Here is a 72089-nt window from a genome sequence, read left to right on the forward strand (position 1 = left end):
ATACAATAGAGAACTCAGAAGTAAGCCCAAACACATTTGGGCACCTTATCTTTGACAAAGGAGGCATGAATATACAATGGAAAAAAGACAGCCTCTTCAATAAGTGGTGCTGGGAAAATTGGACAGCTACATGTCAAAGAATGAAATTAGAACACTTCCTAACACCATACACAAAAATAAACTCAACATGGATTAAAGACCTACATGTAAGGCCAGACACTATAAAACTCCTCGAGGAAAACATAGTTAGAACACTCTATGACATACATCAAAGCAAGATCCTTTTTGACCCACCTCCTAGAATCATGGAAATAAAATCAAGAATAAACAAATGGGACCTCATGAAACTTAAAAGCTTTTACACAGCGAACGAAACCATAAACAAGACTAGAAGGCAACCCTCAGAATGGGAAAAAAATAGTTGCCTATGAAACAACGGACAAAGGATTAACCTCCAAAATATACAAGCAGCTCATTCAGCTTAATTCCAAAAAAGCAAATAACCCAATCCACAAATGGGTGGAAGACCTAAATAGACATTTCTCCAAAGAAGACGTACAGATGGCCATCAAACACATGAAAAGATACTCAACATCACTAATCATCAGAGAAATGCAGGTCAAAGCCACAATGAGGTATCACCTCACACTGGTCAGAATGGCCATCATCACAATATCTAGAAACAACAAATGTTGGAGAGGGTGTGGAGAAAAGGGAACTCTCCTGCACTGTTGGTGGAAATGTACGTCTGTACAGCCACTATGGAAAACAATTTGGAGGTTGCTTAAAAAACTACAAATAGAACTACCATATGATCCAGTAATCCCTCTACTGGGCATTTACCCAAAGAAAACCATAATCCCAAAAGATACATGTACCATAATATTTATTGCAGCACTATTTACAATAGCCAGGACATGGAAGCAACCTAAATGCCCATCAACAAGTGAATGGATAAAGAAGATGTGGCATATAGATACAGTGGAATATTACTCGGCTATAAAAAGGAATGAGATGGAGCTATATGTAATGAGGTGGATAGACCTAGAGTCTGTCATACAGAGTGAAGTAAGTCAGAAAGAGAAAGACAAATATTGTATGCTAACTCACATATACGGAATCTAAAAATGGTACTGATGAACTCAGTGACAAGACAAGGACAAGGACGCAGATGCAGAGAATGGCCTGGAGAACTCGAGGTTTGGGGGGTCGGGGGGTGAAGGGGAAGCTGAGACAAAGGGAGAGAGTAGCATAGACCTATATATACCACCAACTGTAAAATAGCTGGTGGGAAGTTGCTGTATAACAAAGGGAGTTCAACTCGAGGATGGATGATGCCTTAGAGGAATGGGATGGGGAGGGTGGGGGGGATTCGAGGGAGGGAGGGAATATGGGGATATGTGTATAAAAACAGATGATTGAACTTGGTGTACCCCCCAAAAAATAATAAATAAATAAATAAAATTGTAAAAAAAATTTAGTCTTTATGATTGGTGTGTTTTAATATCTCATTGTGGTCTTAATTTGTACTTCCCAAATGGCTGATGATGTTAAAAGTCTTTTCATGTACTTGGTCGACATTTGTGTATGCTCTTCTGTGAAGTGTTTCTTCATGTCTTTTACCCATTTTATAATTGGAATGCTTGTTTTTACTGTTGAAGTCTGAGGGTTCTTTATATATTCTAGATACTAGTCCTTTGTTGAAGATGTGGTTTTAAAATCTTTACTCACAGTCTACAGCTTGCCTTTTCATCTTCTTTCACAGAGAAAAAGTTTTAAATTTTACTAAAGTCCAATTTATCAGTTTCTCCTTTTATGGATATGCTTTTGGTGTGAATCTAAGATTTATTTGCTTAGTCCTAGATCCCAAAGATTTTCTGTTTTTTCCCCTAAAATTGTTATAGTTTTATGTTTTAAGTCCATCATTAATTTTGAGTAAATTTTTACATAAGACGTGAGACTTAAGTCAAGTTTTATTTTTTTGTCAATAGATATCTACTTAACTCCAGCATCATTTATCAAAAAGACCCTCCTTCCTCTATCGAATTGCCTTTGCACCTTTGCCAAAAATCTGTTGGGCACATTTGTGTAGGTCTATTTCTGGGCTGTCTATTCTATCCCATTGATCTATGTGTCCATCTCCCTACCAATATCACACATTTCTGATTATTGTAGTTATCTAATAAGTGTTGAAATAGATTATGGTGATTCCTCTCACTTTATTCTTCTCTTTCAAAATTGCTTTTAGCTATTTCAGTTCCTTTGCCTGTCCATAACAATTTTAGAATTACCTTGTCTCTATCTACCAAAGATTTTTCTGGATTTTGATATCAATTGCATTAAACCTATATATCAATTTGGGGAAAATTGACATGTTGTCCCAGTTATGATCATTAGGCTCCTGCCTCGTTCCCTATGCTTTCATTTGCTATCCAGGTCACCAAGACCTCTAAAACAGAGACCTGGTTTTATCTCACTGGACAGTCCATCTACCTTCCTCCATTCCTCCATCTCAGAGATTAGCTTAAGTCTGTTGGCTGCAGCGCTTGTCTATATGGACATAGCATCTTGCAGCCAGCTACCTCCTGGGATCTTCTAAAAATGGACTCCCTTGGACCCTCTTGCTCTGCATCTCCTACCTGTTGGGATACTCCTGTTAATTCACATCACACTCCAGCTGACTCTCTGGTCTGTGGCTTATCAGTTAAGGTACTTAGTTAAGCCATCTACCTGGGGCCTGAGTCTTCCCCAAGCACTCACCTAACTCCATTGTGAATATGTAGTACCAGGTTAATAGGGGGAATGCTTGGCCATGGATTCTGACCTCCTCCAATCTTACCTAGCCTTCCACTGCTGACAAGGCCATACAAAGACATGTCTTGAAATACGGCAGGCAGGGCTTCTAGCTTGGGACTGGATGAGTCATAGACTAAAAATACACTTTGTCAAAGCTGTCTTTGACAAGTAAAGGATAAGCATGTTTGTCTTAATAACACTTGTTTTCTTGTTGCATTTCTTTGGTCTTTGGGCAAGTCCTTCTTGATCTAATCCTCAGTTTCCCTATCTTTAAAATAATGACAAGTAGGACTAAATTACTTGTTTTCAAATATTTTTAAAGCAATAGAACACTGTGTTGAAAAATCTTTTCTATGAAAACCCCAAATATGAAAATGATACCAGTAGAGCTCTAGTTGAAGCAGGCATGGGGGTGGCTCCCTTTCACTCTGAAATTTTAGGGCTCTGTCAAACCCGGTCTGAAAGTCATTGATCTAGCTGACTTCTAAGAGTCATTTCCAGCACTGATATTCACTGGTCTTTGTAGCATTAAATAAACTGAGAAAATAACAGGGTCAAGAGGAGAAATATTGTGTCAGTCTTTATATAAGATATGTTGGTTTGGAAGGGCATGGGCTATAGAAACCTGCGTGCTTTTGCTTGCCACAGGAAAACTGATTCAAGCTTTCCAATGGTACCTGCAACAGACCCAGCTCTGATAATGCCTGTCTGGGAAACCCTTCTTGATTCTCCCATGTGGAGTTCCTTAGTCCTTTCTCTGTGATCCCAGAGCATGTTATTCACCTCTCATTTATTGCTATTATTTACTACTATTATACTCACAATGTATTGCTATTGTTGTTACTATACTCAAAATGTATTGCTATTATTTATTTAGCAGCCCATGTCCAATTAGGTTATGAAATCCCTGAAAGCAGGAACTGTTATTATTTCTTTGGACTTCCAACCTTTAGAATAGCATTCAAAAGAGAGAGGTTATTCAATACACATGTGTTGAAATGAAATACTGGATCAAGAATAAATCATTTCTTGAATTCCCTTTTTCACCAAGAAACCCAAATCATCCAAATCATTCCTCATTAAGATATCTAAATTTTAAGAAAGCAAAACTATTTTATTTAAATGTTTAAAAGTTTTCAATAGAGCTAATATATTAAGTTGTATCTGATTTATGATATAGCTGAGATGTATTTTTATGTGCAAATGTACTATACATAGGATTTATATGACATTATTTAATATGAATAGTAGATCAAGAAATCAATGTGTATAGTAAAATTATGACATTTTATAGAAATGGGAATATTATTTTCCGATCTTTAAATTATACCAGAGGTTTCTATTTTTTGTATCCTCAATTTTATGATGGATTGGTGACCATATCAATGATAAATTTAATTGGTATTTCCATTCCTAAGTAGACAAGCACAATTTTTTCTTTTAATTCTTAAGTTTTAGAGGATACTGGAACCTGCCTGGTGGGAGAGCTAGGCTGCGAATGGTGGAAAACAAGGAGGTGACAAGACAGTTTATTAAAGAATATACATCTTAATAATAATAGCAAGTATTTCTATAGTGCTTGCTATGCCAGGAACTGGATTGGGTTTTAAGCCAGTTCCAAATATTACTCAATTTAATTCTCATTGCAACCCTGAGAGGTAGTTATAATTACTATCATCTCCACTTTCCAGATGAGAAGATTAAAACTCAGAGAAGGGAAATGATTTGTCCATCTGTCAAACAGCTGAAAATATCAGAGCCCAGACATGAACCCAGGCAGCCTGACTGCTGAGTCTGGGTGCCTTACTATTCTGCATACTTCCACCTGTGCTAAGAAAGGAAGGAATATCTGGGGCAGCCAAGCTTGGCAATTATATGGAGTCTATGCAAGGGGATTCTCAAGGCTCAGGGAAGGAACATTTGCCTTCCCACTCACCTCCCGATTTACTTGCTGATGCCTGATGTTTCATTTATCGTGACTCATTTATTTGACTTAAGATTTGGTCCACTGTTTATAATGCACCCAACCCCTAGTGAGGTAACACCAAGACCTAGGATTTATTTTTATTTTCCCAGTCCATTTTCATTTTTATTTTATGAGTGTCACTTTTCATTGTACAGTTTGATCTTTACATAGTTTAATCTCTCCATATTTTCCATATGTCATTCTGGCTTTACAATTTATCATCCCTCTAAAACTGTACTGTAATTAAAACTGTTTTGCCCTGGACTCAGGGGAGACAAACTCCAACCTTCACATCATAAGCTGCCCTGTCCACTTTGAGATATCTAAATAAAACCTCTATCATTGCCTTTGCAAGGATAAATCAAAACAACTTATTTATCATTTTTCATGCTCTGATCCTGTTTCTGTTCACTGAATTCTCTTCAAATTTGGGAGCACAAAATGACAATTAGGGAGAGTGGAGAAGAAGGTGAAAGGTATTAATATGAATGCCTACTATATTTCAGCCATTGTGCTAGGTGCTTTTTCACACCTTATCTCTTTTCATCTATCCTTAAACATCTCTATGAGGGGGATAAGGGACCTGTAGGTAGTTCCAGGGTGTTCCAGACTGGGAAAGATATGAGGGGACCCTAGCAAGATTCAGCCCTTCTGGAAGCCCAGATGCATACCCAGCCCTGGCAATTTAAATAAAGCAATTAAAATGAGGACCTGAAGTTTACTGGAAGCAAGACATACAGTTTGGTCATCCTCAAAGAGGTAAGAATTGAAGGACGATGGAAGGGGTACTGTCAGTTCCCTGAGGGAGAAAGGAGAAGAAAAAAAGAGATTTGATGTCAGTACCTTGGTGATTGCTTCTGTTTTGAAGTCGGGAGAAAGAAAAGGAACTAAAGAAGGAAAAGCACACTCAGAGAAGAAGGCAGTAAGGGCAGTGATTTGCTTGAAAGCCAAGGGAAGAAACCCCATTTCAGCATGACATCACTCTGGGAACATAGCTGTGACCATCTCCTCTGGTAACAATAGAGACAGAGCCCAGTAGCTAGCCTGCTGCTGTGCTACCATAGGTGCCATTGAGAAGTAGGCAAAAATGAAAAATATAGATGAAAGCACTTGGTGAACAGTAAACATATTCTCACACAGGTGAACACACATCTTGGCAAATCCTTCTGACCATTACCAGCTAATTTTTTGATGGGAAGGAATTATCCATGAGTCAGAAAAAATTACAAAGATAATTAACCAGCTGCTTTTGCTGTCCAGCAGTCCTAAAGGATACCATTTACAGCATCACAGAATCCCAAAATGACTGAGCTAGAGTACCAGACCAACTAGTCCAATCCCGTTGTGTTAGAAATGTGGGAACAGAAGTCCAGAGAAAGGAACGTACCTGCACAAGGTCACACAGGGAGTTAATGGTAAAGCTGGATGGAGAATTCAGGTCTCCTGTCTCCTCTTCATCCCATTGGAGTGATTCTGAGTAAATGAGAAATGAATGAGGTAAAAATTAGTGGCAAATGTTTCCGGTAAGATGATGAATTTTTAAAAGCATATCTGGTAAAAAAAAAAAAATAGATTCTCAAGAATGTCAGCACTACAGAAGGCCCTAGAGTTCATCATCTAATGTGATGTTATTTTACAAGTGAGGAAACAGACCCAGAGAAGGCTTAGCTGGTTAGTGGTGCAGCAAGTCCCTCACATAGCTCTCCTGCTTCCTTAGTCTAACTCTTCATGGAAGCTGTTCATCACAGATTTAGAAAACTTGCATCTATTTGTTTAAGAAATAAATACAACAAAAGCAGTTGTTCACATGATTTCTCACCTCTCCTGATCAGAATGCAAGTGCTGTGGGAACAAACATGTAAGGGAAAAGTTCAAGGAAATGAGAATGACTACATCATTTAGAATAGGATAAATAGGAAAGGACAAGGGTAGATGGATTAAATGACTCACATCTACTTGGGGTTGGGAGGATGGATGATGCACGGAAATAAACCAGAGAGAACCTTAGGCTTAATCTTGGGTTTAGAAAATGAGGCTTTAATCATGTATCCTCTGTTAGGTATTTTATTTTAAGTTCCAGGGTACATTAGAGCATTCTATCCTATTGTTGTAAAGATGGGAAGACTAAGGCAGTGTCAGAGTTGAGATGTGAATCCAAGGTCCTGGACTTTACAGACAGTGTTTCTTCTCTTCCCTTGAGTTCTGGAGGAAGCTGGTAATGTTTATTAAGAAAATTCAGTAGACGTATACTAGGCTACTTTTATAATAGGGTTTTTCACAATAGGATTTACAGACTTGGAGTGGGGCTCCCCTACTCTACCAGCTCTTCCTTATACCTTGCACTTAACATGTGGGGGATCTAGATCAGTGACATTGGGTAGTTGAGAAAGGATAGAGGAGTGAGAAAGTTCAGTGACACAAAGCCATCAAAAATCTCAGCTGAAACATTGCCTGAAAATACCTAGCACAATCCATGTAGGCAGAGGCAAATTATATGCTAATTACCCACAATTCCCATCACTATGGGAATTTTGGTTAAGGCTTCAATTACTCCCCCCTCCCTGTATTATATGAATTATTAGGCCAGATTAATTGAAGGGATGAAGGCCTGCAAGTTTCTGGAAGAGAGTGAAAGTGGAACTACCTATCTCTGTGCCTAACTCACTGGTTGACCCTAGGCAGGACAATTACAATTTCTGCTCTTCAGTTTCTCCACGTGCCACATGTGGGGCCCTTCTAATTGTAACATCCTGTAGTTATCTTCCAGTCTTTCCTGTCTCAGTGAATGGCACTACCCTATTACCCAGGCCCAGGAATCATTTTAGATGCCCCTATCTTTCTCTCCGTACCTCCTCATCCCATCTGTGAGCTAATTATATCAGTTATGAATCCAATAATATGTTTCCCATCAGTCTATTTTTCTTCATATCCAGTGTTATACTCCAATCCAAGTCACTATCATCTATTTCCTGGATAACTGAAATAATCTCTTGACTGGTTTTCCTGTTCCCATTTTTGTCCCAGTACAATCTATTTTCATAGCAGTCAGAGTGATCTTTAAAAACTAGATGATGTTATTTCCTTACTTAAAATGCTCAATAGCTGTCTATTGTAATTAGAATAAAATCCAACTCCTCACCATGATTTACAACATACTGTTTGTCTGTGCCTACCTCCTCAATCTATTATGGTTCCCCTCAATCAGCCAGAGCCCAGGCCAAGCATGTTCCTGCTTTAGGACCATTTCACTGGCTATTCTCTCTGCCTGGAATACTCTTTCTCCAGATCGTTGCATGGCTGACTCCTTCTCAGGTCTCTAATATCATCTCTGAAGAGAATCCTTCTCTGCCCATCCTGCCTTAAACATTTCCCTTTCTGCCACCAGTCTATTCCATTATCTTCTTTTTAATTTCATTTTCTTAAATTATTATGGGATTATAATTGATTAACAATGTTGTGTTAGTTTCAGGTGTACAGCAAAGTGAATCTGTTATACAAATACATATATCTACTCTTTTTTAGATTCTTTTCCCATATAGGCCATTACAGAGTATTGAGCAGAGTTCCCTGTGCTATACCATAGGCCCTTATTAGTTATCTATTTTATATATAGTAGTGTGTATGTGTCAATTCCAATCTTCCAATTCATCCCTCCCCCCTCCCTTACACTCTGGTAATCATAAGTTTATTTTCCAAATCTGTATCTCTATTTCCATATTGTAGATAAGTTCATTTGTAGCCTTTTCTTAGATTCTACATATAAGTGATATCATATAATATTTGTCATTCTCTTTCTGACTTCACTCAGTATGAAAATCTCTAGGTCCATCCATATTGCTGCAAATGGCATTATTTTGTTATTTTTATGGCGGAGTAATATCCCATTGTATATATGTACCACATCTTCTTTATCCATTCTTCTGACGATGGACATTAGTTTGCTTCCATGTCCTGGCTATTGTAAATGGTGCTCCAATGAACATTGTAGTGCATGTACCTTTTCAAATTACGGTTTTCTCTGGATATATGCCCAGGAGTGGGATTGCTGGATCATATGGTAGCTCTATTTTCAGTTTTTTTAAGGAAGCTTCACACTGTTCTCCATGGTGGCTGTACCAGTTTGCATTCCCACCAACAGTGTAGGAGGGTTCACTTTTCACATTACCTTCTTTTAGTTTGTTTATTGGCATTATCTCTACATAAAATTATCATATTTATTTGTTTTTTCTTTTCCATGTTTATTGTCTGGCACCTCCCACTAGAAAGTAAACTTCATGAGGGGAGTAATAGAACATAGTGGTTAAGAGCATGGCTTCTGTAGTCAGACTGTCTAAATTCAAATCCCAGTTCTTCCACTTAGCTGAGTAACTCTGGGAAAGTTACTTAAATTCTCTATGTCTCAGCTTCCTTTTATGTAACATGGGACAGTAATAGTAATACATCATAGGGTCATTGCAAGGATTAAACTGAATTAATACATGCAAAGCACTATAACTCTAGTACCTAGAAGAGTGTCTGGCATGTAGCAGGTATCTAAGAAGTATTTGATGGCTGATTGCTTGAATGAATCCTTGATGCCTTCTGCTCCTTCCCTCCTTCCTGTCTAGTTTCCCCTCAGGTCTCTTCCTTCAGGAAGTTTTCCCTGAATGTTCCCTTTCCTACTTACTGGTTCTCCTATTTTTTGTGCTCATAGAACCCAGACTTCTTCCAATCCTTATTTGCTGGGTATAGCTATATACATATGTGTGTCTGATCTTTGTAATAACTGGTCTCTTTAACTGCAAGCTTGGTGAGGGAAGGGCCTATGTCTGTCATATCTACTGTGGGATCTCTGCTGCCTAGCATAGTACCTGACACAAAAGGTACACAATAAATATTTCTTGGCTGAATGACTCAAAAACTTTGGCTCATTTTTTTCTTAGAAATGCTGATTAAGAAACATGACTTGAGAAATTTAGTATTTTGCAGAACTTTTTAAAATTAATTTTTATTGGAGTATAGTTGCTTTACAATGTTGTGTTAGTTTCTGCTGTTCAGCAAAGTGAATCAATTATGCATATACATATATTCCCTCATTTTAGATTTCCTTCCCATTTATGTCACCACAGAGCATTGAGTAGAGTTCCTTGTGCTATACAGTAGGTTCTCATCAGTCATCTATTTTATACATAGTAGTGTATATATGTGAATCCCAATCTCCAAATTCATCCCACCTCCCACCTTCCCCCTTGGTAATCATAAGTTTGTTCTCTACAACTGTGCTTCTATTTCTGCTTTGCAAATGAGCTCATCTTTACCATTTTTCTAGATTCCCCATATAGGTGACATTATACAACATTTGTTTTCCTCTTTCTGACTTCACTCTGTATGACAGTCTCTAGCTCTATCCACGTCTCTACCAATGGCACTATTTTGTTCCTTTTGAGAGCTGAGTACTATTCCATTGTATATATGTACCATATCTTCTTTATCCATTCCTCTGTTGATGGACATTTAGGGTTGCTTCCTTGTCCTGGCTATTGTAAATAGTGCTGCAGTGAACACTGGTGTGCATGTATCTTTTTGAATTATGGTTTTCTCTGGGTATATGCCCAGGATTGGGGTTTCTGGGTCATGTGGTTGTTCTACTTTTAGTTTTTGAGGATCCTCCATACTGCTCTCCATAGTGGCTGTACCAATTTACATTTCCACCAACAGTGTAGGAGGGTTCCCTTTTCTCCACACCCTCTCCAGAATTTACTGTTTGTAGATTTTTTGATGATGGCCATTCTGACCGATGTGAGGTGATACCTCACTGTAGTTTTGATTTGCATTTCTCCAATAATTAGTGATGTTGAGCATCTTTTCATGTTGGCCTTCTGTATGTCTTATTTGGAAAAATGTCTATTTGGGTCTTCCGCACATTTTTCACTGTTTTTTTTTTTTTTGGAGGGGGGGTTTTTTGTTTTTGTTTTTGATAATGAGCTGCATGAGCTGTTTGTACTTTTGGGAGATTAATCCCTTGTCCGTTGCTTCATTTGCAAATATTTTCTTCCATGCTGAGAGCTGTCTTTTCACTTTGTTTGTGGTTTCCTTTGCTGTGCAGAAGACTTTACGTTTAATTGGGTCCCATTTGTTTATTTTTGCTTTTATTTTCATTACTCTAGGAGGTGGGTCAAAAAAGATCTTATTGTGATTTATGTCAAAAAGTGTTCTGCCTATGTTTTCCTCTAAGAGTTTTATAGTATCCAGCCTTACATTTAGGTATTTAATCCATTTCAAGTTTATTTTTTTATGGTGTTAGGGTGTGTTCTAATTTCATTCTTTTACATGTCCAGTTTTCCAGCACCACTTATTGAAAAGGCTGTCTTTTCTCTATTGTATATTCTTGCCTCCTTTGTCATAGATTAGTTGACCATTGGTGTGTGGTTTATCTCTGGGCTTTCTATCCTGTTCCATTGATCTATATTTCTGTTTTTGTGCCAGGACCATACTGTCTTGATTACTGTAGCTTTGTAGTATAATCTGAAGTCAGGGAGCCTGATTCCTCCTGCTCTGCTTTGGCTATTTGGGGTCTTTTGTATTGCCATACAAATTGTAAAATTTTGTGTTTTAATTCTGAGAAAAATGCCATTGGTAATTTGATAGGAATTGCATTGAATCTGTAGATTTTTTGGGGGGTAGTATAGTCATTTTCACAATACTGATTCTTCCAATCCAAGAACATGGTATGTCTCTCTTTGTGTCATCTTTGATTTCTTTCATCAGTATCCTATAGTTTTTTGAGTACAGGTCTCCTTAGGTAGGTTTATTCCAAGGTATTTTCTTCTTTTTGTTGCAATGGTAACTGGGGTCGTTTCCTTAATTTCTCTTTCTGATCTTTTGTTGTTAGTATATAGGAATGCAAGAGATTTCTGTGTATTAATTTTGTATCCTGCAACTTTTTACTAAATTTATCGATTAGCTCTGGTAGTTTTCTGTTGGCATCTTTAGGATATTTCTATTTATAGTATCATGTCATCTGCAGTGACAGTTTTACTTCTTCTTTTTCAATTTGTATTCCTTTTATTTCTTTTTCTTCTCTGATTTCCAAGGCTAGGACTTCGAAAACTATGTTGAATAATAGTGGTGAGAGTGGACATCTTTGTCTTGTTCCTGAACTTAGAGGAAATGCTTTCAGTTTTTTACCATTGAAATGATGTTTGCTGTGGGCTTTGTCATATATGATCTTTATTATGTTGAGGTAGGTTCCCTCTGTGCCCACTTTCTGGAGTTTTTTACCATAAATCGATGTTGAACTTTGTCAAAAGCTTTTTCTGCATCTATTGAGATAACCATATGGTTTTTATTCTTCAATTTGTTAATATGGTCTATCACATTGATTGATTTGTGTGTATTGAAGATTCCTTGCATCCCTGGAATAAATCCCACTTGATCATGGTGTATTATCCTTTTAACGTGTTGTTGGATTCTGTTTGCTAGTATTTTGTTGTGGATATTTGTGTTTATGCTCATCAGTGATATTGGCCTGCAATTTTCTTTTCTGTGACATCTTTGTCTGATTTTGGTATCAGGGTGATGGTGGCCTCATTGAGTGAGCTTGGGGGTGTTCCTCCCTCTGCAATTTTTTTTGGCAGCACTTTTTGAAAGGCAATTCAGATTGAAAGCTGTTGTTGCATGTTTCCCTCCACTCTTAGTTCAGTTCATTATTGAAACAGAGTGAAAGATGTATGAATTCAAACATTTTGGCCTCCACTCTTTAAATCTTGATCTGTTCCCTGAGAGTATCAGATTAAGAAGAAACTGGCTGGCTACCCCTTTGCTAATTCATTGCATTTTAATGGTCCCAACATATCCTGCCTCCTTACATGTTTCTTGGCAATAAGGAAAATGTTGATCCTGATAGGACTAAGATATTTTATTCCCACCACCTCAAATCAATCCATTTTTTTCTAATAAAATGACAGATTATAACTAACCGCTAGCACAACTCCAAAATATCCACTATAGTCTTCTGATTAATTGAGAGTCATTGAACACTTCTTACTATAAGGCTACCAGCTTGGTTTGAAGATACTGTTGTAAGTACTTCTTCAGGAGAGATAGCAGAAGGTATGGTTTCTTTCTATTCCCCTCTTTTAATCTGTAACATTTTCCTTCCTGTCACTGTTAGCCTGATTTCTTACAACTCAGCAAGGTGCAGGTGAGACACCTGTTATTAAAGAGGTTAAGGAGCCAAGACAAATCAATGAAAGCTACAAGGCTTATGGACCCTTCCATTAATTTGATATCTTAACTGTTACAAATAGCATAAAACTTCTTCCAAGCTCCAGGTGCTTCCAAGGCCCCTTCACCTAGATTAACTGTCAGCTTCCTTTAATGTCCTTGGATTGGGAGCATGGTACGTATTTGTCCCTTTGCAGGCTCCCTATATTGGAGTGTAATATCTGACTTAAGTAAGAGAGGCATTTGGATTCTATGGGGGCAGCAGCTGCTTGATACAGGCAGTGTGGGGCTATGGGAAGAGCACAAGTCCCTGAGTCAAGGGTTCTGTTTCTGTGTCAGACAGCCTGCGTTACCTTGAATAAGTCCATTGCCTCTCTTGGCCTGGTTCCTCATCTGTGAAATAGGGTTTTGGTGAGGCTTGAAAGACATTTGCCAAATTGCTTTGAAAATAATATTGTAAAGCTATTAACACATTTAATTGAAACAGATACAAAGCCACATCTAGACCCTTACCAGACATGTGGACATAGCATGAGGTAAAGATTCTAAGAGCAAGTGGATGGCAGATGAAAAGAAATTAGTTTTAAAACCTGAAAGGCCATTCCCAAATAACTTCCTCCACACCCCCATACACACCCTCCATTTCTCTTCAAACCAGAGTTAACTTATAAAGTGATATTTTGACATAAATATATACATTTAAGATGCCATTTTACTTTTGTTCTTCATATTTTTCTTAGATATTCCCAAGTCCCTTGGTCCAACCTGAGCCCAGGCTCTAGCTTTGTAACTTACTTTGTGGCCTTGGCCAAGCCAGTTTTCCAGAGTCGGTTTTTTTCCTTGTAAAAAGGGATAAATCTACTTATCCCCTTCACAGTGATTGAGAGGATGAAATGAGGGACTGTGCATACAGCTCTCAGCACAGTAGCTGATACATGCCAGGCACTTACATGGACTTATTTCCTTCCTTTTCTTCTTACAGAATATGGCTGCAGTTAATTCTTGGCTCTGGAATCTAAGGTAGAATAGCTCAGACCCACAGTCTTTGTGAACAACCAACTCAATAGTCTTCAAAGGCCTGCTAGTGGCATTACAAGACAGGAATCTTCAAGACCACCAGGAAATTGTTAGGCTGGACACCATGGAGAATTTCCTGGTTGTGAAAGTTATGTATGGAATCCAAAGAAGAGAAGGGCTTCAGTTCCTTCCCTAGCAAACTCTTAAAATCATTGTGCATATCCTGAATGTTCTGAGACACATGTTCCAGTATTCTTCAGCTTCCCAAAATAACAAGCCCTGTATTTAGCACCATCTGGGAATGATCTCATTGAGCATTACAATGAGCCTTTGAGGTAGGGCTAAGTAGGTCCATTTTTCAGATGAGGAAACTAAGGCCCAGAAAAAGAAAGGGCAAGATCCAGTCAGAGAGAGCTCTAGCTTACTTTTAGTTGGGAGTGAGTCAAAGTCCTCCATTTATCTAAAACCCAGCTCTCTGGGGCTGTCCTTGCTCTCTGAGGAATTACCTCTTCTTACATGCTCTCATCTCCTCCAAATCATTCTCCACTTTGCCTCTAGAGTCACCTCCCTAAGACATCCCTCCGAGCTTATCACTCCCGTGCTTTGAAACATAAAATAACTTGGTATTATTTAGCATATTTAATAAATGTGTATTGGACGAATGTGTGCCTATATGATTAAATCCAAACTCTATTTTGGATTTAAATTAAAGGTCTCTCATGATCTGGTTCTAACCTAGCTTTCCTAGGTACATCGCCCATTTTTTTTTTTCCACCTCTCCACTCCATATATAAACATTATGCTCCAGACACCTTGGCCCACTTGTCCTTTCCTTTCTATATGTGTTGTGCCCTGTCCTGGAAAGTCAGTCCTCCCCAATGGACTGGAAAATTCTCAGTTACCTTTTGAGACCTATTTACATCTTCTCTGCTCAGATTACACTTTATCCATTTCTGTATTATGGCAGCACAATGCACTGTAATTAATGGGTTACTTTTCATTCTCTCCTGCTGCTCAAAGGCAAGGACTTGCTTTTATCTCCTCAAAGGCAAGGACTTGCTTTTATTTATTTTTGCTTCACCCAGTGCCTCTCCCAGTACCTCCTTCGTTGACTGGCAGTTTGAACTCAGTAACTAGAATGGATGGAGGCTTGGAAGGAATCTGGTCACCCCCTCCCCATCCTTCAGCTTTAGCAGCTGCTCCCTCCTCCCTTCTGTCTCTTCTCCACCTTCGCTCCATTTCCATATGAATGCCAAAGCCACTAATTCCCAAACAGCTGCCAGAACACTCAACCTCTCGCCCACGGGCCAAGCGAATATCACTATTCCCTTGTATTCCTCACAACCTTTGACACAATTATCTGTGACAAATTGACTAAAAGTGCTGCTGCAGGAAGAGAAACAGTAATGGCTTGCTTGGCCTTATGGGAGTTGTAGTCCTGCAGGCCTCTGAGCTGCCTGACTGGTCCCGGAGCTGCGGACTACAGCTCCCAGGCCTTCAGGGCCCTACCGCACAGGCTCAGAGCCCCATGCCGGGAGGAGGTGGTTACATTGTGTCTATTGTATCCCTGTGCTTGTGTGTTTGTACATTTCTCAGGACGTGAAATTGAGAGTGAAAAGCATGGCAGATGAGCAAGAAATCATGTGCAAATTGGAAAGCATTAAAGAGATCAGGTAAGTGGAATGTTGCAGCGCCCCCCAGTCCCCCTCCGAAGCTCCCCGAATCCCTCACTGCGGGAAAGGGCTGTGACCTAAGGAAAGTATCTATTGTTGGGCTACTTGCAGAGGGGTATGTGAAAGGATCCCATTCTTCACGGAATTCAAGGATGAGAAGGAGGCAGGGGAGAACCGGAACTGAGACTAGCAGAGAGAGAGAGAGGCAGAGAAACAGACTGATCGAGAGGGATCTCTTGCCAGATGTGTCCAAGAAAGCCAGATGGAGACACATGGTGTGTGTGTGTGTGTGTGTGTGTGTGTGTGTATGCGCGCGCGCGCGCGCTTGCGCGCGGGGGGGGGGGGGTGTGTGTGGTGGGGGTGGGGTGGGGGTTGTTCTCAAGACGGCTTTATTCTTCTTGGGTGGGAGTTAGGGGGATGGCATTCTTGGACCCATTATATTTTAAAGTGTTTGCTGGCTTCAAGGTGTATTTGGCTTTTTGCTCTTTAGGAGTGTAGATTTTTTTTCAGTCTCTTGTTCAACTTCAGGACCTCGAGCTCGGGCGAGCCTTTTGAGAGCAGAGAGCTCTGGCTGGTGGTGGCTGCCGGCGACTGCCGGCTGGGGATGCAGAGGAATCCCTGCAGGCCTGGACTGGGAGGACAGAGAGCACTCGTTCTTATGTATTTTTTGCTTTAACTCACCACTTTCTTCCTGTCCTACCGGGTGCTCGGTAAGGGAGATGGTGGTGATGGAGACTGGGGAGGTAGTTGCCACCTACAACAGCTGCTCTCAGGCCCCAGAGGTGACTGGCTGATGGGTGGGCCACAAAGTGGGTGTTGGCTGTGCCCCCTACTCCTTTTCTCCAGGAGTGGCATTGGCTAGGCAATGATACAGTACTTGTTCAGAGCACAATAGCGCTGGTTGAGTGGACTGCCTGGGCCAACACCAGGCCTTCCTTCACCTGCTCTTTTCTGCCAGGAGTCCCTGCCCCCCACCGACCCAACTCTGCCTCAGCTTCCACCTTCCTAGGGTGCCCTGGGTCTGCCTGCCTCCCTTTAGTGTTTTCCAGAAACCTGAAGAAAAATGGGGGGTATATCAAGTGTGTCCCTTTAAGAAATAAGACTTCGGCCAAGAAATTTAACCCTTGGAGTGAATGCCTTGTGTGAGACTCACACATGATGGTGGTGGTGGGGAAGTACCTTGGCTTTTTTGTCCTTTTCAGGGGTTATATTTCTACTTCTGCTGGAGAGTAAAAGGAAGGGAACTCTTATTTATTGAGCCCCTGGTGTGCCCAACCGTTTGACCTACTATTGCTCATTCAGCAAGAGTCCTGAGAACTTCCTACACTTCCTTTACAACTGGGAAAATGGAAGCTCAGAAAGTTTAAGAAACTTTTCCGGAGCCCAACAGTTTGAAAATGCCAGATTTTGACAGGAACCCAGTCAATTTGTGTGCAGAGGCTCTGGGCTTCCCACTCTATCCCGTGGAGGGTCTGGGGAAGGGTATTGAGGGGGTGTATATTGCTATTTTTTTCTGTAAAAGAATCAGGATATAGGCAGCGAGACACCTTGGCACAGGAAAAGGTCAGCTGTCATAATAACAATGTAGCTAATAAGAAATTTATGCCTGCAAGTGAAGAGCCTAGACTTATTTTTACCAGACTTTAAAGGAATCGCTACCCAACCCCAAGAGAAGGAACGGTTGAGAGCAAGGAAACGTGACCCCTCCTAGTAGAGACCAAATCGGGGGCCATGACTTTGACCCTCACCAGTGGTAAACCTGGCATTCTGGGATCCTAAGAAGCCTTAGAGAGGCCAGAACTCTCACCCCCAACCAGCAATAACAAAGAGCCTCTCTCCAACCTGGATGTCAATCAGAGACCCAGTGGAAAACCTGGACTTATACCGCCCCCCCTTCCTTGCAAAAGTAGCACATCAGAGGAGGCCTGCAAAAACAAAAATATTAAAAGAGATCCAGAGTATCCAGATTTAATTGAAAAAAAAAATCACTTGCCGTACCAAGATTAATAATTTCAGTGGCAAGAGAAAGTAAACAGATGCCAGGGTTGAGATGACACAGAAGTTAGAATCATCTGACAAGGATTTTAAAGCAGCCATCATAAAAATGCTTCAGGGAGCAACCACAACACACTTGCAACGAATGATAAAATAGAAAATCTCAGCATTTAAATAGAAAGTCTCAAAAAGAAATATAAAACACAAAGAAGAACCAAATGGAAGTTTGAGAGCTGGAAAAAAAAACTCTAAAAACTCAATGGATGAGCTCAGGAGCAAGATGGAGAAGACAGAGGAAAGAATCAGACAAACATAAAACAATAGAAATAACCCAATCTGAACAACAGAAGGAAATTAAATGCAAAAAAAAAGAAAAAAGAAAGAAAGAAAGAAAAAAAAAGAAAAAGAAGGAATTGAGCAGAGCCAGAGCCTCCAGACCTGTGGGACTATAACAAAAGCTCTAACATTCATGTCAACAGCATCTCAGAAAGAGAGGAGAATAAGGCAGGACCGGAAAAGTACTTAAAGTAGTGGCTTAAAAATTCCCAAACTGAGCAAAAGGACACAGACCTCCAGATCCAAGAAGCTAAGCAAACACCATCCGGAAAGTCCTGAAGAAATTCATACCAAGACACATCATACTCAACTTCTGAAAACAAAAGCAGAGAAAAGATCTAGGAAGCAGACAAACAGAAACGTCTTACCTGTACCTTCAGGGAAAAATAAAATAGAAAGTCAGAAGATTCCTCATTAGAAACTGATGAGGCCTTAGCAGGAAGTAGCACAATATTTTTCAAGTGCTGAAGGAAAAGAATTGTCAACCCAGAATCCTATGTTCAGTGGAAATATCCTTCAGGAATAAAGGGGTAATCAAGACATTCTCAGATGCCCCCATCTAGCTCCTCCCACTAAACCTCTTCTTTAATGCCATCATTCTCTGCACATTTACCTCAGATTGAAATCTGAATGTTGATGCCGATTACTCTTTCTTTTTTATCACTCACCTTTGATCAGTTAGCAAGTCCCTCTGTTTCTACCTTCAACATCTGGCTCAAATTCATGCTCCACTCTCCATCTCCACACTCACTGTCCCGTTTTAGGCCTTCATCATGACCAGCCTGGTTAATTATAATGTTGTATCCATTTCTACCTATAGAATTGCTGTCCTATCTTGTCTGCCCCCTATTTTTAATTCCATCCACACTGCTATGAGAACTACCTTCCCAAAGCACTGGGGTTACTATGTTATTCCTCAAACACATTCACTGACTTCCCATTGCCTATAGCAATATTTTTCAAAACACAGATTGTGAACCATTAAATAGGTCATGAAATGAATTAGTTGCTAGTAGCATTTGTAAAAAAAAAATTAAAACAACCTAAGATAGAAAATATCAGCATACATTGCATAAGAAATGGTAGGTGTTCTCTGTGGAAACTTTTGTTTCACTTTTCTATTGCCGTTTATGTGTATTGGATCACAATATAAGATTCATTTCTCACTATAAGTCATGTCTTACTGTATGTCCATAGACATTTGCCAGTAATTGTTGCCCCTCTCCTGCACAAGTCTGGCCCAGACCCACCTTTCCAATCTTATCCACTACTACTCGTTTTTGTTTATCTTACTCTTTATCCACACAGAAATTCCTCACTGTTTCATATACTTTCATTCCTCCAGGCCTTTGCTAATGTGGATCCCTCATTCTTAATGCCCTTCCCTTATTCCAAGCCTGTAAATCCTGCTTATTCTTCAAGGAAGACCCAGAACAAACACCACCTTTTGTTCAAAACCTCCTCAAATTCCCTAGTCCAAACGAATCACTACTCCTTTGGGCTCCCACTGGGAGATTTATTATAGCAGTCGTTATTCTGCCTCATGGTAAAGTTTTGAATTGACATGTGCCTGCATTCCTCCCTCCCTTCCTTTCTTCTTTCCTCCCTCCTTTCCTTCCTTCCTCCCTCCTTTCCTTCCTTCCTTCCTTCCTTCCTTCCATCATTGCTGTGGCAGCTTCAGCGGGCTCCACTATCACCTAGCTTGAAAACTAACTCAGCTTTCGCCCCAGTGCTCAGTCAACAACAAGTCACAGAACAGCTGGTAACTCTGGGACTTAAGGATGGGCAAGTCAAACCAATTGTGACTACAGGAGAGAGAATGCAAGGGAGTTGACATTTGGTGCTGAGCTGTGAGAAAGTCTTCAAGGTGAACTGTTCTAAGAAAACTGCTTTTCCTATAGTAGCTGCTTTTCCAGGTGAACAAATAGATATTAAATGGAAGAATACTCAGTACTTAGGCGGTGTTCTCATCAGACTAGAATAGGCAGGAAAAGCTGACACCTTGTTTTTTTATTCAGTGACACTTACCAAGCACCTCTTCTGGGGCCATACACAGGGCTGAGATATTCTCTGAGGACTACTAAGATAAATTAGACCTGTTCTCAAGGATATTAAAATCAAGGTGAATAGCTCTGATCTCTCCCCTGAGTTCCATACTCACATATGCAAATTCCCACTTAACCAAACCCACTAGATATATCACTGGCATCTCAAACAGACCCCAACAGAACTCTCATCTTTACCCCCATCCCCACCCCCAAACACTCTCCTTTCCTAGTCTTCCCCCATTGGTAGTAAATACCACTCCCATCCCCAAATCTGGAATCACTCTTCATTCTTCCTTCTATGACTCTGTGTATCTGAAACACTAGCACAGTGGTTATCAAACTTGGGTGTGCATTAGGCTCCACCTGGGGGGCGGTTGAAACCTAGATTACTGGATCCCATCTCCAGAGTCTCTGATTCAGTAGAAGTCCTGAGAATTTGCATTTCTAGCAAGTTCCTAGGCAATGCTGTTGCTGCCATTCCAGGGAACACACTTGGAAAAACCACAGCATTAGTAAGACCTGGTGAATTATGCCTATATAATATATTCTGCATCTGCCCACTTTCCACTTTTCCCTTAGCTCATCAACAAATCTGAGCAGTTTTCCACCCATCTCTGCTAGCAAGTGTCTTTGCTTGGTCTGCCCATCCTCAAGTCCTACAGGTCCCAGCTTTCCTACTCTGTTTGTTGAGTGAGTGTTGGGACTAAGTCACCTCTCGAGCTGACTGACAGATTAGCCTGCCAAGTTTGTCTCAGGAATGGATGATCCACTGCCCTAGAACCTCTCCTGCTTTCTACCCTTACTTCTCCACATGAGTCAGCAAAGAGTCATTGGAAAGAAGTTAGCCAGCTTAATATTTTTGTCTTGGCCCAGGACTCTTTCTGGAGAGGCTGTGGCCCAGGGAGGTCAGGAATCTTGGTTCAATATTTAAGTAAGACTATGGCCCCAGTGATTGTGGGAAACCCTAAAGAAGTATTCTGTGGATTTCCTGGGATTCCATGGCCACACCAGCTGCACCTTAGCCTCTTGGGAAGATTTCATTAAGAAGTTTTCCACATAAAATCGGGTCTTTAATGACTTGGATACTTTCCTTACTTGTAGGGCCAAACATTCCACAGATTCCATCTCATGGAGTCATCCAACAACTTTGTGCAAGGCTACACTGAGTCCTGCTTCTCAGGTAGATAGAATTTCCAAGCTTCCTAGAGGTTCCATGATGTGCCCTATTTCACCCTTAAAATTGGTGACTGACTGATCCAGGACAAGATTCACTCCATTGGCTTGTTTCTACAGCTTGACATACATCATATGAGGAAAGTTCCTTTGTATGGTGGAAAGGTCATTAGGCTCAGCACACTGAATTCTCCACTTCCTGGCTTTGTGATGTTGGGCAGTTCACTTCTCCCAGCCTCAAATTCTTCATCTGTAAAAATGAAGCTAAACATACCTATTTTTGTGGTTGCAATGAGGATTGAATTAGATAGTGTATCAAGTGCCTAGCACAGTTGCTGGAACACAGTAGACACCAAAAATAGATAAATAGGTAGATGATAGATAGATAGATAAGATAGCTAATAGTTATTTTATTAAATAAATCCTTTGTTAACACCCAATTCCTTCCCAGTTCCTGGAACTTTTAGACTCTTAATCAATGTTAACTGAATGAATTAAAGCCCCTCACCCACAGTAATATCTTTCTTTCTCTGAGACTACTGAAATTACAGTCAGTACCTTGGACTTACCACCTATGTGCATGCATTTTTGTCACTCCAAATGTAATTGCTGAGCCCTGCTATGGCCAAGGCAGTGTAATAGATGACATGGAGTTTACAGAGAGAAATATGATATAGTGCCAGTTTCTAGGAGACTCTTGTATATATAATTATCCAGATTTCAAACTGCTTCATGTGAAAGTGTGTACATTTAGAGGACCCAGAGGATGATGGCTGCATGCTCTTGGGCTAGTTCCTCTCCTATTCTGGACATTTGTTTCTTCATCTGAAATGAAAAGGATAGATTTTATTGGTGGCTTTGAAGTAATGTTCTAAGGAGCTCTGGGAATTGCAGGGAGGCGTATCAAGGGCCATTCTGGTAGAGTCAAACAGGGTTGGACTTGAGGAGAGAATATAGACTCTGAGACCCACTTCCACTTGAACCATAATAGTTATGATTTGATCTATTTTCTATATTGGACCACAATCAATACTTTTACTTGAAGGAAGTGGTCTTATCCTCATTCACCCCTAGGATCCAGCACACTGTTGGTAAGTGGTACTTTTTTTTTTTTGTCTGCTTGATTGATAGAAAATGAAAACAGAAGGAAGCTAGTATGTGTGTGTGCATTTAAGCAGTGGCTGGCATGATGCCCACTCTGTAGATCTGTGAAAGGAAAGACCTTTCACTTAAATTTAATCTTAGCCCAAACTACCCAGTTGCTGGATAGAGCGTGGAAGGCTGGGCATTAGAACCTAAGCCTGAACAACGTGGTAAAGGCAATCAACCACAAAGGTAACAAGTCCCCATTTCTTCTTTTCATCATTAACCCACTTCCCATTCCTCTTGGGTACCTCAATTGTCAAAATCCATTTAAATCTGTTTCCTCTACACAAGCCTTTTGACAAGTCATTCATTTTCTTGGGAAAACAGGAGCAGAAGAATAGAATTAGAATTTGGGTTCAGACAGTGTTGTGTATTTAGATTTAATTCTGGGTACAGGAAGAAGCCATTGGAGCATATATTTTTAACAGCTTTTTTGAGTTGTGATTTACATATCATGGAAACCATCTGTTTTAAGTGTACAGTGAGTCCCTACAAGTTGTGAACTTTCAAAGATGCAGACATGTGTTCACATGTCCAATCATGTAAGTTAGTTCATGTGTCTGGCATACATTTTTATGTGCGTGTATCCTCTACAAGTGGTTGTGCTTTTGTGTACTTTACTGTACAGTACTGTATAGAGTACAGTAGTACAGTATCTTTATTTCAAGTGCAGGATTCCAGAAGCAAGTGTAAAAGCAGTGATAGCTGGTACTGCTAAGAAGCACCAGTTGTTGTACTGTACTACTGTACTTTTCAAGGTACTGTACTGTACTGTAAGATTAAAAATGTTTTCTTTATTTTTGTGTTTGTTTTTATGTATTCTTTGTGTGAAAATTATTATAAATCTACTACAGTACAGTACCATATAGCCTATTGTGTTAGTTTGGTACCTAGGCTAACTTTGTTGGACTTACGAACAAATTGAATTTACAAATGCGCTCTTGAAACGAAACTTGTTCATATGTAGGGGATTCACTGTACAATTTAATGACTTTTAGTAAATGTATAGAGTTGTGTAACTATCACCACAATACAATTTTAGAACATCCCCAGCATCCCTAAAAGAGCCTTTATGCCCAGTTGTAGTCCATCTCTGTTCCCACCCACAGGCCCAAGCAACCAGTAATATACTTTCTGTCTGTATAGATTTGCCTTTTCAGGACATCGCACATAACTTAGCACATGGCTTTTTAGACTCACACACATTGTAGCATATATCAGTATTTCTTTACTTTCTATTGGCAAACAGTATTCCATTATATAGATATACGGCATTTTGTTTATTCACTCACCACATGAACATTGGAGATGTTTCCACATTTTGGCTATTATGAATGCTGCTCTGAACCTTTGCATATAAGTCTTTGAATGGAAATATATTTTCATTTCTCCTGGTTAGATTCCTAGAGTAAAATTTCTTAGTCATATGCAAAGCATGTTTACAATTTTTTACGACAGTGGAAAACTGTTTTCCAAAGTGGTTGTGCCAGTTTCCATCCCTAGAAGCAGACTATGATGATTCCAATTTCTAATCTTGTTGAGCACCTTCTTCAAGCATTTATTTCACACCCATCTATCTTCTTTGGTGAAGTGTCTCTTCAAACCTTTTGTCCATTTTTCAGTTGGGTTATTTGTTTACTTATTGTAAATTTTGAGTGTTCTTTATGTATTTAGCATTCAAGGCCTTCATCAGATACAGGCTTTGCAAAGATGTTCTCGCAGTCGACAACTTTTTTCATTCTCTTAAGAATGTCGTTTGAATGGCAGAAATATTTAATGTTGATAAAGAAGTCTTACTCATCAGTATTTTCTTTTATAGGTTGTGATTTTTGTATCATAGAAAAGAAATCTTTGCCTAAGCCAAAGTCACAAAGATTTCTTTCCAGAAATTTTAGGTTTTACATGTAGGCATAAAATCCATTTTCACTTAATTTCTGTGTATGATGCAAAGTATAGTTTGAAGGCTTTTGCTTGTTTGTTTGTTTTTGCATGTAGATATCCAGTTGTTTCAGGACCATTTGGTGAAAAGGCCACTCTTTCTCCACAGCATTGCCTTTGCATCATTGTTAAAAATCAGCTTTCCATGTATTTGTGGGTTTATTTCAGGACTCTCTATTCTGCTCTATAGGTCTATTTGTGTATCCTTATGCCTATACTTCACTGTTTTGATTACTGCAGCTTTTAAATAATTCTTGAAATCAAGCAGTGTAAGTTCTCCAACTTTGCTATTCCTCTTGAGAGTTGTTTTGGCTACTCTAGGCCCTTTGTATTTCTATATGAATTTTAGATTTCACTTATCAATTTCTACAAAAATGCCTGCTGAGATTTTAATAGGATTGCCAAGATACCACACTGCATTTAGACAACTTTCTTTTGAATAGTGTTAGCATAATGTATCTTCTTCTAGCCTTTACTTATTTCCTTATATTTAAAGTGGGATCCTTATAGGCAGTCCACAGTTTGGTTTGTTTGTTTGCTTGTTTTTTTCCAACATGGCAATCTGCATTTTAATTGAAGGTGTTTAGATTTATATTTAATGTGCTTGTTGATATGGTTAGGTTGAGATCTACCATGCTGTTGTTATCCATTTATCTCATCTGTTTTTTGTTCCCTTTCCTGTCCCTTTCTGAACTCTTTTGGATTAAGTATATTTTATGATGCCATTTGATTGGTTTTTCTGACTTGTTACCTATTATTCTGTTTTTCTATTATTTTAGTAGTTGTTTCAGTCTACAATATACATCATTACTCGTTACAATTTATCTTCAAATGCTCTTATACTACTGCAGATATAGTGTAAGAAACTTACAACATTGTATTTTTATTTTTCCCTTTCTGGCCTATGTGCTATTTCATTGATGTACTTCTTGGTTTAAACTGTTGATTATCTAATTTTCTTCAAGTTCTTTATTAGAATATAATTGCTTTACACTCTTGTACCACTTTTTTGAGGTACACCAAAGTGAAACAGCTGTATTTATACATATATACTGATATCCCCTCCCTCCCATGACTCCCTCCCACCCTCCCTGTCCTGGTCCTCTAAGTCATCACCCATCATCGAGTTGATCTGCCTTTGTTATACAACAACTTCCCACTGGCTATCTATCTTACAGTTGGTAGTGTAAATATGTCTAAGCTACTCTCTCACTTCGTCCCAGCTTCCCCTTCAACCCCCCCCAACCCTGTGTTCTCCACTCCATTCTCTGCATCTGCATCCTTATTCTTCCCCTGTCACTGGGTTCATTAGTACCATTTTTTTTTAGATTCCACATATATGAGTTAGCATACAGTATTTGTTTTTCTCTTTCTCGCTTACTTCACTCTGTATGACAGACTCTAGATCTATCCACCTCATTACATAGAGCTCCATTTCATTCCTTTTTATGGCTGAGTAATATCCCATTCTATATATATGCCACATCTTCTTTATCTGTTCATCTGTTGATGGGCATTTAGGTTGCTTCCATGTCCTGGCTATTGTAAATAGTGCTGCAATGAACATTAGGTACATGTTTCTTTTTGGATTATGGTTTTCTCTGGATATATACCCAGTAATGGGATTACTGGATCATATGGTAGTTCTATTTGTAGTTTTTTAAGGAACCTCCAAACTGTTTTCCATAGTGGCTGTACCAACTTACAGTCCCACAAACAGTGCAGGAGAGTTCCCTTTTCTCCACACCCTCTCCAGCATTTATTGTATCTGTAAATTGCTTTGGGTAGTACAGTCATTTTCACAATGTTTTTTTCCCATTTAGAACGATGTTGGCTTTTGGTTTCTCATATATGGCTTTTATTATGTTGAGGTAATTTCCCTCTATGCCCATTTTCTGGAGAGTTTTTATCATAAATCGATGTTGAAATTTGTCAAAAGCTTTTTCTGCATCTATTGAGATGATCATATGGTTTTTATCCTTCAATTTGTTGATATGATGTATCACATTGATTGATTTGCATATATTGAAGAATTCTTGCATCACAGGGATAAGCCTCATTTGATCATGCTGTATGATTTTTTTAATGTGCTGTTGGATTCTGTTAGCTTGTATTTTGTTGAGGATTTTTGCATCTATATTCATCAGTGATATTGGTCTGTAATTTTCTTTCTTTGTGACATCTTTGCCTGGTTTTGGTATCAGGGTGATGGTGGCCTCGTAGAATGAGTTTGGGAGTGTTCTTCCCTCTGCTATATTTTGGAAGAATTTGAGAAGGATAGGTGTTAGCTCTTCACTAAATGTTTGATAGAATTCACCTGTGAATCCATCTGGCCCCAGGCTTTTATTTGTTGGGAGAATTTTAATCACAGCCTCAACTTCTGTATTTGTGATTGGTCTGTTCATAGTTTCTATTTCTTCCTGGTTCAGTCTTGGAAGATGTATTTTTCTAAGAATTTATCCATTTCTTCCAGGTTATCCAATTTATTGGCATATAGGTGCTTGTAGTAGTCTCTCATGATCTTTTGTATTTGTGTGGTGTCTCTTGTTACTTCTCCTTTTTCATTTCTAATTGTGCTGATTTTCATCTTCTCCCTTTTTTTCCTGATGTCTGGCTAATGGTTTATCAATTTTGTTAATCTTCTCAAAGAACCAGCTTTTAGTTTCATTATTTTTTGCTATTGCTTCCTTCCTTTCTTTTTCATTTATTTCTGATTTGAACTTTATGATTTCTTTCCTTCTGCTCACTTTGGGGTTTCTTTGTTCTTCTTTTTCTAATTGTTTTAGGTGTAAGGTTAGGTTGTTTATTCGATCATTTTCTTGTTTCTTAAGGTAGGACTGTATTGCTATAAACTTCTCTCTTAGAACTGCTTTTGCTGTGTCCCGTAGGTTTTGGTTTGTTGTGTTTTCATTGTCGTTTGTTTCTAGATATTTTTTGATTTCCTCTTTGATTTCTTCAAGGATTTCTTGGTTTTTTAATAGTGTATTGTTTAGCCTCCATGGGTTTCTATTTTTTGCAGTTTTTTTCCTGTAATTGATATCTAGTCTCATGTCATTGTGGTCAGAGAAGAAACTTGATATGATTTCAGTTTTCTTGAATTTACCAAGGTTTGATTTGTGACCAAAGATGTGATCTATCGTGGAAAATGTTCCATGTGCACTTGAGAAGAAAGTGTATTCTGTCGTTTTTGGATGCAATATCCTATAAATATCAATTAAGTAGAGATGGCCTAAAGTGTCATTTAAAGCTTGTGTGTCTTTATTTATTTTCTGTTTGGATGACCTGTCCATTGATGTAAGTGGGATGTTAAAGTCTCCTGCTATTATTGTGTTACTGTTGATGTCCCCTTTTATGGCTGCTAGCATTTGCCTTATGTATTGAGATGGGCCTATGTTGGGTGCATAGATATTTGCAATGGTTATATGTTCTTCTTGGATGGATCCCTTGATCATTATGTAGTGTCCTTCCTTGTCTCTTGTAATAGTCTTTACTTGAAAGTCTAATTTGTCTGATATGAGTATTGCTCCTCCAGCTTTCTTTTGACTTCCATTTGCATGGAATATCTTTTGCCATCCCTTTACTTTCAGTCTATATGTATCCCTTGGTCTGAAGTGGGTTTCTTGTAGGCAGCATATAGAAGGGTCTTGTTTTTGTATCCATTTGGCCAGTCTGTGTCTTTTGGTTGGAGCATTTAATCCATTTACATTTAAGGTGATTATTGACATGTGTGTTCCTATTACCATTTTCTTAATTGTTTTGGGTTTTTTTGGTAGGTGTTTTCCTTCTCTTGTGTTTCCTACTTAGAGAGGTTCCTTTAACAATTGTTGTAAGGCTGGACTGGTTGTGCTGAATTCTCTTAACTTTTGCTTGTCTGGAAAGATTTTGATTTCTCTGTCGAATCTGAATGAGATTCTAGCTAGGTAGAATATTCTTGGCTGTAGGTTTTTCTCTTTCAGGAGTTTCAGTATATCTTGCCATTCCCTTCTGACCTGCAGAGTTTCTATAGAAAGGTCAGCTGTTATCCTTATGGGTTTTCCCTTATATGTTATTTGTTGCTTTTCTCTTGCTGCTTTTAATATTTTTTCTTTGTGTTTAATTGTCATTATTTTGATTAATATGTGCCTTGGTATATTTCTCCTTGGGTTTATTCTGTATGGGACTCTCTGTGCTTCTTGGACTTGGTTAATTATTTCCTTTCCCATTTGGGGGAAGCTTTCCACTATAACCTCTTCAAGTATTTTCTCAGACCCTTTCTTTTTTTCATCTTCTTCTGGGGTGCCTGTGATTCGAATGTTGCTGACCTTATTATTATCACCAAGGTCTCTGAGACTGTCTTCCATTCTTTTTGTTGTGTTTTCTTTTTCTTTCTCTGTGGCAGTTATTTCCCCCATTCTTTCTTCCAACTCACTTATTCATTATTTTGCCTCAGTTATTCTGCTGGTTATACCATCTAGAGTATTTTTACTTTCAATTATTTTGTTTTCCATTACTGTTTGTTTGTTCTTCAGTTCTTCTGAGTCCTTATTAACTTTTTCTTGTATTTTCTCTACTTTGTTATTAAGATTTTGTATCATTTTTATTATCATTACTCTGAATTCTTTTTCAGGCATTTTTCATATTTCCTCCTCATTTATTTGGTCTTGTGGGTTTTTTTCCTGCTCCTTTGCCTGCATGGTGTTTCTTTGTTTTCTCATGATAGTCCAAACTTCAGAGGTCGCTTGTCCTGGCCATAAAGCGGTTTAAAGAAGACTGTCCAAGCTTCAGACTAATGGCAGAGTGTTGATTGAAACAAATGCTAAGTCAAGGAAACACATACATGTATAAGATACACAAATACTGAATCCAATAAAACATAAGGCACTAGAAAGATCTGACATAAGAACCCCAGTATGCTATCAGATATTCAAAGAGAAAACCAACAGAAATTCAAAACCAAAACAGAGAAAAACATAAACAAAAGCAAAAACAGACAAACAAACAAATAACACCACACACAGACAAACACAAATCCAGGGAGATTTTGAAAGGTAGGATCAAATATAATAAAGAGCTAGAGTACCACCAGACAGACTGAAGATTCTCAGAATGAAATCAGACAATTATACTAAGAACTAAGATAAAGAGAAAAACCTAATAATAAATTCCAAAGCAGTGTGTCATCTGGGGAATAAAGCAAGAAGACAGTGCAAAGAGATAATATTGCTTATAAGTGCATTAAGATAAAATAAACTAAAAAAGGATAGAAGACAGGGCATCAGAAGAGCATAGTGTGACCGGAAATATGAAAATAAAATGAAAGAAATAGAAATGTATAAAAGATAGAGATGAAAAGAATGTAGGAGAGATACAGTCAGCACTACAAAAAAACAGCTAGAAATAGAAATATATAAAAAGGCTAAAAATAAAAATAGAATAAAAAATATGTTATAAAACTTGTAGATCCCTTAGGACTAAGATCATAATTAAAAAAAAAAAAAAAACTAGAACTGTCCCCAGGATGAACCAGTTCAATAGAATCAATACTAATATTTCTGTTTCCTTGGGGTCTCAGCTGTAAGTGTCCTTCCCGCCTTGGGTTTTTTGTATTATTCTGTGACCAGCAGAGCTTCCTTTATTGTTCATCTGTAAGCACTGGTGTGTGGGGGGAGAGAGGGTACAATAGTGGTTCCTTCGCCTAGGAGTTAGTGAGCAGTGGCGCCCTGTCTGGGATACAGCAGTTCAGTCAGATGTGGTGGTTCCTGTTTCAGAGGAACACTGGTGGCTCAGGTGTAAACAGGATGTCTCCAGAGCTGGGCAACTCTGTGGGCTTTTGGCTTTCAGCTGCAGGCACTCTAAGCCAGCCCTGCCCAGGGCCTTCTGTTATCCCTGAGTGTGTTAGTTTGGCCCACAGGGGTCCTTCCTCTGTCCATTGCAGGTGCTGAGAGAGAGGCTATGCCCACAGCTCCTCCCCACTGCTTGTGAATCAGCAGTATCGAGCCACCACTATGGTCTCGCAGCTCTCTGCGGTAGGCACTCCTTGCTGTGGACCTTTTCCCTCCTGTCCCCTCAGTCCGTCTCCCCACCACCAACAATGTTTCTCACCCAGAACCAGCTCTCCAGTTCCCATGCTCCTGCTCCCAGATCCCCTGTTCGGCTGTGAATCGACGTCTCAGTCCAGGCACACTGAGCCGTGGTGCGGACCCTCCGTGTGTTTCTCACTCCCTCCCATCTGCCATAGCTCAGCCACTTCACCCTCTTTGAACAGTCTCAAATGCCTTCCTACCATTTATGTTGGGATCTTTGCAGTCCTTTCTGGTGTCCAAGGTCGTTTGCTGGTGTTCAGCTGGTTCTCTGTGGGAATTATTGTGTCTTTTGGTGTATTCCTAATGCTTCTGTGGAGAGGGATGCATTCCACATCCTTATACTTCACCACCATCTTTCTTCTCCTCACCTTTGTTTTTAAAGCTTGTTTTGAATGTGTAAAGAATTCTATATTGGCAGAGATCTTTTATTTTTCAGTACTTTAAAAGTAATATGCCACTGTCATCTTGTTTCTATGCTTCTTCATTCCTCTGGGGTAACATGACTTTTTTCCTCTGGCTGCTGTTAAGATTTTCTCTTTATCACTGGTTTTCATCAACTTCATTGTGATATGACTTAGTGTAGTTTTCTTCCTGCTTCCTGTGCTTGAGATTTGTTGAACATTTTGGATTGGTGCATGTATAGTTTTCATCAAATCTGAAATGGTTCTGGTTTTTAATTCTTCAAATATTTTTCTTTTCTCCCTCCTTCTTGATCCTCACTTACATATACTTTTAGCCACTGGAAGTTTTCCCACAGTTTCCCACAGTTCTTGATCCTCACTTACATATACTTTTAGCCACTGGAAGTTTTCCCACAGTTTGATGCTGTTTATTTTTTTAATTTTTCTCTATATATTTCATTGGGGAAACTTTCTATTGGTATGTCTTCAGATTCATTACTATTGTCTCTGTTATTGTCTAAATTGACTAATGTACTTTTGATCTGAGACACTGTAGTTTTCATCTCTAGATATTTTATTTGTGTATTTTTCATCTCTCATCTCTCTCATCTCTTTGGGTATTTTGAAATTTACCTTGTTGACTCAGAATATTTTTGGGTTCCTATAAATATTTTTGAGCTTTGTTCAGGCAAGTCATGAAGACACCTGGAATCGCTTTTATCCATCTGGCCCTTGCTTTTTAGCTTAGTTAAGTAGGACCACATCAGCACTTAGTTAGAGCTCATATTCCTCACGTGATAGAGAACATATTTTTGTATTCTAATGCTTTAAAAATTGTGCATTTTTTTCTACCATGGTTGTTTGGAACACTTACTGTTCTCAGCCCTTTGTGGGCTCTGATCACTGTCTCCTCTAATCCTTTGAGGTGGTTCTTTCCTTGGCTTCAGGTAGTTAGCTTCCTTACACACGTGTGCTGATCAATATTTCAGTGAGTACCTGAGGGGGATCTTCTGAAAACTGTAAGCATTCGCTCTCTAGACAGGTCTCCCCTCTCCAAAACTTTCCCGTGAACTCCAGGTGCCAGACTCCTAGCTCCATTTCCTCAATTGACGGAGATGGCCAGGATCTGTCTGAGTTCTCCATCCCTACCTTGCAGCCTAGAATATTTCGCTAGACAGTAGGATGGGGCAACTTCAGGCTCATCTAAGCTTTTCCATCTCTCAGAGATCACTGAGCTTACTTGCCTGATGCCTGATGACTTGAGTACAGTTTTGTTTTGTTTTTTTCATATATTTTGTCTTGGTGTTTTTGTTTGTTTGTTTTATTATGTTTTAGTTATCTTGCATGGGTGGGTAAATCTGGGCCCTGTTACTCTATCTTGACTGGAGTGAAAGTCAAGGTTATTCCCTAAATTTGGTTTTAAAGAATCAGATTTCACCATTTAATACACACATGTTTTATATTTTAAAAATCTAAAGTCCGGATGTGTCTTAAATACAATTGTACCTTACAGCTGCTGTTGGCCAACAGGGAATTGTGTTATTGTCCACGCATGAGCACATGTGAACGTGGTTGTGGCTGTCCACATAATCATCCCTTCAATTGAATTATGTGCATGATTACCACTGTATGTGTTGAGTTTAATTGCCATTTGAAGTATCTTCAAAAATATCTCATCATGGTTTTCCCTTGAAATAAAAAGTTATTGTGTATGAGAAATGACTCACACTAGAAAAGTCTGATTAAAATAGTGTGTAAAATCAGTGTACCAGAGCTCTTTCAACAACTATTAAATGAACATTTAAATTAAAAGAAAACATTTTGTCATAATAGAATTGGTAGCATTTTTCTCTTAGTAGTCCATAAGATAATGTGTACCTTATGTCCAGTGGCATCTTAGATTCAATTAAATACAGTAGCCAATTAACCAGGATATTTATTGCTAAAGCTAATCCAGCTTGGTTCCAAATTAAGAGTGGTTAAAACAAGACCGAAGTTCATTTCTCTCTCACATCATCAGTCTGGGAACAAGCTACCTGTGGTTTGTGTGGTTATTCCATGTTGGGGACTCAGGCTCTTTTTATCATGTTGCTTCACCATGTACCTGTTGCTTCATCCATCTACATGCATGAAGATGGCTTGATGTTGTGTATACATGTTAGGCAGTGGGAAGAGGGCAAAAGGAAAGTGAATGGCACGCTCCTTCCCTTTAGGGTCACAGCCTAGACATTGCACATTTTACATGTGTTTTCATCCCATTGGCCAGAACATTGTCCCATGGCCACAAACAGCTGCAAAGGGGAGAGGGGAATGTAGCCCTTAGGCCAGGTGTCACGTGCCCAGATGAAACTCAGAGGTTCTATTATTATGGAGGGAGGGGAGAATGAATTGCATGGGGAGGGGGGACAAGGAGCATTGATGTTCTGTGTGACCCTAGGGTTTTCAAATTGTTGGAGCCGCCTATAGAAGGAATGGATTGTTTAGAGAAATAGTGAGAGCTCCGTGACTGAGTTGTTCAAGGAAGGCCTAATTGAACACTTGGAAGCGATATTATAGAAAGCACTTAAGCAGTGGTTGAGGAAGGCACGATAGATGCCTTCAAAGGTCCTTCCCAGCCTGGAGATTCACATGTGCTCAGGTCCTACCCACACTGGTCTGTGAGTTCCACTTGCTGTATGTGAATCACTTGGCTGCTGTCTGTGCCAAGTGTTTGCTTTACTGAAAATGCCAAATACATACAGAGACCTTCAGATAAAATTCTATTTAACTCCCAGAGATGATGGATGGGGCATGGGGATGGGCAGAGCAGCAGTAACTAGACAAAGCTCTTAGATCTTGATGGTGGTGGGATAGAGCTGCTAGGTGAGTCAGGCAGAGGTTGTTTAAGGGAGAAATGAGACCAGCTCAAGGTGCATTCTGTTACAGGTCTCCAGTTGGGGGATCCCCTAAGCGTCCCCATTGCTCCTCCTTTCTGACTACAAGCACAGATACAGGTGCCCTCATGCACTACTGGTAGGAGTGTGGACTGGGGTAGCCATCCTGCACAGCCAATTGGCACTGCTTAGATGAAATATGAATACACATTACCTGTGTGCCAGATTTCCCACTCCTGGGACATAGCCCACTAAATTTACTCAGACAAGTACAAGAATATTCATCAAAGTATTGTTTGTGGAGGGGGCAGATGGAAGCAAAGTGAGAGTCTATCCTTGGAAGGGTGGACAAGTAAAATGTGGTAGATGGCCACACTTAGAAGCAAGGAATCCTGGATCTTAACATCAGAGTGCCATGTGAAAACTGTATGTTATCATTAGTCTATACTGTGTGCGTGTGCATGTGCGTGAGCCTGTGCATGTGTATGTGTGTGTGTGTGTCTGAGAGAGAGACAGAGAGAGAAAGAGAGAGACAGAGTGTGCATGTGCGTATTAGTCAGCTTAGTCTGCCACAAAGAAATAACACATTCTGGGTAGCTTAAATAGCAGACATTTATTTTCTCACAATTCTGGAGGCTAGAAATTAATGATATAGGTATCAGAAGTTTTGATTTCTGGTAAGGGCTTACTTCCTGTCTTGTAGGTGGCTGCTTCTTCCCTGTGTCCTTGTATGGCCATTCCTCTGGTCTTATGTGGAGATAGAAAGAGCTCATGTGTCCCTTCCTCTACTTATAAGGACAGCAGTACTACCAGATTAGGGCCCTACTATGATGACCTCATTTAACCTTATACCTCCCTAAAAATTCTCTCTCCAAAAGTACTTGGAAATACTTTGGGGGTTAGGGCTTGAACATATGTATCGTAGGGGACTCAATGCATTTCATATTTCTCCCTATGCCTTCCACCAAATGCATGTCCTTATCATGTGCAAAATTAATTCATCCCTTTCCAACAGTGCCAAATGTCTTAATGCATCCCAGCACCTATGCCAAGTCAAAAGTCTCATCTAAATATCATCTAATTTAGGTGTGGATGAGACTTGAGATATGATTCATCCAAAGGGCAAAATTCCTCTCCAGCTGTGAAACCAGACAAATGATCTGCTTCCCAAGTATAATGGTAGGACAGGCATAGGATAGACATTCCTTTTTGAAAAGGGAGAAATCAGAAAGAAGAGAGGGATGATAGATCCCAAGAAAGTGCAAAACTTAGCAAGGCAAATTTCATTAGATTTTTCAGGCTGGAGAATAATCTTCTTTGGCTGGATACTTTGGGCAGTATCACCCCCACCCTCAGAGCCCTTTGCTGTGGCCTTTCTCCTGAGGCACTAGTCAGAAGCAGCTCGGCCCACTGAAACTGAGGAGGCAACAGCCTTGCCCCCAGGCCCTGTTAGGTCTAGACCCAATGGTGGGAATGGCAGCCTGATGATCTCTTAATCACCTTTGGTGTCATTCATTCCTTTACTTGAAAGATGAAGCATGTTTGCAGCTAAATAACTCTATTGTCCTGCCTTGTAGATTCCAAACACTTTCCTTTATTTCATCCTCTATCTGCTCCGCTTGGTCCATTCTGACAGTGTCAGTGCTTGTATAATCCCATCTCTATCCCTGACTTCTGCTGAGATACCTAATTAAAATCATGAGTAATCTCTTCAGGGAGTGGTTTTCTAGCCACATCCTGGGGTGTTCTCTCCAGAACATGCCTCATATTTTTTGCAATATGGATAGAATGAGAATTTTTCAAATGTTCAAATTCTGGTTCCTCTTGCTTAATGATTCTTTTGATTTATCTCTCTCCTCTTGCATTTTACTATATGCAGCTGGGCTTCACATTCAACACTTTGCTTAAAAATCTCCTCAGCTAAATATCTAATTTCATTGCTCACAGGTTCTACCTTCCACAAAAGACTAGAACAAAATTCAGCCAAATTCTTTGCCACTTTATAGTAAGGATCATCTTTTCTCCAGTTTCTAATAGCATGTTCCTCTTCTCTCTTTGAGACCTCACTAGAAGCATCTTTAATATCCATGTTTCTACCAACAGTCCCTTCAAGGCACTATAGGGTTTTTCTAGCATGCCCCTCAAAACTCTCCCAGCCTCTACCCATCACCTACTTCCAAACCCACTTCCACATTTTTAGGTTTTTATTAAAGTAGTACCCCACTTCATGGTACCAAACTCTGTGTTAATCTGATTGGTCTTCCACAACAAAATACCACAGACTGGGTGGCCTAAACAACACAGTTCTGGAGGCTAAGAAGTCCATGGTCAAAGTGCCAGAAAATTTGCTTCCTTGTGAGGGCTCTCTTCCTGGCTTATAGTCAGCTGCCTTCTTGCTATGTCTTCACATGGCCTTTCCTCTGTGCATGTAGAGAGAGAGAGAGAAAGCAACTTCTGGTGTCTCTTCCTCTTCTTATAAGGGCACCAGTCCAATTGGATTAGGGTCCCACATTTGTGATCTCATTTAACCTTAATTACCTGTCTACCCCCTCTAAACACACTCACATTGGGGATTAGGGCTTCAACATGTGAACTGTGGAGGGACATGATTCAGTCCATAACATTCACACTCTCCGGAGATTAATCTCTCTCTCTCTCTCTGTGTCTGTGTGTGTGTGTGTGTCTCTCTCTCTCTTTCCCTCTCTCTCTTCCTCTCCTTTTCTCTCCTTAATGTATATCAATAGTTTATGTTTTAGAAGAACACATACAACACAACAAATAGGCATTAAGTCGTTTTGAATGGTTGCCTATGTGGGGCATAAATAGTGTAGGGAATGGGGAAAAAGGGAAGGAAGGCAGAAGGAAGGAAGGAAGAGGAATTAGACATCAGAGAGGCCTTGTCTACAGAGGAAAAAGAGGGTGAGACTAAAAAAATATTTGAAATAATGACTGAGGACTCCCCAGATTTGTCAAGAGATATACACCCACTGATTCAAAGAGGATAGACTCATAGAAATCCACACCAAGACACATCATGGTTAATGTCTGAAAACTAGGGACAAAGAAAGCCTTAAACCAGTCAAAGAGAAATTACACCTTACCTACAGGTGAAAATAATTTGAATGACAGTGAATTTCTCATCAGAAAATATAGAAGCCAGAAGGAAGTAGCACAAGCTTTTTCAAGTCCTGAAAGAAAAGAACTATCAACCGCAAGTTCTACATGTAGCAAAAATATCCATCAAGAATGAGGGATAAATTAAGATGTTCTCAGATGGAGAAAACTAAGAGAATCTGTCACCAGCAGATCTACCCTAAAATAATAATAGCTAAAGGAGTCTTTCCTAAAAGAAGAAAACATGGAATATCAGGAAGGAAGAAAAACCAAGAGAAAGAGTAAAAATACGATTAAAATACAGTACATTTTCCTTCTCCTGTTGAGTTTTCTAAATCATTTCTGATGGTGGAAGCAGGAATATGGTTCTCTACGAACATAACTCATATGTAGAAGAAATATTTCAGATAGTTATATTATAAATGGTGGAGGGTAAAGGGGGCATAAAGGGAGGTAATGCTTCTACTCTTCATTCGCCCTAATAAAATGATGACACAGAATACTATGATAAATTATGAAATATAATACCTAGAGTGACTGCTAAAAATCTCTACAAAGAGATACACTTAAAAACAGTGTACACAAAATGTAATTCCAAAAAACATTCAATTAAACATAAGAAGGCAGCAAAAAGAACACAGGGAGTCAAATAAGAGAGACCGCAAATAGTAAATGAAAATAAAATGATATACTTAAGCCCTAACTTTATCAATAAGTACACTAGATATAAATGGTCTAAATACTGCAATCCAAATACTGGTTAGCCAGGACGATTAAAAAAATGTGACCCATCTATATGCTGTCCACAAGAGCCTCAATTCAAATATAAAGATATAGGTATGTTGAAAGAATGGAAGAAGATATGCCATGGAAACATTAATCCAAGGAAAGCAGGAATGGATATATTAATATCAGATAAAGTAGACTTCAGAGCAAAGAAAATTATTAGGTACATAGAGGTACATTAGATAATAACAAAAGTGTCAGACTGTCAAGAAGACCTAGCAGTCCTAAATGGGTATACACCAACAACAGAACTACAAAATATGTGAGGCAAATCTGATAGAACCAAAGGAAGAAATAGACAAAGCCACGATTATAGCTGGAGTCTTTAACATATGTCTATCATTTGATAGAACTAGACAGATATTCAGCAAGGGTATAAATAGAGCTGCACAACACCATCAATGACAGGATATAATTAACATTTATAGAACACTCCACCGAACAACAGGATACACATACTTTTCAAGTGTCCATGGAACATATACCAATATAGATAGACCATACTCTGAGATACAAAAGCATATTCTTAACAAATTTAAAAGAATGGAAATACAGAGTGTGTTCTCTGACATTAATAAAGTCAAACTAGAAATCAAGAAATCAGAAAAAATACCAGGAAAGATCTATAAACATGTGGATAATAATTAATAAAAACATTTCTAAAATAGTGCATATTTCATAGATGAAGTTGCAAGGGAAATAAAAATACAGAGTGAAAATGAAAATGAAACATATCAAAATGTGTAGGATGCCACAAAAGCAGTGATGAGAGGGAAGTTTGTAGCACCAAATGCCTACATTAGAACAGAGGAAAGGCCTCTAATTAACAATCTAAGCTCCCACCTCAAGAAACTAAAAAAAGAAGAGCAAAATAAACCCAAGGCAAGCAGAAAACAGGAAATAATACAGAAAAGAGCAGATATCAATGATTAAAAGTAGAAAAAAATAGAGAAATCAATGAAACAGAAAGCTGATTATTTGAAAAATATATAAAATTGAAAAACCTCTAGCAACACTAACAAAGAAAAAAGAGAGAAGACACAAATTACGGACATCAGGAATGAAACAGAAGATATCATTACCAACCCCACAGACTTCCAAAGAATAGCAAGGGAGAAATAGAGACACAGATGTAGAGAATAAACATACGGACACCAAGCGGGGAAATGGGGGGGTGGGGGATGAATTGGGAGATTGGGATTGCCATACATACATTACTAATAAGAAAAAAAAATCAAACTGTACACTTTAAATATATGCAGTCTATTGTATGTCAGTTATATCTCAATAAAAGTTATTTTTAAAAAACCCAAAAGAATACTGAGGGAATACTATGAACAACTCTACTCGTGTAAATTAAACAAGTTACATGAAATGGACCAATTCTCAAAAAGCACTACCACAACTCACCCAATATAAAATAGATAATTTGAATAACCCTGAAACTATTTAGAAAATTAAATTTGTAATGTAACAACTCCCCAAACCAGAACCTCCATGCCCATTTGGTTTCACTGGAGATTTCTACCAAATGGTTAAAGGGAATTAACCCCAATTCTTAATAGTCTCTCCAGAAAGCAGAAGTGGAAAGAACACATCTCCACTTATTTTATGAAGCCCTTAATACCCTGATACCAGTTTCAGGGAAAGAGAGTAGAAGAAAATTAGAAACTAATATCCTTCATGATTATAAATGTAAAAATCATTATTGAAGAATTAGCAACTAGAATTCAGCAATATATAAAAAGAATATATAAAAGGAATTGACACCATGACCAAGAGGGGTTCCAGAGATGCAAGGCTAGTTTGTTATTCAAAAATCAATCAATGTTACTTATCATATCAAAAGGCTAAAGAAGAAAAATTGCATGGTTATGTCAATTAACTCAGATAAAGCACTTGACAAAATTCAGCACATATTTATGATAAAATCTCTTAAAAAACTAGGAATGGGGGTGGGGTACTTTCTCAACTTGGTGAAGTACATCAACAAATACCCTTCAGCTAGCTAACATTACACTTACTTCTGAAAGAATGAATGCTGTCCCACTTAGATTACGAACAAGGCAAGGATATGCACTCAGCACCGCTAGTCAATGTAGCACTAGAGGTTTTAGGCAGGACAATTAGGCAAGAAAGTAAATAAAAGGCGTACAAGATGGAAAGGAAGAAATAAAACTGTTTTTGTTTGCAGATGACATGATTTGTCTATGTGGGAAATCCTGATAAGTCAAAAACAAAACAGAAAAACAAACAAACAAACAAAAAACTCGTACATCTAATAAGTGGGTCAGCAAGACTGCGGAATGTAAGATTAGCATTAAAAACCTTAGCAATATGCATGTGGAAACTACAATTACAAAATACAAAACCACTTACAGGCACTCAGAAACATGAAATACCTAAGTGTAACAAAGATTTAACAAAACATGTGTAGGACTTTTGTGCTGAAAACTACAAATGCTAATAAAAAGAAATCAAAGGAGATCTGAATGGAGAAACACTATATCCAGGGTTTGGAAGATGAGTCAATATAGTAAAGATGCCAATCCTCCCAAATTGATATACAAATTTTAAAAATTTCCGTCAAAATCCCAGAAAGATTTTTGGTAGATATAGACAAAATTACTCTAAAATTTATATGTCAAGGCAAAATATATAGAATAGTCAAAAGAAATTTGAGATATAAAAATAAATGGGAGAAATCTCTCTTCCTGATTTCAAAACTTATTATGTAGCTACAGTGATTAACACTGTGTGATATTCACAAAGGGACAGACACATAGATAACTGGAACAAAGTTGAGAATCCAGAAATTTATCTACACAAGTATGGCCAACTGATTTTTGACAAGAGGTGCAAAAGTAATACAACGAAGGAAGGACAGTCTTTACAAGGACAGTGCTGAAGCAATTGCATAACCATAAGCAAAAAACAAAACAAAACAAAAAACAAAAAAGTGAATCTCAGCCTAAACCTCACACTTTGTACCAAAGTTAACTCAGAGTAGACTGTAGACGTAAATGTAACTATAAAACTTTCGAAAGATAACATAGGAGAAAATTTGCAGAACCTAGAGCTTAGTGAAGACTCAGACATGACACCAGAGCATTATCCATATAGATGATATAGATAGATAGATAGATAGATAGATAGATAGATAGATAGATAGATAGATAGATGATAGATAGATAGATAGATGATAGATAGATAGATGATAGATAGATAGATAGATAGATAGATAGATAGATAGATAGATAGATGATAGATAGATAGAGATAGATAGATGATAGATTGATAAATAGAGATTGGACTTCATCAAAACAAGTTTTAAATGTTCTGCTAAAGACCTGGTTAAGAGGATGAAAAGACAAGGAAATAAATAGGAGAAAATATTTGCAAACCACATATCTGATAAAGCACTCATATCTAGGACACATAAAGAATTCTTAAAACTCAACCCTGAGAAAACAAACAGTCCAATTAGAAAATGGGCCAAAGACACACACAGACATTTTGTGGAAAAGGATATAGAGATGGCAAATAAGTACATGAGAAGATGTTCAGTATCACTAGCCACTGGGGAAATGCAAATTAAGATCACTTTGAGGTATCACCACATACCTTTTAAAACAGTTCAAGTAAAATGGTTGGCCAGGTAGAGGAACTAGATGACTCACACATTGTTGGTGGGCATGTGAAATAGCACAGCTGCTCTGGAAAACAATTTGGCAGTTTATTAAAAAACTAAACATGCAATTACCATACAATCCAGCAATTGCAATCTTGGTCATTTATCCTAGAGAAATGACAACTTGTGGTCACATTTAAGCCTGCAGTTGGATATTCATAGCAGCTTTATCTGTAATTGCCAAAAACTGGAATCAGACCAGATATCCTTCAGTGGACATTGTTTAGAATTTTCAGTGCATAGTGATCATGAAGAGCAGACCAACTTTAGTTGGTTCTATTATTTTTTTAAATTGTCTACACACAATGCACCCCTTTATTTTCTGCACCCATGGTGGACTCCTCTCACTGCCCTGCCCTTGGTAAACCACTGCTGAGAGGTAATAGTAGTACCATCAAAGGCTGCAGTGACAGCGCTGTCCCTCCACTAAAACATGGGCCAGTCTCCCTGTGCCCCCCAAGAAACTGACTTTAGAAATAGCAGTGACAATATTCATTGCAGCATTATTTACAATAGCTAGGACGTGGAAGCAACCTAAATGTCCATCGACAGATGAATGGATAAAGACGGTGTGGCACATATATACAATGGAGTATTACTCAGCCATAAAAAGGAATGAAATTGAGTTATTTGTAGTGAGGTGGATGGACCTAGAGTCTGTCATATAGAGTGAAGTAAGTCAGAAAGGGAAGAACAAATATCGTATGCTAACACATATATATATGGAATTTTAAAAAATGGTATTGATGAACTCAGTGGTAGGGGAAGAATAAAGATGCAGAGGTAGAGAACAGACTTGAGGACATAGGGAGGTGGGGAAGGAGAAGCTGGAACAAAGTGAAAGAGTAGTATTGACATTTATATACTACCAAATATAAAATAGATAGCTAGTGGAAAGCAACTGCCTAACACAGGGAGATCAACTCGAGGACTGCTGATGACCTAGTGGGGTGGGACAGGGAAGGTGGGAAGGAGGCTCAAGAGGGAGGGAATATGGGGATATATGTATAAATACAGCTGATTCACTTTGTTGTACAGCAGAAACTGGCACAACAGTGTAAAGCAATTAAGAAACAGCAGTAAATAGAGGATATTTCTGAACTCCGTCTCCATAACTCTGCTTCCCTCCCATAACGAGGAGTCTTAGCCCTTCTGCCCCTTAGTCAGGGTCCCTAGTCCTTGCCATTTCTTGCCGCAGTGGACAATAGAAAAAGGCTCCAAAACACCTTGGATTGTGCCTACCCTGGGCCTCATACCCAAAGGATAAAGTTGCCATTTTTCTGGTGACAGGCCTCCTCCCCAGGGAGAGGAAATACCATGGTGCTTTGAGGAAGCCTTTGTGCCTTTGATTTTCCAGTTCCAGGCAGCACTTTAACTGTGACCCCACCAGGTGAAAACTTTTAGTTTATTTTGATTTAATCTGGGATTGCAGTGTCTCCTGCCCGACAACATGGGGTTGTCTATAAGCAGAATTGGACATGGGTGGAGGAGGGAGGATTAGATAAAAAGCACTCATCCAAGCAGGGATAGATGTACTATGTTGATTTCTGTGAAGTATCAGTGAGAGACCCCTCACCCCTGATTTCATTTAGTAGTAGTTGCTAGCATATGAACTGAATTGATTACAAATTAGGAGTGCTTGGGCCACCCCTATAAAATGCCATTATTCATAATGGCACTATGAGATGACTTATGCTAATGATTATTATTATAATCAACATAAGTGTTAATATACCTTTCTACTCATGCTAGTACATGTGCACACATGCACGTGCACACGTGCGCGCACACACACACACACGTTATACACACATCCTACTCATTGTAGGCTCTATATAACAAAGTTTAAACCATTGTGATAAGGAGATAACCATAGCAGAAGAGTTGGGCAGTGTGGGGAGAGATAGGTACTATCATTTGTTGACTGCCCACCCATGTGCCCCATACTCTGCTTGGAGACTTTACATGTCTTAGCTCATTTAACCCTCACCACACAACCTGTAAGGTAAGTGCTATTATTATTCCTGTGTTACTGATGAGGAGACCAGGGCTGAGAGAAGTGAAATGAGATAATCAGATTATGTCACTCTCCTGCTGCTTAAAGTTCTACAACGATTCCCCCTTCTGAAGATGAAAGTACTAGATGCTCATCTCAATCTCCAGGCTGTGTTCTGGCAACTTCCCTAGTTTCATCTCAAACACCTCTCCCCCGCCCCCCACACACCTCTTGCATTAGATATTCCAGCCACACTGACCTTTTTTCAGTTCCTCTAATGTGCCATATTCTTTTCTGTTCCAGGGCCATTGCTAGTAGTATACTCTCTACCTGGACTGCTCTCCTCTGTGTCTACCTGCTACCCACCAGCTACCTCTCCTACCCATTCTCCAGGTCTTAGCTTAGATGTCACATTCTCAGGTTATCAGCGGAGCTTCCCTTGACAGCCCCCTTGACTACAGTGTCCCTCAAGCTATGTTAGAACCCTTTGGTGTGTCCTTCCATTGCATTCTGCATCTCATCCATATTACTTATCACTTAGTTTTACATGTGTTCAGGGTCTATTTTTCTCATTAGATGAAGCTTCTTGTCCACAGGCTGTCCTGCTCTCCGCTCTATCTGTAGCATCTAGTACAGTGGCTGGCACGTGATAGATGTTCCATAAGTATTTGTTGAATGAATGTACCTTTAAGCCCTCTATAATTGGTACATAATAGGTGCCCAATGAATATAATTAAACTATAAATATACTTGTTGTTCTTATTGGCCAAGGGCTAATAGCTAGTCAGGGCAGAACCAGGAATTATACCCGTGTCTGAATCTAAAGCCCCTGTTCCTTTCACAATATGGCTCTGCCTGCAGAAATGGATTCTAGGCCCAGCACTGCCACAAACTGGCTGTGTGCATCAGGGTGAGACACTATATATCACTCTGAGTCTCAGTTTTCCCATCTGTGAATTGGGGTAGGGATAGGTGAAGTTTAGACTGCTCTCTGTGTAATCCAGAGGAAGAGAATAGAAGTTTAGATGGGAGGGGGCTCTAAATAGTGAATTAATTGACCAGTACAAATCATTATCATCCCTCTGCAAGGCAGTTGAACAGATATACCAAGAACCCTCAATATGTTTATGCCCTTTAGCCTGGGTAACCCCAGGCAGTGTGGAGTAGTGGATGGTATTAGAGAGACCTGGGTTCAAATCCCAACATCCCATTTACTAGCTCTCTGGTCTTGGGCAACTTACCATCCTGAATCCCTAATTTCCTTCTTTACAAATGGGATAATAACACCCATTCTTTTAACCTTTTCTAAGGTAAAAGCAATATGATAACTTGAAAAGAAATTTTTGAATACTGAAAGAAAAATTTCTCCTGTCATCCTACCCACCTAACATAATATTTTCTGTGGTTCTGTGCCATTGAGGGCCACCTCTTGAGGCAGGAGCCACAGGCAGTGTTGAAGAAAGGAGAGACAATGAAGACAGAAGCAGGCTGAGGTCAGAGGCCAGAGGTCAGGGTGTGGAGCAAGACTATCCATGGGGTGGGCTGGGGCAGAGGAGAAAGCCAGCTACTGAGGCAGGATAAAGGAGATGCCTAATCTGAGTAGTGGATAATGGCTAGGCAAAACCTGAGAAACAGAGACTAGAGAGCAAGTGGGAGGGCAACAGTGTGCCCTAGAGGGGCTTCCTTCCAAAGTTTTGTGGTTCTTTCACTTAGGCAGACTTCAGTGGTCTCAAAGATACTTGAAACTGTACTCTTGCCAGTTCTTTTTGTTTAGTCACATGCTTGTGTATTTTGAAATTGCAAATCTAGTGTATATACCTTTTCATTGAGTATCTTCCACATTTTCCATGTCGCAAGTCTTCATAATGATTCCTTTTAGTGGCTGCCAAAGATTCCAATTTTGCCCATAGAGCATATCCCAATTTTGCCCAGAAAGCATATCCCTGTGGTATTAACTTTTTGCTTCCTTGACTTATTTCCTTAGAATAAATTCCTAGGTGTGGGATCACTGAGCCAGAGGATATGCAATTGGGATTTAAAAACCAGAAATAGGTTTTATTTTTCTAAGAAAAGAAATGATCTTCATTTCTACCCATCCCCTTCCTCTTCCGGAACTGATGAGGGGACCCTATAGAGCTGTGCAGTCCAATATGAGAGGCAATATCCTCATGTGGCTGTTTAAACTTAATTTTAATCGATTAATTAAAATTAAATAAAATTTGAAATTCACTAGCCATATTTTGAATCCTCAGTAGCTACATGTGCCTAGTGGCTACTGTATTAGAAAGCATGGATACAGAACATTTCCATCATTGTAGAAAATTTATTGGATAGTGCTGCTCTAGAGTTTCTCAAGAGGTCATGGTTAGTTTGGGTGGGAGTTATTTGTGGCGGGGGGCTTTCCTGTGCATTGAGAGGCTGTTTAGCATGTCTGGCCCATGTCCACTAAATGCCAGTAGTGCTCTCCCTTGAATCAATCTAACAGCCAAAACCTGCTCCCACGTTTGCAAATGCTCCATCAAGGAACAAAATTATCTCCATTCGAGATGCATTGAGCTTTTATCTTAGAAGCAAGAATCTCCTACCTTTGCAGGGATGGCTTCAGGTTGCCTCTGCCTGAAGAGAGAGAAGCTTAGAAAGATGGCTTAACAAGATAGCCCTGGCTTAGGCCCTAACACTGTACTCCATTCCCCTTTTCCTTCCTTCTCCTGCTGGTCTGTTTTCTCCTTTTGGGGAATTGCAGGAACAAGACTCTGCAGATGGAAAAGATCAAGACCCGTTTGAAGGCTGAGTTTGAGGCCCTTGAATCAGAGGAGAGGCACCTGAAGGAATACAAGCAGGAGATGGACCTCCTGCTACAGGAGAAGATGGCCCATGTGGAGGAACTCCGACTGATCCACGCTGATATCAATGTGGTATGTAGCTGGCTGCTTGAAGCCTATTTCGGGGCCTTTTGAGGAGGAATAGGCAGTAGTGAGTGCTGTGGCCTCTCCTTGAGATGTGGCTGTAGCCAACTTGGGGGAGTAGGCATCAGGCTGTGGTGAAATGGAAGAATCTAGGAGTTCTGATACCCAGCCCTGGTTCTGTCACTGATTGACTGTATATCACTGGACAAGTTCCTTCTTCTCTCTGGGCCTCCTTTTCCCTCTCTGTACCATGAGAGGGATTCAGTCACCTCTGAGGTTTCATTTAGCACTGATGTGCTCTTATTCCGGGAGTCTGCAAGTTGAGAGCTAGCCTTGGGGAAAAGCAGAGCAGGCAGATGCCTCTGGGGTCTAACTTAAATTTAGGGCTCCAAAGCTTCCAACTATGCCAAATAAATTATCTCTGCCAGCCTACGAAACTGGGGCTCCCACATTAGATTCTCTCTTTTGGAGACTCTTGGTGTGTGGGGAATGAAATGCATGCTAAGGTGGTAAGTTCTCCCACTTCTTAGAATTATTAAAGCAGAGTCTGAATGATCACCTGTCTGGGCTACAGTATTGGTGATTCTTTCACCAGGTGGGAGGTTGGAGGTGCTGACCTGTAAGGCCCTTTTCAACCCTTCGGGCCTGTGAGAATGAGAATTTTTTGTTATTACATTCAAAGGAGCTAAGTTTCTATTCTTGGGAAACTCATTTCTGTGGCAATATTTATTTCCTGATATTGCCAGGCCTAGGATCTTAAAGGAACTATGAATAAAATTTGGACAGTAGTTACTTGGGATTTTCTGTGTCACGAGATCACAGGATATCAGGGTCTCATGAGGAGCTGGCAGTTCTGCTGCCAGCTAAAGATAGAGAAATAAACAAGATATTAATCACAGAGGGGCTTAAAATCTGGGTCAGTGGATCTCAAACTTGAACATGCCTCAAAGGTCACCTAGAGGGCCTGTTAAAACACAGATTGTTGGACTCCTCCCCAGAATTTTTGATTGCTTATATCTGGGGTGGTACCTGAGAATTTACATTCCTAATGAGTTCCCAGTTGATGCTGATGCTGCTGATCTGGTAACAGCATTTTGGGAACTACTGATCTAGGAGAAAGGCCACTGGCCTGGGAGGCAGAAGCCCTGAGTCTTTATGTAGACTTTGCCTCTAGGAAGCATTTCTCTGAGGCAGTTCCTTCTTCTCTCTGAGTCTCAATTTTCTGATCTGTAAAATGGTGGTGGGGTGCACTACATGAGCTCTAAGGGCCATTCCAGCTCTAAGCTGCTGTATTTGAATAATAACTACCATTTGTTGAGCCTTTAATCTGTGTGAGCCCCTGTACTGAGAGCTTATATGAATTCAATCATTGAATCTTCACCAAGATTATATGAGGTAGGTATGATCACTATCACCGTTATACAGATGAGGAAACTGAGGCTTGACAAGAGTCACATAGAATACATGGTGGCGTGAGGACTTGGTCATAGATTGGTCTGGCTCTGGAGCCTGTGCTATTATCCACTCAGCTGTGGAGCCTTACTGAGAGTCTTGGGGTCTTTTCTCTGTGCCTACCTCACTCTGTGTTCCAGATGGAAAACACCATCAAACAGTCTGAGAATGACCTAAACAAGCTTCTAGAGTCCACCCGGCGGCTACATGATGAGTATAAGCCGCTGAAGGAACATGTGGATGCCCTGCGCATGACTCTGGGCCTGCAGAGGCTCCCTGACCTATGTGAAGAGGAGGAGAAGCTCTCCTTGGAGTAAGCTGCCTGCCTCCTGTCCCTGCAGCATACAACACCACCACCACTACCAAACACACACACACACACACACACACACGTATCTATACACATATAAAGCCTAGTCTGAAAGTCAAGGTACCAGTCCTAGCCCCAGGCCTGTCAGTGGCTGACTCATTGCATGACCTTGGGCAAGTCTCTGTGTTGGGCTGTTAGATGATTAGACTACAATTACTAGATGGCTTTTAAAGTCCTTTGTGCAATTTTGACAATACAAGACTATGTCTATGACTGTGTGTGTGTGCATGTGTGTATGTGTGTGACTCTTAAGAAGTCACTTCCCAAGTCAAGATCTGTAAGGGGTGTCCAGAAACCTTTGAAAACACAGAAGAGTGAGCTTTCATGGCCTCCAGGGGCTAACCTGGAACTTTATCTTAAGACCCAGAGTTAAGAACTAGGCTTACTTTACCGAGACAGAGTTCAGTTCACTAGAAGGAAGCATACTTCCTTAAGGTAGAGCAGGCTGCCTGTGGAAGTGGTGAGCTTCTTATTCCTAGAGATATGTCAGCAGAGGCGTGAGGACACTTAATAGGAATACTGCGAAGGAACATGGGATGGAGGGTAGGCAAATGCCCTTTGAGGACTTGGCTAGCCTTGGGATTTCTTGATTTTTCTGGGTCTGTCAGAGCCAAGGAGCAGGAGGATTACCCTTCCCTGCAGACAGTGGGCCCGGTACCCAGGGAGAAGAACCTTGTGCTGGAGAGGGTGCAGGAACTTTCTACAGTGAGCCACAGCCCAAACCCCTTCATTCTGTAGCATGGCGTCCTTAAGAGGGGCAAGGTTCTCCTTGCTTTCAGAATGATCCAGCTAATGTCTCTCATCTCCAAAGTTACTTTGAGAAGCAGAAAGCAGAGTGGCAGACGGAGCCTCAGGAGCCCCCGATCCCTGAATCCTTGGCTGCTGCAGCCGCTGCCGCCCAACAACTCCAAGTGGCTAGGAAGCAGGACACTCGGCAGACAGCCACCTTCAGGCAGCAACCCCCACCTATGAAGGTGAGTGAGCTGGGTATGGACTGTGGGGGAAGCAAGGTGTCCTCAAGCAGCCCCATGGAAGATTGGGTCTGGGGCTTTGGCCTTACTTATTTGGGGTCTTCCTAAAACAGCCTTTGCTTGGGATACAGAGGAAGGGGTGGTGTGTATGTGTGCTGTAGTTGAGCCACTGGTCTTGTTGCCTCATACCCCCAGAGGGGTTAGAATGCAGGGAGATTGACAGGCTCTGCTAAAGGATAATTTTCAGGAAGTTAGAAACATGACTTGGACAAATATATAGTGAACCCGTGTCATTAACATGGGAGCCAGCAGCATTACAAAGCTGGTTCCAGAAGCATTAGAAGAACAGATAATTATATAGCCAGGAAAGGAAAGAAATGCCAAAATAAGTTTGCAATGTTAAATCCAGAGCTGGTTAATGTCCTGCAGAACAATAAAACTGTAATCTTTGTGATTACCTTTTCTTTGGAACAAAAATAATTTACATCTCTACTGGGCAAAAACCATTTGTGCCTTATCAACATTAAGTCACAGAATCTGGGCCCTGATCAATAGTAAATAGTCAAATAGTATAGTATTTAATGGAACAGTATTTATAGTCAATGTAGCAGAACAGAGAGCCCAGAAATAAACCCACACACCTATGTTCAATTAATCTCCAACAAAGGAGGCAAGAATATACAATGGAGAAAAGACAGTCTCTTCAGCAAGTGGTGTTGGGAAAGTCAGACAGCTGCATCTAAACCAATGAAATTAGAACACTCCCTCACACCATACTCAAAAGCAAACTCAAAATGGCTTAAAGACTTAAATATAAGACATGATACCACACAACTCCTAGAAGAGAACACAGGCAAAACATTCTCTGACATAAATTGTACCAATGTTTTCTTAGGTCGTCTCCCAGGGCAATAAGAAATAAAAGCAAAAAGAAACCAAATGGGACCTAACAAAATTTATAAGCTTTTGCACAGCCAAGGAAACTATAAACAAAAATGAAAAGCTAACCTAAGTAATGGGAGGAAATATTTGCAAACAATGCAACCAACAAGGGCTTAATTCCCAAAATATAAAAACAGGTCATACAACCCAGTAACAAAAAACTAAACAATCCCATCAAAGCATGCGCAGAAGACCTCAATAGACATTTCTCCAAAGAAGATATACAGATGGCCAATAGGCACATGAAAAGATGCTGAATATCGCTAATTATTAGAGAATTGCAAATCAAAACTATAATGAGGTATCACCTCACACCAGTCAGAATGGCCATCATTAAAAATTCTACAAATAAGAAATGCTGGAGAGGGCGTGGAGAAAAGAGAACCCTCCTACACTGTTGGCAGGAATGTAAACTGGCACAGCTGCTATGGAGAGCAGTATGGAAGTTCCTTAAAAAACTAAAATTTGAGTTACCGTATGGTCCTACAATCCCACTCCTGGGCATATATCCAGAGAAAACTCTAATTCAAAAAGATACATGCACCCCAATGTTCACAGCAGCACTGTTTTACAATAGCCAAGACATGGAAGCAACCTAAATGTGCATCGACCGATGAATGGATAAAGCAGATGTGGTACATATATGCAATGTAATACTACTCAGCCATAAGAAAGAATGAAACAATGCCATTTGCAGCAACATGGATGGACCTAGAGATTATCATACTAAGTAAAGTAAATCAGACAGAAAAAACAAATACCATATGATATCATTTATATGTGGAATCTAAAATATGACACAAATGAACTTATTTACAAAACAGAAACAGATTCACAGACATAGAAAACAAACTTATGGTTACCAAAGGGGAAAGGGGGTGGGGCAGGGATAAATTAGGCATTTGGGATTGGCAGATACAAACTACTGTATATAAAATAAACAACAAGGTCCTACTGTATAGCACAGGGAACTACATTCAATATCCTCTAATAAACCATAATGGAAAAGAATATGGAAAGAATATCTATCTATCTATCTATCTATCATCATCTATCTATATCACTTCTTTGTACACCAGAAGCTAACACAACATTGTAAATCAACTATACTTCAATTTTTTAAATAAGTAATAAATAGTCAAACAAAGGGACATTCCCCTAGAGCAAGGGTCAGCAGACCAGAACCCACAGGCCAAGTGTGACCTGCTCCCTGTTTCTGTAAATAAAGTTTTATTGGCCCACACACATGCCTGCTTGTTTATGTATTATCTACAGCTTCTTTTGTGTAAAATAGTTAGAGCTGAGTAGTTGCAACTAAAATCATATGACCTGAAAAGGAAGCCTAAAATATTTACTATCTTGGCCTTTACAGGAAAAGTTTATTGATACCTGTCCTAGAGAATTAAATAATCCTTGAGTGGGCCTATTAGACCATGCTCCAGTATAATGCTTATTGGATATGCAGTTCACATTTTGCCTTATTGCCAAGTTTTGGATATTTTCCTCAGTACCCCTCTTTGACTCTCACTCCCTTGTATCCTTTACAGCCCTTACATCCAGCACGGATTTCGCTACTTAGGACTCACTACTTGGGTGTTGCTCCTTCTGAGGCAGGAGATAGATGGGCCCTAAGCTAGGCATTTACAACTGGCCTCCCATTTACATTTCATGGGGCAGGAAAAAGTGGGCTTCAGGCCAGACACTTACAACTAGTCTCCTGTTTACATTTCCTGAGACAGGAGATAGATGGGGTCCAGGTTAGACATTTAAAATCAACCTCCTGTTTGCGCTCCGAAATGGAAGAAACAACAGACACAGGGTAAATAGCCAGTCTTTGTCTCCTGTGGACACCTTAAGATAACAGTCATGGCAGGAACAGAGAAGGGCTAAACCTTGTTTGAGTAAAGGATCAAGAAGTCATATGTTTCCCATCCTTGGGGCAACGGAGACATTGCACAGGTGCAGAAAGGCTCCTTGGGGGTTAAAAAGGAGGGGGCACCACCCCATAACATGTGCTGCTAAGGCCTTCCCATAGGCCTCCGGGCTGAAATCCATCTTGGAAAAAAGTTGTGCATGCATGTTGGGGAGGGTCCTAGGGCAGGTCAGGTGTGGAAAAAGAAACCAGATAATTGGCCAAAGGTAAACAAAGACCTGGAAGAACTGCCCTATATAAACAACTTAACCTCCCTACTGTGCTCCTCCTCATTAGGGAGGATGCCCACACCCTTTCTCTCCAGTGTGTATCTCTGCCTTGCTTCTGTCTTAGATAAACAAACTTTCTCTGTGTGCTCTCCCACTTGTTGTTGTGCATTGTCTCTAATAATAAATTTTGTACTTGCTTTTACAGTTTTTGCCTCCAGGAGAAATGTATATTTCACTGGGGGCAAGAGCCAGTGAAAAATAGCTTCTAGCCTCTAGCCCTTGCTGGTGGCTAGGATTCCTGGTTCTCATCTAGGCTACCCAGGTTCAACTCCTGGGCAGGGAATTAAGATCTTGCTTCATGCCACCGCTCACTGCTGCCTCTCCGAGATCACTTCCTGCTGGGAAATCACAATTGCTTTTGGGGCCCCTGGGGATCAGAAGGACAAGCCATGGCCTAGAAGAATCTGACCACTAACTTTCTTTGTCTTGTGTCCCCCACCAGGCCTGCTTGTCATGTCATCAGCAAATTCACCGAAATGCACCTATATGCCCTCTGTGCAAAGCCAAAAGTCGGTCCAGGAACCCCAAAAAGCCAAAACGGAAGCAGGATGAATGAAAAGAGGAAGAACACTTAGAGCTCTGCTGCTCATAACCCCACCCCTTGGCCAGAGTGATTGATGTATCCATGTGAAACAACCCTTCCCCACCTCTACAAAGTCTCCTATTTAATGTGATGGAAGCACAACCCCTCTTTTTTCTTTGCTCTTGTTTCTTTCTGCTCTTAGAGTTTCTGGTTTAAGAAGAGATGTGGTTCAGGTGCTAATGACAGTTGTGTCTGAAGATCCCTTCTCTCTCACCCACATTTCAACCTCTGCCCTTGTTTGGAGCTAAGGGAAGGGTGGAGGTCCCAGATGTGATTTTCCATCTCTTGTGCCTGAGGCCCGAGGCCTAAGGTCTGAGGGCTGGGGAGACCCGTATCCTTTTTTCAGGTGAAGGCTCCAGTGTCCCCCCTCCCAGTACCTTTGCCTTAGGCTCTGAAGGGACAACAGTCTTCTTGCTGGACTTTCCAATAGGCTTGGTGCATATATCTCCCCCAGCCCCACCCTCATCTCATCCTCATGCCTGGATGTAGCTTGGACAAGCTCTCCTTTTCATATCCATTTGGGAGGCCTGGCTGTTATTATTGAGACCACCAGTCCACCCCCTGGCAGTTTCCCAAATATACTGAAGTTCTCAGGTACCAGGCTATGTGTCTGGGGATCCTAAAATCTGTGGGCTTTCCTCCCATAAGAACACTAGCTTTTGAAAATCAGTTGTAGATGTTCCCCACAGTGAAATCAGGGAGCCAGACCCACTCCACAAGCCCTGCCTAACACGTTGCCTAAGTCATTGGTCTGAGGGCCCTGCTATAGGGGCCACCTTAGGCTGGAGAGGCCCTAGGCTGATATTTGTGTTGCCTTTTGTTCAAAACCATTACTCTGGCATTAACTCAAATGGTATATTTTAGAGGTCAGAGTAGTGGGATGATATTCAACTGAATGCCAATCATGTTACACATGCAGGTAGCTGGGACTCCTACTCTAGTCATCTCTCCCTCTCTTGGGTCGGCTCTCTTCTCTAAGGCAGCCTCAGCTCAGGTCAGCTTTTGGCCACCCCCTTTCCTGTGGATTGTGCAGGTGGCTTTCCCTCTCAAAAGAAAATGCACCAGGTTCCCCAAGCCCTACAGCTCTTCAAAGCCAGATCTCTAGTCAAGTCATTCTCATACTGAAGGAATGGGATGGGTGCTGGCTGACTGAAAAAGTGTTAGCTCCAGGTATCAGTCCTTGGCTGGAGAGGGGGGCTATTTTTCCTTCTTTTCTTAACTGTAGTTTTAAGTTGCCACAGTGTCTGTGTGTTCATAATATATAAAAGATTTCTCTGCTCTTTGACAGTAAGAGTGTTATGTCTGTACAAATCCTTTCAAATAAACAGTTGTTCATTGGAGTAAATGCTGACTCAGTACCTACAAGTACCAGGTAACACAAAAGATGTAATGCCCTTCCCTGTTCTGGGTAGCCCCTCTTTACTCTTATCATTATTATTATTATTATCATTAATTTTTTTATATTTTTTGTCTGTGTTGGGTCTTCATTGTTCTGTGTGGGCTTTCTCTGGTTGTGGTGGTGCGTGGGCTTCTCATTGCAGTGGCTTCTCTTGTTGTGGAGCACAGGCTCTAGGCACATGGGCTTCAGTAGTTGCAACACACAGGCTCAGTAGTTGTGGCTTGCGGTCTCTAGAGCACAGGCTCAGTAGCTGTGGCACATGGGCTTAGTTGCTCCACAGCACGTGGGATCTGCCCGAACCAGGGATCGAACACGTGTCTGCTGCATTGGCAGGCGGATTCTTAACCACTGCGCCACCAGGGAAGTCCCAACTCTTCTTTACTCTTAGTCACTCCACCCCACAAGTGAGAAAACCAGGCACATCACTGCGTAATAATTTACCATTTTTATAACAATTTCCATTTATTCAGTGCCTACTCTGTGTCAGGTCTCTATGTAACATGCTTTATATAAATGATTGTATTTGATTTCCAAAACAACCTGTCAAGCTAGGTGTTCTTATTGCCATTTTCCAAAAATGTAAACTGAAGCTCAGAGAAGTTAAATAACTTGTACAGAGTTAAACAGACAGCTAGTAAGAGAAGTTTCAGGATTTGAACCCAGATTTGTCTGGTTCCAGAGTCCAATTTTTTTTTTCCTACTTTTTCTCCGTGATCATTTTTTTAAGCTTTTCTCCCTTTTGGGATGGCTTGAGCACAGGAGTAGTTGAAATAACACTGAACTAGAAATCATGGACTAGGAATTCAGTGACTGATGCAGGAATGTAAAGAAAGGCCTGGGTCCCTACGTGGATACAATAGGGAGCAACTCTGAAGGGTCATCCCAGCTTCAGAGCTCCCCATGGGTGGACTGTGGTTTCCATTAAGACTGAGTTGCAGTTCAACATCTCCCTCTCTCCAGTCCTGCCTCCTTCTCTTCCCTTTTCTTCTACAAGTGTTGTTCCCAAGGGCTCCCTAATTAATATCCTGTACATTAAACTGTCCCAGTGCTTTCCAGAAACCCAACAGTTGACAGAAACTTCTCTGTGCTTCAGTGTCCTCATCTGGAAAAATGGGAAAAATAACAGTGCCTACTTCTGGTGCTGTTGTGAGCAATGCCAGGCATATAGTAAGCACTTCTTCCCCTTGTGCCTCTGGCACCAGGTAGATTGGATGACCAGTCAAAAGAAATACCATTTGTCTTAGCTGACATTATGTTACAGAGTCTAAGCTCACTCTGCTCACCACATGACTGGCCAACAAATTGGAGATGGGGTGTTGAGGGAAGGAATATGACTTTATTCAGAATGCCAGCAGACCGAGAAGATGGCAGACTAATGTCTCCATGAAACCATCTTATCAGGTTTCTTTTCTAGAACAGGGAGAGGGAGGAGATGAGGAAGTAAAGTAAAAAGGCCATAAGATTTGCCCCTGGAATGGCCAGCCTCGGGGAGGGGATGTGTTAATTTCCTCTTTCTTGCAGCCATCCACAGGTGGACAGGGTCAGGATGTTTCCCTGAACAAAGGCACTTTGGTTTAACATTGAGGCAGAGGGGCAGGATTCTCTGAGGCAGGCCATTATGTTCAGACAGTATCCTTTTAGTGAACAAAAGCAATGGGAAGCAAAGGTTAAAGAAACAGATCCAACATGGAGTCAGATTTGGCTCTTCCCTGTTACAATTACTCTACCACCCCAGATTTTGTTCAGCTACAAGCCTGCTTTTGAGGTGGCCTTGACTTCCTCTGGGCAAAGGGAGGACACTCTGCTGTGTGACCTGGAGTACACCTTAACCTATATAGGCCTCAGCAGGTCCCCACAAAGTATAGGAGAAGTGGCCGTTGCTCTGCATCTTTGGTACACTGGAGGTCAGAACTGTCAATTCAGTGGTAGCACAACTAGCCAGGTCAGCCATTTCCCAGGCAACACTTCTGAATAGGAAGGGAACAATCAAATGTTGAGCACCAACACCTGCCAGCCACTGGGTAGGGTGCTACTATCTCACTTAATTTTTCTGGTTCATCTATCTTTTGTTGTGAAACAAACAACCCTAAAACTTAGTGGCTTAAAACAGCCACCGTTTATTTGCTCGTGATTCTACAATTTGAGCCAGACTTGCTGTGAATGGCTTATTTCTGTTCCATGTGGTGTTGCCTCAGACAGCTTGGCTGGGGCTGAAGGACCCAAGATGTGTGCACTCTCATATCTGGTACCTCAGCTGTGGTGGCTGAAACAGCTGTGGGGTGGCTGGGCCTCTTACCTCCATTTGTAGTATTTTACCCTCCAGGGCTTTTTTTTTCTCCACTGAGCCTCTCTCTCCAAGTAGAGGAGTGAGACATTTTTTGCACGGCAGCAGTCTTCCCAGAGGGTGAAAACCAAAGCTGCAAGGCCTTTTGTGGCATAAGACCAGAAGTCATACAGCAAAACTGCTACTGTACTCTATTGGTCAAAGCAAGTCACAGAGCCAGCCCAGATTTAAGGAGTAGGGAAAAGAGACTCCACCTCTTGATGGGAGGAGCTGCATGCCTGTCAGAGATGGGAGGAATTGTTGGTTGTATTTGCAGTCAACCTACCACATCTTCCAACAACAACCTTACAAGGAAGGCATTATGTGTGTCCATTTTTACAGATGATAAAACTGAGGTTCAAAGAGGGTAAAGTAGTTGCCCAACAAACAACTAGGAAGGGGCAAAGCCAGGAGGCAAGCCTACATGTGTCTGTCTTTAAAGCCTGTGTTTCTTCTGCCTAAGAGCAGTTCTTCAGGTAAGTCTGAGACCTGGTTAGAGGAGACTAAAGAAAGGAAGAGAAGGAACAAAATAGAGTAAAAGACGAAGATGAGGCGGGTGAAGGAGAGAGAGATGAAGGAAGAGGAGGAGAGCAAGGGAAGTTATTCGTTATATTGGTAAAATGCTGTAAAGCACCTTCTTCAGCATTCTCATTTAATGCTCACATTAGTAGCCCTGTATTGTTAGTAGAGCATGTAGTATTACATTTTACAGATGAGACCCAGAGAGGGGAACTGACTTGCCCAAGGTCACTTAGCAGGTTAAGAGCAAAGCCACAACTAGAATCCAGGCCTTCCAATCTGGGAATAACCCAGTTTGGGGCCCTCTTTACATGTCTGACCCAGTGGGGATGAATTGTATATATGCTTTGTACCAGATGGGTCGTTTTTACGCTGAGGATAGGTGCTCACTCCACAGGGGAAGGCCAGGCAATTTTAGCAATTCTGCTCTTAAAGTCCAGTTCCCTGTTATTATTATGCCCTCAGCAATTATCAGCATCTGTGCAATGTTCAACATCTCCCAAGGTGAACTCCGGGAAGGCTGTTAACTCGGGGCCAGGTGCCCTTAGGTTAGGTACTTAACCTCTCTGGACCTCCAATATCTCATACATGAGGTAGGAATAGTAGTATTCCTCTCCTCATGGCATTATAGTGAAGGTTAAATGAGCTAATAATATATGTAAAGTGCCTAGAAGAGCACTTGAGAAGCATTCAGTAAATGATAGCTCTGAGGAAGAAAATGATAAGGATTAACTGGCTTCTTGAGAGGCCAAAGATGATGATGAGGAAGAAGAGAAGATGGAGGAGGAGAAGGAGGAGGAGGAAGAGGAAGGGGAAGAAGACAAGAAAGGGGAGGAGAAGGGAGGGGGAGAAAGGGAAGAGGAGGCAGGGTACAATAGGGAAGGGATTGTCCCCATGTAGGGCCTCCCACAGTGGGAAAACTGATAGCCGAGAGTCACGGTTCTTTTCCTGGAGCTTGATGAGATTCCGAGGCTCTGCTGCCACTTATCATTGAGTCTGTTTCGTGGTTATAAAAAGACACAGGTGCTTTTAACTTCAAGATGGCAGAGGAGTAACACATGGAGATCACCCTCCTCCCCACAAATACATCAAGACTACATCTACACGTGGAACAGCTTCTGCGGAACACCTACCGAACACTGGCAGGGGACCCCAGACTTCCAAAAAGCCAAGAAAATCCCCACATAAGTGGGTAGGGCAAAACAAAAAAAGAAAAAAATAAGAAGAGAGACAAAGGAATCGGGATGGGACCTGCCCTTGTGGGAGGGAGCTGTGAAGGAGGAAGTTTCCACACGCTAGGAAGCCCCCTCACTGGTGGGGATGGAGGGGGCTGAGCTTCAGAGCCTTGAAGGAAAGGGCAGCAACAGTGGTGCAGAGGGCAGAGTGGAGAGATTCCCGCATGAAAGACTGGTGCCAAAAAGCACTCACCAGCCTGAGACACTTGTCTGCTCGCCCACTGGAGTGGGTGGGGGCTGGGCACTGAGGCATGAGCTTTGGAGGTCAGACCCCAGGGAGAGGACAGGGATTGGCTGTGTGAGGACAGTATGGGGGGAGGGGCTACTGTGCCACAGCTAGCTGGGAGGAGGACTGGGAAAAAACCTGGGCCTGCTGGAGAGGTGGGAGACCTTAGTTGCAGGGTGCTCCATGTGTTCACAGAAGGCAGGGCAATGCCTACACAAGCGCAAGCCATGGCCCCAGAGGCTGCAGCTGCAGCCACAAAGGGTCCTGTGTACAAGTCAGGTCAATGCCCACACCCTCCCGGCAGCCTGTGCAGCCCACCACTGTCGAGGGTCCCGTGATCCGGGACCAACTTCCCCAGGAGAGTGCACGGCACACCTCAGGCTCTTTCAACTTCATATCAGCCTCTGCTGTTGCAGGCTCTTCCCACACATCCCAGTTGTGGCTGCCATATACCTCCCTCCCCCTGGCCTGAGTGAGCAAGTGAGCCCTAATCAGCCACTGCTTTCACCCACTCTTGCCTGGGCAGGGAACAGATACCTGAGGGTGGCCCACACGCAGGGTCAAAACCAAAACTGAGAGCCGGGTGCTGTGCAACCAAACAAGAAAAAGGGAAAATTCTCTGTGCAGCCACAGGAGCAGTGGGTTAAATCCCCGCAATCAGCTTGGGACACCCTGAATCTGTGGATTACCTGAATAGACAACAAGTGTTCCTACAATTGAGGTTGTGGACTTTGGGGGCAAGTGTACACTGGAGTAAGGCTAGATCAGAGTCTGACTGGCACCACAGTGCCCACAGCAGGTCCAGATACCTCCCTAAAAGTATTGGAGGACTTCCTGGTTTTCTTTCTGCATTTGATTTATTTCTGGTTTTGTGTTTTCGTTAGTTTAGGTTTTAGTGTTTGTTTTCATTTTGGGGCTTGTTTATTGGCTTGGTTGTTCTCTTCTTTGTTCTCTCTTCCCTTTTCTCTGTTCTTTTTTTCTTTTCATTTTGTGAGTGTGTGTGTATACATTTCTTTGTGTGACTTTGTCTGTTTAGTTTTGCTTTTATCATTTGTCTTGGAGTTTTGTCTCCTTCTCCTTCTTCCTTTTCTTCCATGCCATGCAGCTTGCAGGGTCTCAGTGCTCCAGCTAGGGGTTGGGCCTGAGCCTTCGAAGTGGGAGAGCTGAGTCCAGGACGATGGACTGTCAGAGAACTCCTGGCCCTAAGGAATATTAATTGGCAAGAGCTCTCCCAGAGGTCTCCATCTCAACAATAAGATCCAGCTCCATCCAACAGCCAGCAAGCTCCAGAGCTGGACTCCTCATGCCAAATAATTAGAAAGACAGGAACACAACCCCACCCATTAGCAGACAGGCTGCCTAAAGTCATACTAAGTTCACAGACACCCCAAAACACACCACTGGACATGGCCCTACCCATCAGAAGGAAAAGATCCAGCTCCATCCACCAGAACACAGGCACCAGTCCCTCCCCCTCCCCACCAGGAAACCTACACAAGCCACTGGATGAACCTCACCCATTGGGAACAGACAACAAAAGTAAGAGGGACTATGACCCTGCAGCCTGAGGAAAGGAGATCCCAAATACAGTAAGTTAATCAAAATGAGAAGACAGAGAAATATGCAGCAGATGAAGGAACAAGGTAAAAACCCACAAGACCAAACAAATGAAGAAGAGATAAGCAGTCTACCTGAAAAAGAATTCAGAGTAATCATAGTAAAGGTGATTTAAGAACTCAGAAATAGAATGGCAGCACAGATGGAGAAAATACAAGGGCATAGAAGAACTAAAGAGTAAACAAACAGTGATGAACAACACAATAACTGAAATTAAAAATACTCTGGAAGGAATCAATAGCAGAATAACTGAGGCATAAGAATGGATAAGTGAGCTGGAAGATAGAATGACAGAAATAACTGCCATGGAGCAGAATAAAGAATGAAAGGAATTAAGGACAGTTTCAGAGACCTCTGGGACAACATTGAATGCACCAATGTTTAAATTATAGGGGTCATAGGAGAAGAATAGAAGAAGAAAGGGTCTGAAAAAATATTTGAACAGATTAAAGTCAAAAACTTCCCGAATATATGGAAAAGAAAGAATCAAGTCCAGGAAGCGCAGAGAGTCCCATATAAGATAAACCCAAGGAGAAGTATGCTGAGACACATATTAATCAAACTATCAAAAATTAAATACGAAGACAAAATATTGAAAGCATCAAGGGAAAAGCAACAAATAACGTACAAGGGAATCCCCACAAGGTTAACAGCTGATCTTTCCACAGAAACTCTGCAGGTCAGAAGGGAGTGGCAGCATATATTTAAAGTGATGAAAGGGAAAAACCTACAATCAAGATTACTCTACCCAGCAAGGATCTCATTCAGATTCAACAGAAAAATCAAAAGCTTCACAGACAAGTAAAAGTTAAGAGAATTCAGCACCGCCAAACCAGCTCTACAGCAAATGCTAAAGGAACTTAACTAGCCAGGAAACACAAGAGAAGGAAAAGACCTACAAAAGCAAACCCAAAACAATTAAGAAAATGGCAATAGGAACATACATACTGATAATTACCTTAAATGTGAATGGATTAAATGCTCCAACCAAGAAACAGACTGGCTGAATGGATACATAATCAAAACCTATATGTGGCCTACAAGAGTCTCACTTCAGAACTAGGGACACACACAGACTGAAAGTGATGGGATGGAAAAATACATTCCATGCAAATGGAAATCAAAAGAAAGCTGAAGTAGCAATACTCATATCAGACAAAATAATAGACTTCAAAATAAAGACTATTACAAGAGACAAGGAAGGACACTACATAATGATCAAGTGCTCAACCCAAGAAGAAGACATAACAATTGTAAATATTTATGCACCCAACATAGGAGCACCTCAATACATAAGGTAAATGCTAACAGCCATAAAAGGGCAAATTGACAGTAACACAATAATAATAGGGGACGTTAACTCCCCATATACAACAAAAAGATCATCCAAACAGAAAATAAAAAAGGAAACATAAGCTCTAAGTGACACATTGGACCAGATGGAATTAATTAATATTTATAGGATATTCTGTCCAAAAACAACAGAATACACTTTCTTTGCAAGTGCACATGGAACATTCTCCAGGATAGATCACATCGTGGGTCACAAATCAAGCTATGGTAAATTTACGAAAATTGAAATTGTATCAAGCATTTATTCTGACCACAGTGCTATGAGACTAGATATCAATTACAGGGGAAAAAATTGCAAAAAGTACAAACATATGGAGGCTAAACAACACACTACTAAATAACCAAGAGATCACAGAAGAAATCAAAGAGGAACTCAAAAAATACCTGGAAACAAATGACAATGAAAACACAATGACCCAAAACCTATGGGGTGTAGCAAAAGCAGTTCTAAGAGGGAAGTTTATAGCAATACAATTCTACCTTCATAAAGAAGAAAAATGTCAAGCAAACAACCTAACCTTACAGCTAAAGTAAATAGAGAAAGAAGAACACAAAAAACCCCAATGTCAGCAGAAGGAAAGAAATCATAAAGATCCAATCAGAAACAAATGAAAAAGAAATGAAGGAAAAAATAGCAAAGATCAATAAAACTGAAAGCTGGTTCATTCAGAAGATAAACAAAGTTGATAAACCATTAGCCAGACTCATCAGGAAAAAAAGGGAGAAGACTCAAATCAACAGAATCAGAAATGAAAAAGGAGAAGTAACAACTGACACCACAGAAATACAAAAGATCATGAGAGACTACTACAAGCAACTGTATGCCAATAAAATGGACAACCTGGAAGAAATGGACAAATTCTTAGAAAAGTATAACGTTCCAAGACTGAACCAGGAAGAAATAGAAAATATGAACAGACCAATCACAAGCACTGAAATTGAAAGTGTGATTAAAAATCTTTCAACAAACAAAAGCCCAGGGCCAGATGGCTTCACAGGCGAATTATATCAAACATTTAGAGAAGAGCTAACACCTATCCTTCTATAAGTCTTCCAAAATATAGCAGAGGGAAGAACACTCCCAACCTCATTCTACGAGGCCACCAACATGCTGATACCAAAACCAGACAAAGATGTCAGAAAAAAAAAGAAAGAAAGAAAATTACAGACCAATATCCCTGATAAACATAGATGCAAAAATCCTCAGCAAAATACTAGCAAACAGAATCCAACAGCACATTAAACAGATCACACACCATGATCAAGGGGGGTTTATCACAGGAATGCAAGGATTCTTCAATACATGCAAATCAATCAATGTGATGCACCATATCAGCAAATTGAAGAATAAAAACCATATGATAATCTCAATAGATGCAGAAAAGTCTTTTGACAAAACTGAACACCTATCTATCATTAAAAAAAAAAAAAAAAAACTCCCCAGAAAGTGGGCATAGAGGGAACTTACCTCAACATAGTAAAGGCCATATATGACAAATCCACAGCCAACATCATCCTCAATGGTGAAGAACTGAAAGCATTTCCTCTAAGATCAGGAACAAGACAAGGGTACCCACTCACACCACTATTATTCAACATAGTTTTGGAAGTTTTAGCAACGGGAATCAGAGAAGAAATAGATATAAAAGGAATCCATATTGCAAAGAAGAAGTACAACTGTCACTGTTTGTAGGTGACATGATACTATACATTAAAAATCCTAAAGATGCCACCAGAAAACTACTCAAGCTAATCAATGAATTTGGTAAAGTTGCAGGATACAAAATTAATGCACAGAAATCTCTTGCATTTTTATGCACTAACAATGAAAAATCAGAAAGACAAATTACAGAAACACTCCCATTTACCACTGCAACAAAAAGAATAAAATGCCTAGGAATAAACCTACCTAAGGAGGCAAAAGACCTGTATGCAGGAAACTGTAAGACACTGATGAAATAAATCAAAGGTGATGCAAACAGATGGGGAGATAGACCATGTTCTTGGATTGGAAGAATCAACTTTGTGAAAATGACTATACTATGCAAAGCAATCTACAGATTCAATGCAATCCCTATCAAATTACCAATGGCAATTTTCACAGAACTAGAACAAAAAATGTTTACAGTTTGCATGGAAACACAAAAGACCCTGCATAGCCAAAGCAATCTTGAGAAAGAAAAACAGAGCTGGAGGAATCAGGTTCCCTGACTTCACACTATACCAGAAAGCTACACTCACGCAAAAACAGAAATACAGGTCACTGGAACAGGACAGAAAGCCCAGAGATAAACCCAAGCACATATGGTCACCTTATCTTAGACAATAGAGTCAAGAATATACAATGGAGAAAAGACAGACTCTTCAATAAGTGGTGCTGGGAAAACTGGACAGCTACATGTCAAAGAATGTAATTAGAACACTTCCCAACACCATACAGAAAAAGAAACTCAAAATGGATTAAAGACCTAAATGTAAGGCCAGACATTATAAAACTCTTAGAGGAAAACATAGGCAAAACACTCTGTGACATAAATCACAGCAAGATCCTTTTTGACTCACCTCCTAGATTAATGGAAATAAAAACAAAAATAAATGGGACCTAATGAAACTTAAAACCTTTTCCACAGCAAAGGAAACCATAAACAAGACAAAAAGACAACCCTCAGAATGGGAGAAAATATTTGCAAATGAAGCAACAGACAAAGGATTGATCTCCAAAATATACAAGCAGCTTATGCAGCTCAATATCAAAAAAGAAACAAGCAACCCAATCCAAAAATGGGCAGAAGACCTAAATAGACATTTCTCCAAAGAAGACATACAGATGGCCAAGGGGCACATGAAAAGATGCTCAACATCACTAATTATTAGAGAAATGCAAATCAAATCCACAATGTGGTATCACCTCAAACTGGTTGGAATGGCCATCATCAAAAAATCTAGAAATAATAAAGGCTGGGGAGGGTGTGGAGAAAAGGGAACCCTCCTGCACTGTTGGTGCAAATGTACATTGATAGAGCCACTATGGAGAACACTATACAGTTTCCTTAAAAACTAAAAATAAAACTATCAGATGACCCAGCAATCCCACTACTGGGCATATGCCCTGGGAAAACCATAATTCAAAAAGATACATGTACCACAATGTTCATTGTAGCACTATTTACAATAGCCAGGACATGGGAGCAACCTAAATGCCCATCGACAGATGAATGGATAAAGAAGATGTGGAACATATATACAATGGAATATTACTCAGCCATAAAGTGGAACACAACTGAGTTCTTTGTAGAGAGGTGGATGGACCTAGAGTCTCATACAGAGTACAGTATGTCAGTGAAAAACAAATACTGTATGCTAACACATATATATGGAATCTACAAAAATGGTACTGATGAACCTAGTGACACGGCAGGAATAAAGACACAGAAGTAGAGAATAGACTTGAGGACACGGGGCGAGGGTGAGGGAAGGGGAGACTAGGACGCAGTGAGAGAGTAGCATTGACATATATGCACAGCCAATTGTAAAATAGATAGCTACTGGGAAGCTGCTGCATAGCACAGGGAGATGTGCTTGGTGCTTGGTGATGACCTAGAGGGGTGGGATAGGGAGGGTGGGAAGGAGGCTCAAGAGGGAGGGGATATGGGGATATATGTATAAATACAGCTGATTTACTTTGTTATTCAGCAGAAATGAACATAACATTGTAAAGCAATTATATTCCAATAAATATGTATTAAAACAGAAACAGAATGGAAAAGAAAAAAGAAGAAAAAAAAAGACACAGGCCCCTCATAGGAACTAGACAGAAGCCCCTCTTTTCACCACTTTCTTTTCTGCTATGGCTGAGGACAGAAGACCATCCCTAAACAAGAATCCCCCATAAATGTTCTAGGCTCATGTGCACTTTAGTGCTTTCTGTACTGGGAAATGTACAGGGAAATGTCACTGACCCAGGAGCCAGTTGTTCCTGGGTTAAAATCCCCAATCCTTTATTTATTAGCAGTGCATTCTTGTGCAAGTTATCAAACTTTTCCAACCTCCAGTTTTCTCATCTGTAAACTGGAGATAATACCTACTGTGTGGGGTCGCAGTGAAAAAATTAAAAACAAAGGCGGCCAGGGCCACCATTCACTGGATGTCCATAATTTAGTGGGCACTGTGGGAGGCAGCATAGTGTCGTGGCTTAGAGCGTGGATACCAATGTCAGAGAGTCTGGATTCAACTCTCAGCAATGCCTTTTGCTGACTGTGTGACTTTCAGGGAGCTCATTAACTTCCTGAAACCTCCTCTGTACAGTGGGGGTAATAATAGAATTTACCTCATTGGATAGTTACGAGGATTAAATGATATTTATGGGTTGCACATAGAAAGCATTATCTGAGTGTTTCATAATGTAAGCAAATCAAATCTTCCTACCAACACTCAGTGTCGTCAACTTAGAGATGAGAAAATTTAAGCTGTTAGAAGGCAAGTGCCTTCAAATTTGGGTCTAACTCCACTAAACCACAAAAATGCTTGGAAGAGTGTACTGATGTCTACCATTTATTTTGAAATGCATCAAAGGTGGATTGGTGGATGGATAGAAGAACAGATATGTGATAAAAATAAGTCCAGTAAAATGCTAATTGTAGGATCTAAGTGGGGGCATATGGGTGCTACCTGTAAAATTTGCTGTATGTGTAATATTTTTCATAATAAAATGTTGGGGCAATAAAACATCTACCTGGTAATGTTATTTCTCTGCCTAAATGCCTTGGTTTGCTCCCCAGCATTCCCACTTTATAATTTGACCTCTTGTATAATCAACATAGCTCTCACTGACCCACCCCCCCACCCCCCACCCCCGCGCCACCATGTGGAAGTGGCAGAGCACCAGGTAGAATGGATGATAATGGAGAGAGAAAGAGAGAGACAGCTCTGCGTTCGTACTTAGGGTGACCAAATTTTCCCAGTTTGCCCAGGACTGTTCTGGTTTTAAAACTGAGAGCCCTACATCCTGGAAAATCCCTCAGTCCTAGGCAAACTGGTATGGTTGGTCACCCTATTGCAACTTTGGGCCCAGCCATGCTGTGAGCCTTCCTTCTTTCTGGTAGTGCTAAGGGCAGCTGTCACCTATTGTTTCTAACCCATGTCATAGCATGCTCATGGGGCTCTGGGCAGACAGTTTCAGATCTGGCCCTGACCCACTTACTCTGCCATTTGAGCAGATCCTGCCCCCTGCTGGTGATGGGGTGTACCTGTTACAGAACTGCCCACCACATTGCTGTGCACACCCAGTGCAGTGGCAGTTATGCCTCTGCCTTTCTCCTCCATACATCACCTAAGTCCTAGCCTTCTGAGCTTGAAATTCCATAACCCTGACAACTCCAAGGCCTGAGACACTGCCCTTGATCTCTGCATCCTACTGCCAACCCTGACTCCAGACATTCTTCCACATCCTGTCCAAGTAACAGCATTGCCTACCAGGAGGAGTCTGGGTTCCATCCAGAAAGCAGAGGGGTTGCCTCCACAGCAGGCAGGTGGTTATATTCATCAAAAAGGAGCAAGGAAAAGATGTCCATACATTGCAGCACCTGGAAAAAGTGAAGAGTTGGCCTAGGGGTCCCCAAGAATACAAATGGCTGCTTATGGGCTCCCAAGAGAAAAGCCTACAGAGAAATGCACTCCTTTTGCCTAGTGCTACTCTGGCAGGGCACCATATCTCTTAAAAAGTATGATTTGCCAGGACCCTTGATGACTCTACTCTTGGCCTGATACCTTCTAATATATGTTCCTCTGTGACACATGCATTGGGGTGAAAACAGACCTGAAAAAGCCACAGTATAATAGCTTCTCTTTATTATGTGAGCATTGAACTGTGTGCTTCACAGAATGCTCACATTTAACCTTTGCAGGAGTCCTAAAATATATGTGCTATTATTATCCCCATTTTACAAAAATCTGAGGCACCAGGTAGTTAGGTTTCTTGCCCAAGGTCGTGCAATGAGTTGCAGAGCTGGGACTCAAACCTAAGAAATCAAACACCAAAACTCAAGTGCATAACCAGTCTCCCAAAGAGATCTGCTATCTGATTTTCAATGAAAGTGCTCCTGGACGCAATCACCATGAACTCTATAACTGACATGAGTGTCCTCCTAAAGCCACAGCAGGATTGGGTGATGATACAATGTAAAGTATTGTTCAGTGCTCTCTCCATCTCTGTCTTTCTAGCCTATCAATTACAACCCAGGAATAATCGGAGCCTAGCAAGAGAGTATGTCAGCTGTTACACTTCTTACTGACGGTAAGCTTAGATTCACCACTGCTGAATCTATGAGTATAAATGGCTGCTGTTCTCCATTCTACCCCAATGGTGGCATTTACTCCTGCTAACTATCCTACCCCTCAGCACACCACCAGCAGCCCTCAGCCACTTGCATGAGCAGCATAGCTTCAAAAAAGTCAGTGGGACCCATTGGAGTTTACAGAGGAATAATGTGAAGCCAACACTCATCCCTGAGCACCAGAGAAGACAATCTCCATACAGAGACCACCTTTATCATCCTTACCCCTGCAAAAATCTGGAAACAGTTACTAAGGAAACAAACCCCATGGCATTCTGTTTCTAGCTGCCAATGTCTATGAAGATTCATTTATCTGCTACTGCCTCTGCTCCACCTGGCCTGCCTAGAGCACATTCCCCATCTTCTAGCCCTGTGTCCAGCCCCAGCTAGTTGAGATGGAGAACGGGAGAGCAGAATGGAGGAAGTCTGAACTTCCACTAGCACCACAGTCAGCCCCAGTTTCTGGTGCACTAAAGGGTTAGGGGCCAGACAAAAGCTTGTGAAAAGCCACCTTCCATCTCAGGAACACCCATGGACCCATTAGATTCCTTCACCAATAAAGTGAAGTCCAGGGCCAACCCTTATCAGGGAATAGCATGTATGTCCTGGAGATAAGGGTACTCCATCTTTGCTCTGGCCATTTAAGCCAACTGGAGAAATGCACAAACTAGGTACCCCATGCCTTAAAAATGCCTCAAAGCTGTTTATGACAAGCCTCTGAGGCACCCCCTTGCTTGATCCTGACCTGCATTTGCTCCAGTTTCATCCTTTTGCGATGCACACTCTTGGCTCTTGACCTTGATTATACATCTGGTCCTCCTTGGGTCTTGGGGTTTGGGGTGATTGAGCAATGCTGGAACCACAGCTCATCCACTAGCATGCTATCTTGGGGCTTTATGCTCTGGTTGTGGCCTCTCTGAATACAACTTTGACCTCATCGGTAGACTTTTTAGACTAGCTGGTTCAGTCCTGGCCCTGTCTTATGAGGAAAATGGTAATGAGACACTTGCTCCATTCCCCTTCCCCTGCCCTGCCTCCCATCATGCTAAGCACTGCCCCAGCCAAACAGTAGTACAGCTCTGGCTGGAAATGCCCAATATCTCTCAAGCCTTCCCTTCTCCTCTCTGACTCTCTCTTTTGTGGCAATTAGTGGCAGGGGGGGATAGATGCTGGTAGACATTCATGTTGTTTCCTGCAGGTAACTCTAGAAGCCTTCTAAACTTGCTTTTTAATTTCCACCAAAGCATTCTGCAGGATAGGTCGTGATCAACCACAGCATGGGGAAGGTGTTGAGTGGGATGGGAGGACCTAAGGCTATGCTGCAATGCCAGCTGATGGGTGACTACTGGAAGATAAATGACGTTTCCTGATGTATCTATTTAGGCCATCTTCTAAGTGTCAATTTAGACACACTCATTCTCTTCCTTAAGTTCAGGATTGGAGGACGGAAGGAAAGAGAAAACCCAGTTTCAGTTTTGCCTCAGAGCCCAATAATATGATAGGTGGTCAGCCAGCCTAGGGCTCTTAGCAGCCTCTACTTTGTCATCCAACCACCTTGATCAACTTCGGTATGAAGAAACTCAGCAGTTGTCCCTAGCCAAGCAGAGGAGTAAACCCCAGCACACCCTAAGGCTTCAAAAATAAACTCAATAATCCCTGTGTGATCCCATTCAAATCCCTTCAATAACTTGCCAGATACTAGTTTCCATTCCTTACACAGCTGATCCCTTGTTAGATTTGAGCCTAGGAATTTAGAGCTGGAAAGGTACTTAGAGTCATTTACTCCAACTCGTCCTCATACTAATGGGTACATTAAGCCCAGAGTAAGGAAGGGACTGGCACAAGTCAAAAATCAGTCTACTACAGAGGGAGAGCTAGAACCGAGGTCTCCTCCCGAGTTCCAGCCTTTTCTAAGTTTCTGATGCCACCTTTGTCCTGATTCATCAAAGTAGCTACATGTCCTTCTACTGGATACCCTCTTCTCTGGGGCATCCCTAAGTGATACTGTCTTCACCGTGACCAAAGGTAGCTTCTGGCCATTGTTGCCACATGGCAGTGAGCTGTGTTGAGGGGAAGGGGCGTAAAGGAGCTCAGTCCCATGGGACAAGCCAACTGTGATTGGGAGAAAATCCAGCTCCATATACCATCTAGGAAGACTGAGGCTGAACCCCTTCCAGGGACAGGATGGTCTTTACTGCCTGAGGCTCATCTCAGGAGAAGGCATTGGTTCCCTCCAGTTGCAGATCAAAGCTTGTTGGACCTTCATCTCTGTTCCTTCTCAACTCCCAATTCCAAGATCTGTCCATACCCAAAAGGGCTCTACCTCTGAAATGTTATGACTCCACATCCCCTTTCTGCCTCTCACACCTCTACCATGTTTCCCAGTCTCCTTCCTCTTTCCCTCAGTTCCTCCTGCCCACCTATTCTTGGACCCTGCAGAGACCTCAGGCCTGGGACCCATCCTGCCTTCCTCCTGCAGCCTGGACTTCCTGGTCTATTGCTTCAGTGTTTCATTTGCCAATACCTTCAGCTCTCCTTGTCCCCATTCTTCCTACATCTTACCTGGGGAACCTCAAATCAAAGATCATTGCTGATGTTGTCCAGGGCAGCCAAGTGCTGCTGGGAACACCTCCCAGCCCTGTGTAGCCTAGGGCTGCTTAGCATTCATGGTCCCTAACCTCATCTGGGCCTTTAGCACCACGCAGTTAGACACTGGTCACAATCCTTTCCTTTTCCCTCAGTGAAGAGGAGTGAGGGCTGCCACCTAGAGGGCACATGGGTGTTCAGTATTGCATGTGTTATGGCAGCATGGGTAGGGGAGAAGGGCAGTTTACAGCTAGACTGGTTCAAATTTGAATCTTGTGTCTTCTACTTTTCGGTTGTGTGATCTTGGGCAAGTCAGTAATCTCTCTTAAGCCTCATTTTCCTCTTCTGTAAAGTGTGGAAAATAGTGTTGTGGGGAATTCACCTAAGGGCTTAGAAGAATACTTGGCAGATGGTAGGTGCTCAATAGATGGTGGCTGTTATTCCCTAGTGACCTGGTCAGCACTCTGATTGGAAATACATCTTAATCCCAAGTCTTATTGCTTAACAGGAAGAAGCTTCTAACCAAGTTGTTACTCTGATGGGGACTGGCTCAGGACCTGTGATGGGCTTGAGCCTGCAGGTGGGCACATGAGGGGCTTACTTTGGGAAGACATGGGTGGGGGACCTCTACATCCTTTGTAGAGGCTAGGGACAAACAGATCTTAAATCTTTGTGACCTGGAGTAAGTCCCTTTACCTTTCTGAGCCTCAGTTTACTCATGTGTAAAATGGGGGTAACAGTTGTTGCTCAGAACACCTCCCAGGACTTTGGGGGAGGATCAAATGGCATAATGGATGATAAAGTGATTTTATGAATTACAACAAACAAGCTCTCCTCATGTTAGTTGCACGCATGTGTGCATGTGTGTTTGTGTGTGTGTGTGTGTGTATGTATTCTCTCACAAGGGCTATCTATGTTCTTGAACCCTGACTCAAGAAGGTGGCAAGAAGCAGCTTTGGGTTGACCACCCTAGGATGTCACTCTAAGGAAGAGCTTCCCCAGAAGAACAAACCGCAAGATTAGCCAGGGTCTAGTTAACCTGACTCTTCTTTTTTCCATTCTGGCAGCAGTTTAGGGTGAAAGACCTGAAAACTTTTTCTAAGATTGAGGCTACCCAATGAGCTAAATGTTGAATCATCTAAAAAGCTGATTATGTGAGCTCTGCCTCAGTGACCTTTTGAGGATCCATCTAGCCCCAGGATGTGGTGGTATAATGAACTTCATATCAGAATTATAGTCTAATCTCTGCCACTAACTTCCTGTGTGATCTTGTGTGTGTCCCATCTTCTCTCTGGTCTTCAATACTCTTACGAGTCAGACAAGATCAGTGGTTTCCAAATGCTGGTCCATGGACTGGATGCCTCAGAATCACCTGGGAAAGGAAGATCACTCAATGCCTATGAAGTAGCTATGTTGATGAGTTGAACATGAATCCGCTCAAGTCTCTAGATGTAATTACCAGATTACAGGATATACAAGGGACAGAGGAATATGTTAAATGACACCACAGGAATGCAATCAACTACATTCAGAATGTAGGCGATTCTATAGGACAAATGTGGTCTCACCAAGAAACAAATGGAAAGAGAGAAAAGAGAGTAAGAGAATAAATTAGTTTTCAATTTGCTGTTTTAACAAATTACCATAAGCTTGGTGGGTTAAAACAACACAAATTTATTATCTTACAGTTCTGTAAGTCAAAGGTCCAACACAGGTATCACTGAGGCAAAACCAAAGTGTTGGCAGAGCTATTTTCCTTTCTGGAGGCTCTAGGGGATAATCCATTTCCTTGTCCTTTCCAGCTTCTAGAGACTGCCCACAATTCTTGGCTCATGAACCCCTTCCTCCATCTTCAAA

The 72089-nt window shown here is 40.9% G+C and overlaps 1 protein-coding gene across 2 annotated transcripts; it reads left to right on the forward strand.

Annotated features, from left to right (window-relative positions):
- Positions 1–15468: 15468 nt before the first annotated feature.
- ZC4H2 (zinc finger C4H2-type containing) lies at positions 15469–53987 on the forward strand. Of its 2 annotated transcripts, XM_057719407.1 has the most exons (5): positions 15469–15657; positions 45960–46131; positions 47715–47887; positions 48756–48918; positions 52502–53987. In XM_057719407.1, exons 1-5 carry the CDS (start codon positions 15605–15607, stop codon positions 52613–52615), a joined length of 675 nt encoding a protein of 224 aa, XP_057575390.1. In that variant the 5' UTR covers positions 15469–15604; the 3' UTR covers positions 52616–53987. The 2 variants fall into 2 exon arrangements, with proteins under 2 accessions (XP_057575390.1, XP_057575391.1); XM_057719408.1 differs by lacking the exon at positions 48756–48918 and having other exon boundaries at positions 15516–15657; positions 52502–53970.
- Positions 53988–72089: the final 18102 nt, after the last annotated feature.

Source organism: Hippopotamus amphibius, chromosome X (assembly GCF_030028045.1).
Source record: "Hippopotamus amphibius kiboko isolate mHipAmp2 chromosome X, mHipAmp2.hap2, whole genome shotgun sequence".
NCBI lineage: Eukaryota > Metazoa > Chordata > Mammalia > Artiodactyla > Hippopotamidae > Hippopotamus > Hippopotamus amphibius.

Coding starts and splice junctions, on each gene's coding strand:
- ZC4H2 (XM_057719407.1), top strand. CDS start 15,605: ATGGCAGATGAGCAAGAAATCATGTGCAAATTGGAAAGCATTAAAGAG. Junction 15,658..45,959: donor GAAAGCATTAAAGAGATCAG/GTAAGTGGAATG, acceptor GGGGAATTGCAG/GAACAAGACTCTGCAGATGG. Junction 48,919..52,501: donor AGCAACCCCCACCTATGAAG/GTGAGTGAGCTG, acceptor GTCCCCCACCAG/GCCTGCTTGTCATGTCATCA.